Raw genomic sequence first — 61,290 nt, 5'->3', positions numbered from 1 at the left:
AAGTTACCTAAGAATAAAAAAATATTATTATTAGTAATAATGATAAAAATACGGTGGGTTTCAGGCAGGCCTGTATTATAAAATTAGCTCCATGTTATTTTTGGCATCTGTCATTTGTCAAACCCAAAACTTAAAGGCGGTTACCATTTTTTCTTAATAATAAATAATAATAATCCCTACATAGCATCTGCAGCGCCATGGCAACATTTACTGCAAACCTCCAATGATCCAATCATAGTGAGAGATAGAAGCCTGTGGCGGGACGAGCGGGATACTGCCACAAGCTTCTATCTTTCACTCTGACTGGATCATTGGACAGCCAATCAGGTCTCTGTGCAGCAGGGCTGCAAGGCGATGTAGCCTGTTGCCTGGGGGTCAGAAAGAAGCCTATTTGCTGCTTTGGCCATGTGGGTGGAGTCACAGCCCGGTCAGCCTCCTGCCCCGTGTGTAGACATACGGTAGTTTACCTTAAATATGCAAATAGCCAGTGAGGGCCATTTTTGTTTTTAGGGGAGTGGCCAGGGGCGGGGCCTTCCCAAGACTTTAGTGACTTTCCTGCTGTTTTATACACATTATTGTGGCGTTTACGGCTGTAGAATTAGTTTTGTTTTGTAGTCTTGGCCGAGAGCCGCAATTCCAGGGACGGCAGCCCATCCACCACATAAACGGGGCCGATTAGTGATGTCCCACCTCGGCACGCCATTGCTTCATGCACTGATTGGGGTTGATCGGAGTTCACCCCAAATACACTATGGAGCAGTGTGCGTGTGCTAAGCGTGTGCATGGGGAGGGGGTATTCTGACAAGTCCCTCCATGCATGTTTAAAGATGGTTGTTCCCCATAACCATGACATGTCCTATGTCTCTTCTCGCTTACAGCCAATAGAAAGCCGCCGTTTGTGAACTCTGATGTAGCGCGTCCCTGGATGTCAAGGAGCAGCTATAGGAGCATTGCAAAACTCTCAGGGTTTTTGCCCTAATCTCAGGGTAAAGGGGCAGATTACCAGGATCACACAGTCTGGATCTGACTCCTTCCTATCCTCCCCGCTACATAGAATCTATACGATCGGCCATGAAAGGGTTAATATTTCAAGAATCTCAGGGTCCGCTCATTGAGAGACTTCCGAGGTATGCCAAGCCGACCGCAGACCTCATGCTTTGATTACTCCACTATCTGGATCTAGAAATTTCTCAGCTCGCCGTGATTTAGCGCCACCTGCTGGTAACGTTCTCATTCACAGTCCTTTTCTAGAGCTTCCTACCATAAAGAAACCAAGCTCGCTTCTGGAAACACACTGGAATTGTACTTTAGTAGTAGTTACAGGCTGCTTCCTCTGAGCAGCCAACGCATTAAGCAACCGGATCGCGGTCCTTTTTGAGAATAGTCGTGCCCTCCCAAACATTCCAGAGTCACTACAATAAAAATCTGTTCAGGTTGGATATTAACAGGTTGATTCTTAAAGCACCTGCTTGCATGTAACAATCCGAGGTATGGCCAGCAGAATGGGCTTCTCCCAATCACCCAATTTAGCTAAGGGGTCATTTAAAAAAAAACATTGTCACAGCCTATCAGCTTACTGGGGGGGGGGGGGGGGATGCTGTTGGCACAGGGGTCCTGGTCCCTGATTACAAAGGGTTAAAAAAAAAAAAAAAGGGGGGGGGGAGACTTCTCGCTGATTCACAACATATTAATTTAGGTTAAAAAATATATATACATCCATCTACTTCAACCTTGCTGTTGATGTAGATTTATGGTGGCAACAACCTCAGAGTAAAGAATTAGATTTAACATTCCCTTGCTACATATGACAATGTAACGTAAGATGGTTTTACTTTACTGAGAGGGTGGTAGATAAGTGGAACAGCTTCCCAGCAGAAGTGGTAGAAGCTAATACAGTGAGGGTATTAAACATGCATGGGATAGACATACAGCTCCTGAATCTAAGACGAGAGCAACGACTGATTAAGGTTTGAGTCTTTACAGCAGGAGAACCAGGCGACTAGACGGGGGCCGGATGGGGCCGATCTGTCGGGCGGTTCTATGTTAATCCCGTGACGAGATGTCCGTGACACAGTTTCAGTGTAATTATTGGAACGAGTTATGAGTGATAACATTCCCTGTAAATTGATGGATAGTTACAGTAATCGTATATATATATTTTATTTTTTATTTTTATTGGCCCATTTTATGCCTCTTAATAGACATTGGATGAAAGGTATATCATTTGTAAGGGGGAAAGATGAATGTATGACAAAGGGTTAAATGGTCTCCGTGAAACGCAGTAGGGTCGTCTAAAGCATTAGACTGGGGATTTAAAATCAAAAGTGGTCCAAGGAAGGAAGAGCGATGAACACGGCGGCACAGGCATGCGCGGCCAAAGCTCATTGATGTACATGGGGGGGGGCATGGGGTGAAATCCAACAGACCAGCGACTGGAGCTCAAATTGCTGGTAGAGGTAACTCTGGTTCTGATAGAAAGCAGTCAGAACACGCAGAGCATCGCAGTTTGTTGCGTATGGGGGCCGTGGGGCCGCAGATCAGTCAGGGAGCCCACGCTGACCCCCGCCTGCTGCCGAAAGCGCCTACAACTTTCAGTTTTCTTTTACATCACGTGGATGGCCGGGTGCGTTGCTGGAGAACACGCGGGACGTGTCCATGGGGGCCGCACCTTGCAGCTTACAGGACTTAAACGTCTCGGTGCCGGATATCAGTGCGCAGCTTCAGAGGACTAGCCTCGACGGGGCAAACGGCGGACCGACGCGATATTAGGCAGGAGGTCATAATGTTACGACTGATCGGTGTAATATATATATATATATATATATAATGTCATGGCTGATCGGTGTAATATATATATATATATATAATGTCATGGCTGATCGGTGTAATATATATATATATATATATAATGTCATGGCTGATCGGTGTAATATATATATATATATATATAATGTCATGGCTGATCGGTGTAATATATATATATATATAATGTCATGGCTGATCGGTGTAATATATATATATATAATGTCATGGCTGATCGGTGTAATATATATATATATATAATGTCATGGCTGATCGGTGTAATATATATATATATATAATGTCATGGCTGATCGGTGTAATATATATATATAATGTCATGGCTGATCGGTGTAATATATATATATAATGTCATGGCTGATCGGTGTAATATATATATAATGTCATGGCTGATCGGTGTAACACACACACACACACACACACACACACACACACACACACACACACACACACACACACACACACACACACACACACACACACACACACACACACACACACACACACACACACACACACACACACACACACACACACACACACACACACACACACACACACACACACACACACACACACACACACACACACACACACACACACACACACACACACACACACACAGTAACAGATCCTCTGAGTCCGTCCCGTTACGGCTCTGAGCTTTGATTTTGCAGGACGAGGTGCGGAGAAGATCCAGAGCTATTTTGAAAAGTTTTTTTGTTTTCCTCAATGAGTCACCAAAACCGCACCTCGTCCCGCAACGCTTTATCTCCTACAAATCAGAACGTTATATTTAGCTCGCGCTTCATTGTGAAGAGACGGGGAGGAAATGTAAAAGGGTAAATCTGGGGGTGTTTTAGAGAAGGAAAGGCCAAGCAGGTGTGGAAGGTCTCTCCAGTGTGAGCTAACTGGACCATACCAAGTGCAGCTGGGCCATACCAAGTGCAGCCGGATAGAACGTCACACATTCTGCAGCCGCCTGCTAATTATATGCATTTCTGAGATTACGGGGGGGGCCAGAGGACCAAAGTCTGCCTTCAGCCCTCATACGTCTATCGCAAAATAAAACCAACCGGCGCAGCCTCAATAGTGACCTCATTGCGAGCCAGGATATGACATCATATCTCCCAGTTACAGGGACGTCTCTCAGGATGGTAGAAGGCCCTGGAGGTAGGGGGTGGGAGGAATACTCCGGGCCAGGCCTAGGGCAGCGCTCAGCCAAGTTCCCGGGGGTCTGACGAGACCTTCATATAAGGACTTCCATACGTATTGTTCATTGGTGAGGCTGAACGGGACATCAGAGCGTCCCTTCAACAGCCAAGTCCTACATATTCACTAACCTCGGGTTAAGTAAAAGAATTAAAGATCATCCATCTCCAAAAACATGTGACTGTGTATACACACACCTGCGCACGCACACACACACGCACGTACACACACGCACACCTTGTTATGTGGAGATGGGGGTTGGTATGCAGGGGGGGTGGCCAGCCTGTTTGCACAGGAAGAAAACAAAACCCATACCTGTCAAAATATGAGATGGCCAAAAAGGGATACTGTTTCGGGGGTGTGGTCAGGATGGGGGTGTGGTCAGGATGGGGGTGTGGTCATGGTGGGGCTTTACAAGACCTTTTATGTGAATTGACATGAAACCGAGGGAAGAATAATGAATTTTATTTACACAGTTTAACGTAGAAGCTGCTGTTTCTATACACATTATCGGGGCTTTTAGGGCTGTAGAACCCTGCGATCCCCTCATACCCAGCAAACATTCCGACCTCCTAGAAAAGAGGGGCATCAGGGGAGGAAAAAGGAGCATCAGGGATTTGGGAGTCAAAAAAGGACTGGTCAAGCTAAACAGGGAAAGTTGGAAGGTATGAAAAGCAGTCCAATAACTTAACATTTGCTGTTTAATACGTACAAAAAAACATTAACATTATACACAAAATGGAGAGGTTTTTGTAAATATCTATTTCTTTATGTTGTCTGCAGGTTCCCCGGCTACCCTACACGATGCTTAACCCCTTCCCTATTCAGCTTGACGGCCGGTCAGTCTACGTAGAACCCCCTCCGGCCCCCGTCTGGTCGCCCGTTTCTCCTGCTGTAAAGACTCAAACCTTAATCAGTCGTTGGTCTCGTCTTAGATTCAGGAGCCGTATGCCTATCCCATGCGTGTTTAAATCCCCTCGCTGTATTACCATCTACCGCTTCTGCTGGGAGGCTGTTCCATTTATCTACCACCCTCTCAGTAAAGCCTCTGACCCTCTAGATTGACTAGGTGCCATTGACACATACAGGTGCCAGCAAGTAAATTTTTTCCTCCCCGTTTATATCTCCCGCTCACATTACTTTTGGCTTTAAAAACACTCTCTTCCTGTTATACATGAATCTCTCTCTCTCTCTCTCTCTAGTTTTAAGTAAATACCCATTAGCAGATCTGTCATTTTACCCTAAAAAACAAACAAACAAACACAGAGGCTTCCCAGAAGCATTTTTGGTTTCCTAGGCAACAACCTATCACTGTCTGATCTTATGACACATGATAATTAAGGCTTCCCAGCACAAACTATGAATAATGCATCATTTTCTAGAATTATTCGTGGGGCGTGTTTTGGCATCCCGGGCACGATGCGTCTAATGCTGCAAGCACTCGGGTGAAGCTGCACCCTTGAACGGGGCAACACTTCAGAGCCCACTGCGGCGGCAGCCAGTAACTACAACTCCCATCACACCGCCAGGATTTGCAGCCCGCAACAAATAAATGTGTTATCTCTAGCCAGATAACACTCAGGAAGAGTTGTTAAAGTCGTGCTTGATGGGAGTTATCTATCGCTGTCACAGCCCTTAAGGCAAAATAGTTCAGTTTTGTTTATTCCTCCCCAGCACCAAAAGGGTCTCTATAGTAACAATGTATTAAAGTGACTCTGTAGCAGATACTTAGTGAAATAAAACATTCCAAGGGAACCTACCAACTCCCACAACACATATCGGGGGTACTGAGAGGGTGGACAGTGTGGGGGTCCTGGCACTTTAAGGGGCAGATCAGAGGGGAGCAGCCTGACACCCCATGTCAGTATCTGTATTCCTGCCCCGGGGGCAGATCGCAGTGACACTGGCTGAAGTAATGGGAGTTATAGCTCACAGAGTCTGACTTCTATCGGGTATTTCCAGCCCCAGGTAAAGCCCATAAAGGAGCCAGACATTTAGCCAACTACCCCTGCTGCTGGGGACTGCAACTCACATCATGCTCAGATTGTGTGGCTTGGGCAGTATAAAAGCACAGTCCATTCACAGCGCAGAAAATCAGACATGGAAGTTTTTTAGGAGGTTTTTTTTACCACTGCATGGCTGTATATTCCAAGCCCATCACGCCCAGCCAGCACTGCAATCCCCATCAGTATGAGAAAGGAGAGGCACTTACATCCATTGTTGCTGTTCGCTGCGCCATTCGTCCCCATGTTCCCGGTGATCTGCTGATGGAGGCAGAGTCGGTGCAGGGGCTCCGAATTCACTCCGATTTACACCCTCCTCTTAAAGGGACCGCACGGTGCAAGCGCAGCCTCCTCCTCCTGCCGCCGGATCAGCTGAACCTCCGCCGCCCGACTGCATCTAATCCGTCAGGAAGCTTTCTGCACAGATCGGAACACACCCAGCCTCCCCACTGCAGAGCATCACACCCAGCCTCCCCACTGCAGAGCATCACACCCAGCCTCCCCACTGCAGAGCATCACACCCAGCCTCCCCACTGCAGAGCATCACACCCAGCCTCCCTAATACAGCCTCCCCACTGCAGAGCATCACACCCAGCCTCCCCACTGCAGAGCATCACACCCAGCCTCCCCACTGCAGAGCATCACACCCAGCCTCCCTAATACAGCCTCCCCACTGCAGAGCATCACACCCAGCCTCCCTCACTGCAGAGCATCACACCCAACCCGTCCCATCCAGCCTCCCTCACTGCAGAGCATCACACCCAGCCTCCCTCACTGCAGAGCATCACACCCAGCCTCCCTAATACAGCCTCCCCACTGCAGAGCATCACACCCAGCCTCCCCACTGCAGAGCATCACACCCAGCCTCCCTCACTGCAGAGCATCACACCCAACCCGTCCCATCCAGCCTCCCTCACTGCAGAGCATCACACCCAGCCTCCCTCACTGCAGAGCATCACACCCAGCCTCCCTCACTGCAGAGCATCACACCCAACCCGTCCCATCCAGCCTCCCTCACTGCAGAGCATCACACCCAGCCTCCCTCACTGCAGAGCATCACACCCAGCCACCCTAATACAGCTGATGCCATCCAGCCTCTCCACTGCAGAGCATCACACCCAACCCCAACTGCAGAGCATTACATCCAGCCCCCCCACTGCAGAACATTGCACCCACCCTCTCCACTGCAGATCATTCCATTCACCCCCCCCCACACACCTCACCGCAGAACTACGAGCCCCAAGGTGCTCTGATTTCTCTCCTGATTTCAGCCTCTCATAAACCCAGCCCTGTCCTCTGCTTCAGTTAATATCCGACGGACTGCGTGCCAAGCGGGTGAATGAAGCAGAAGAAGCTCACCGGTGGCACCTCTGGCAGTAAAGGGGTGACATCTTTTGATCGCCATAATTATTAAATGTTAAATGATTCATGAGTGGGACATCTAAAGACAGCCCGCTGTGTCTCCACATTTTGGGGCATATTCTGTATTTTTAGTTGCGGTGACTTTTCTGATTTGGGTACAATGTTGCATCACAATCTCTGTGTCCTCTCCGGAGTCAGTGTGCATCAGAGTCAGCGCAGTGTGCATCAGAGTCAGCGCAGTGTGCGTCGGAGTCAGTGTGCATCAGAGTCAGCGCAGTGTGCATCAGAGTCAGCGCAGTGTGCGTCGGAGTCAGTGTGCATCAGAGTCAGCGCAGTGTGCATCAGAGTCAGCGCAGTGTGTGTCGGAGTCAATGTGCATCAGAGTCAGCGCAGTGTGCATCAGAGTCAGCGCAGTGTGCATCAGAGTCAGCGCAGTGTGTGTCGGAGTCAGTGCGTCGGAGTCTGCACAGTGTGTGTCGGTGCAGTGTGCGTGCGCTGATGAGACACACTTCTTTCCTCACTAAACTTTAAATGGACACCAAGGGTTAAAAAAAGGAGTTTGAAAACCTTTAAAAAGTTTGTATTTTGGGCGTCTCACCTTTTTTGTTTTATTAAAAGTTCCACCTCCCAGAAATAAATGGTTAACTGATTTTGCCGGGGAACGCTTAATTGTTGTGTGAAGAAAAAAACAAACATTGATCGGTTGCCAAGGAAACAAACATAAAAAAAGCTTCTTAAAAGTTGCTTTTATGCGATTAAACCTGCAGCGGAACGAATAAAAACTCAGATCTACTAAGTCTGGTGTCTCATAAACCTCCAGCAGAGAACGCAGAGGGGAATACTCCGATAGGAGCTTCCAAACGCAAAATATTAACCCCGTAATAGCCAATCACAAACATTCGCCTATCCTATGCATGCTTAAACTCCCTCACTATATTAACCTCTGACGCTGGGACGCCGTTCCATTTATCTACTACCCTCTCAGTAAAGTGAAACTTCCTCACATTCCATCTCAGCCTCCGACGCTCCAGTTTTAGATTCTTTTCTAGTTTTCTATTATTATCCAAACCGAAAAGTCCCTGGAAATCCGTCCCTGCGATCCTGACCCCCTCCAGCCTGTCTCTGAACGTCGGTGGATTGGGCCCGATGTTCCTCCGATGAGCAGGGAGCCTCCCAGACCTGTTGGACGAGATTGCGGTGGCACCCGCAGCCCGTCGTATTTATTCCTCCCCGTTTATATATGTACGTTCGGGTTACATTAGCGAATGCCTTCGAGTGACGGAACGGGTGGGTTTTTGTGAGGAATGTGACATTTCAGTGGGGTTTGTCTCATCAGATTCTCCTGCGGAGGTTTCCGCGCTCGGCGCGTGCTGACGAATGACGAATGGGCGAGGAATGTGGGACGGGATTTAAGCTAGAAATCTTTTCTTTTTCTTCTAACGTGCATTTACAGGGGCAGGCGGCCGGCAGCGATGTATTCGGCAACGCCGCTACTCAATGGGCCACTACCGGTCTCCCAAACCGGTCCATTAACCTTATGGAGGGCGCTGCTGAGTTCTACCATGTGCTCCCTTTAAAAGTGCGTCGCCGGGATATGATGTCATATCCTAATGCCCAGTAGCATGTCTCACAACTTTCTGCGGAGGGGGCGGAGTCAAAGAGGTACGCGCTACTATGCAGTAGCGCTCACTTCTCAAGCCCCGCCCCCTAGCATCCCGATTCGCTCCTGGGGGGAGCTTACCGTACATGCACACGATCGTGTAGGGTCGTGCACATGCGCAGTATGGATTCTCCGGTGTCACCAGAGATTGCGATCATTGCGGTATTGAATCCTAGGCTCCCGCAGAGCTCTACAGCATAGAGCGGCGTTGCCCTGGGTAACCGGAGGTAAATACTGGGGATAGGCAGACTGTGACTCCAAGTGCTTGGAGGGGAATACAACTCCCATTACCTGGGAACTCTCCGAGGGTTTCAGAGTAAATCGTCACTTCTCCGGGCCGCCGCCCACTGATGTCAGTGAGACCGCCCACCTATGTCGGAGGGACCGCCTACCGGCATCCCGAAAAGGTAGCCGGGTGTTCCCAGGTATGCCGAGGGTTAAGGAGCAGTTCTAATGCAAGTGAAGCATTGAGCAGGAACATTCTATTTGTTGCTATGGTTACTAGAACACGAGGCAGCGCTGATTTTAATGCTAAAAACCTAAAACTTTCGATAAGGATCGATGATTAAGAGAACTGCGTGGTCGGCCGATTCTATAAAAGACTAAATTTTTTTAACTGCCAAAAGCCCCAAATCTGCCAGGACAGTCCCCACAACCAGCAAATCAAGCACAAGGAAGTATGAACTTGCAGAAGCTGTAAATGTTGTTTCGTTAAGCCTTGCCCGGGTGTAGGGTGTACTTACCAACATTAACACCTTTCCACACACTAAATCCAGCTCTCAGGACTGTCCTGGCAAAACCCAGGGCAGTTGAAAGCTATGTCTGAGGATGCAAGGGTCCCTGGCACACTGAATGAAGTAATAAATACCCAAAAGATATTTTGTTACAAAATTTGGGTGTATTCGCGGGCCAGACCATCCCACTATGTGTGGTTTCATCACAATCAACCCCAGTTATCCTTGGCCGACCTTAACACAAATCATCATTTCATTCTCCGGCGTCTGGTGCGGAATCCTGCGCATGCGCAGTAGTGCTGGGGGCGTGAGTGGGGTAACAGCAGATACCCCAAGCAGTTAAAAGACACGGAGCCGATGAACCCTGTGTCGACGGGCTGACTATCCAGCCTACGTAGACCTTTTCAAGCCTCCGTATCTGCTTTAAGATAAGACTTTTTGGGGTGTTTTTTTGGCAGATTTTCCTGTTTTTGTTAGTTGTTTCCTTTTCTTTCCAGGCACGCAGCGTTCCCACCGCGTTTCACAGATTAATGCGAATGCTAATTAGATAACGGAAAGGTCGCCCCACAAAGGCTCCTTTATCACTTTTCCATGATGGAAATAATTTGTCGACCTTCCCCATTACTGGGCATCACATGTTGTTTCGCATGACGATGCCCGTCCCGGCGGGAGATCTCCCACTATCAGTCTAAACGCGTATAGAATAAAGAGAAACCCCCCCGTAATATAATCAAATTAATTGGGGGGTGAGAGGAGCGGCAAAGCAAGCAAACAGCTTGATTATAGTGGAGAAATAACTTAATGGGGGAAGAATAATCATGCGCATTCATCCATCAGCCACACCTATGCCATAAGACATAAGTGGCAGGGTCACCAACAGCACTTCAGGTGTCCAAATGGGGGCATCAGTGGTGGGGGATGTGGGGGGCAATAGGCGTAGAGGGACAGGGCCGGTGATTTAAGTTGGAAGGTCTGAGGAGCCTCTTCGTGACGCTCAGCTTCAGGGGGTTGTGAGTTGGCCATGTAGTAAGGCGTATGATAAAGGTCCAGGAGGATGAGGACTGAGTATTAATCATCCTTCTCGAGACTGTCAGCCATGGAGAATTTTTTCTGCAAGCCGAGGATCATCCTACAAAGGTCTTGGAACAAAGACCTGTTCCCTCCTCGGGATCAGGTGGTTCATAGCAAACCACAAAGTGTCCACAATACAACAAATCAGGAGCTCAGCTTCTCCAATGGCTGCCTGTATGTGATCTCCTGAAAATAGTCCATAAAAATCAGTGGTCGGAGAGGAACATCAAGGATCTCAACAAACCTGGTGCAAAAGGATACAACAAAAGGTCTCCTTCGCCACCAGGCAGAGTGGGCACAGCTTCCTTGGATGCCTAACTGTCCTAAGTGGAGGCCTCCCCGGATCACAGTAGTCAAAACAGTCTCTGCCGTGGCATGAGGGAGCTCTAGAATGTGTTCCACCGTGTCCTTTGATCTGATGATCTTGTGGATCACGCCAGGAGACCAGAAGTCCAGTATAAGTCCCATCTATGGGATGGAGCTGTCCCACGTGTCCCATTCTAGGCTCCAGAGGGAGAGAAGTGGGGTTCAGAGTCTCCTAGTGTCCTAGACACAAAGGTGGCTCTCAACAAAGTTGGAGTGTCTTTGCCACCCTTGGAAGGCTTCTTGTGCTTTACTCTGCCCCAGATGAGGGTGAAAACTGACCTAGTGATGGCTTAACTTACTGGGGCCACCTGCGCCACACAGCACCAGACCCTGAAGTTTGCCCTCACCGGTGAGGTCTCTGAGGCTCCACAGTCCAACCTTCTATTGTTACTTTATTCGGTCTACCATCCTCGCTTTTCAGGGTTGAGCCATCTCCACTGAACCAGACTTTTAGGATCTTGTTGAAGTCTCTAGCCGCGGTGAAAGGCAGCGAGTAAGAAAGACCGATCCCGATGTCCGAAGAGCATGGTCTCTGTCTTTACGCATGGTGACCTTTGCTCCTGAAGTTTGCCATAGTCCTCTGGACTAATGATCTGCTGCCGATATCCCGATATTGTCCCTTGGACACTTGGTGTCTCAAGGTAAAATATATTGCAAAAGCAACTTTTTTCCTTAAATTCCATTAATAGTAACTTGTTTAACTCAAATGAACAGCGCTACGGAATAGGATGGCGCTACATGAAACAAGAAATAATAATAATGAATAATGCATTAAGGACATCCTGGATTTTGTCAGCCGGTCAGCTATTAGCGGAATCTCAGAGACATCATTTGCTATATATATATATATATATATATATATATATATATAAATAACTTATTTTCTTCTGTGGTTTTTTTTGTTAACAGGTCACATTGCGCTCTTGTGATGTTATTCAGGTAAAATGTAACGATTTTAAATTGTTACATTCCACAGCATAGCATTTTTTCCAGGAAAAATATATTTTTAACCCATGCGGACCTATATAACCCCTACTCTTTCAACGCACTGGGCAATGCCATAGTACATCTGACGAGGGCCGGACTGGATGGCCAAGCGCTTCGAGCCATGGGTATCCAGCTGGCAGCTTCCACGCATTTTCTTCTTATTCCTTATAAGAGTTTTCACACAGATGACTTCTGTGATGGCCGCAATGGACGGGGGACTCACCGACTCGCCAAGTCCATCTCCTGGATTAAATGGAGTTTGGGAGGAAGGCATCAATTAGTAAATAACGGTCCCTTATAACTAATTACCTCTTATGTTCTTTGCCACGGCGATAGCATCACATTATTTAACATTACTTACTAAACCCCGGATTTTAATTACCGCGTTAGGGAAAGATTACAATCCAGGAAAAGACACAAATCTCTGAAAAACTGCTTTTTTTGGAGGTTTTCATAGTTTTGATCCCGGTCACCCGGCCGCCGCCGCATTTTTCCATTGATCTCTGCAGGATGCGAGGGGCTTCTCTCCGTTTAGTCCCCAGGTCAGAATAAATTAGGCTAGAGTAAATATTAACTTGGGTCCTAAATTTACTAATTCTTGGGTTTTCTCCAAAAGAAATACAATGTATCTGGTTACTTAGCGTAATAAGTAAAGCCCGACACACAAGCAATGATCCTTACTGTCTACACGGGTTTGCAAGACCCCATAACTGGTTGCCACTGAAAGGGACACAGTAGCCACCATATACACCTTAATGCATACGATACGTGACTGGTCCATTTAAATTGTCACAGCGCCCCCCCCCACCATTTACATTTTCTCCAATCACATTTACAGCCATGCGATATACTTGGCTCTGCAAGGTTCTGGGGGTCCAACGAGACCTCCAAAGTTCTCCCAGTGCTTCCCTGCCACTGATTGGCTACTTCAAGAGGCTCAGTGGCACAAAGTAATATATCACAGAGCAGGTGTTACACTGCAACTCTGGGGCTGCAGCTTCTCCTAAAGGTAAGTATTTTTGTTTGTTTGTCCGGGTTAACGGATTAAAACAAAAGCTTTTACAAAGTACTTTAATAGGCATTCTTTGTTCTGGATGCCGTCTGGGATATTGGAGCGTCCCTTTAATCTTTCCTCAGATCTCTCTGTTATTTTACACGCCTGTAATTAGACGATCCGATAATCGCAGCTAAATGTTACGTAAACTTAGCGTGTTGAGACTATGGAAGCATTGCTTTGAAGGTACGGAATGATTCGGATAAAGAAGTGGGCTTCATAAAACTTCGCGTGGCGGCATTTGGCGGGGCTCCGACCATACGCGGAACTGACACCGCAAATAAAGTTATATTCTGTGATTTGCATTTATAGATTAATATAGCATTATTCTTCTAAATGCCTCAATTTGTTAGATAATAGCTATAAAAATTTCACCAGGTCCCATAAACAAACAGTCTTTGTACGGCCATACCCCCAACCAGCATGGCAATGCATTCTATAGGATATCCTCCATAGGATACATTACCATGCCTCCCAACTGTCTCGCTTCACGCAGGACAGTCCAGGTTTTGCCATTCTATGCCAGGACAGAGGTAGAGCTCAGCGGATCTGACATCAGGATTTGGAACCACAATCCTGCAGTCCAGGGCCCCGGAGAATGCATTCTGCGAATTGTGCGCACACACAGTAGCGCTGCCAGTTGAGTGAGACTCTACTTCCCAAGCTCTGCCCCCCCCCCCCCCCACGTCGTCCCAATTAGCCAGGGGTTTGAAGCATGCAATCAGTGGCAGGAAAGCGCTCCCACTACGGGGTCTGAATAGATCCCCATCCACAGCGTAGTGGAGCATATATATATATATATATACAATGTGCAGGGATACTGTAGAATACCCCCCCATTGCATTTAAAGGGGAACACCAAGAAATTTAAAGGGGCCACCCAGCTGTCACCTGCAAGCGGAGGGTCCCTTTAATAATTACTAAGGCTGCGCGTCCTTGGAAGATGTGATTTATCCGACAGACGGCTTCTTAACTCCAAACCGGGCCGCCGAGGAAAAAAAAAACCAAGGCCTTATAGATTCTTAGACTTCCATGTTTGCACTAAACGGAGTAGTGAAAAGCGGCTCTGTCGTGAGAGCCGGACGCAGCCCCCTGACATGGCGGGGATCGGGGCTCGGAGCGTTTCATGTAAAGAGTCATTGTTAGAGTTCGTGCGATACATAAACGCTCTACACGGTCCTGGCTGGCGGGAAATTCCAAGCGCATAACACACGTTCCGCCGAACCCCCTGCGATAAACACATACCAGCGATTCCCAAATGTTATACACACAGGTATAGTATATATGTCAGGTATGTGGGTTTTTCTCCAGGGGCAGAGTTACTTTTAGACAGTCGTGGATGGTTATGGCGGATGCGCCGCGCCTACGACAGCAAAAGGAGCCGCGGATTCTGCTCCGCTTGTTCTATAGAACCCCCGTCAGATGATCTGAGAGCGGGTACACATAGATTCCTTGTCATGTCACCTATATCATTATAACATTTTATCCTTTTTATCTCTTATATCAAAGATACGGCTCCCAACTCATTTTGGCTAAGGCCCTGGGGGGGTAGAACTTTTATTAATGCCCCCCATTCTGTACGGCAAAGTCAAATATCAGAAGGTACCTGGAAGAGCAGGTTGGGAGATTTCTATTAACAGGCTGCATTTATCATGGAAGGAAACCTACCCTAGATCAATGTATATCCAAGCTGTATGTATACATTGCATAAGAGGTCTCTGCCAAACATACATTGACCAGTGATTGCCAGCTCTGTTGTCTAAAGAGCCTCATACAGTTGTTTGTACAAATAATACTAAAGGAATAGCCTAGTGTCTCATACAGCCCCACGCATGCTGAAATAGTTTGTGACTACCTTAATATGCACCTGAAGGCAGTGGTGTACTTAGGGGGGTGTGAGGGTGCAGCCGGCCCCAGGTGCCACTCGTCAAGGGGCCACAATGGCCCCCGGCTGGTTCAGGTCAGAACAGCCTTTGTGAACAATTTGAGGCCAGCTCAGGGAGGAAGGAACACCGTGGGGACCCGTAACGTGAAGTTACATGACCCTGCGGTTTAACGCGAGGCTGCTCGCGCAGTGTGTGTGCCCCAAAGGATGCAGCCAGTGAGGTAGGGGTGGGGCGAGAGGGAGGGACGAAACTGTATAAGTGTGTGAGCATGAATGTGTATGTGTGAGCATGAATGTGTATGTGTGTTTGTGAGCATGAATGTGTATGTGTGTTTGTGAGCATGGATGTGTAGGTATAAGTGTGTATGGCTACATGTGTATAAGGGCTGGACGCTGTCCCTTTAAGCCTCACATAATAGCAGCTCCTTTGATTGCACCATCGTTATTCTATTAACGTTTGAGTAATATCTATCTTACCTCATTTGAACGATTAACCTCCAAATCCCTTATCTGACTACATTGTGGTAGATACTATAATAATTAGTACTAATCACATAATTTAACCACATCTAATGGGAGAGGATTTAACCAGGATTTACTAAACTCCGCAGTCAGAAAACATTTTCCTACGCCGTTAAAGCTGTCTAAACTCTAACGTCTTGAGTTTAACAAACTGGATGTCTAGATTTATCTCTTCCCCGCATAAAACTCATTAAAACTTATGTTCAATAACCCCCACCCTAGACATGTGTCTACGGGTATACCTGGGGAAGTATGCCCACAAGGTATCCATAAAAATTATTGGTAACACTCTATGCTCTTAACATTAAACTGCCCCTCTATGGCTATTATACACATTGGGGGTCATAATACACTGTGGCCGAGAGAAGTTTGGAATTCAGACAGCAGATACACTTTTCGGGGATAAGGACAAATCACTTGTCTTAAGATAAGTGATGCCCTGATCACTCACCGATTTCTCTTTCTGAAACAGCAAACTCCTTCTACCTCGGGGTAGAAGTCTGGGGAACGGACCGTCTCACTCCACAATGGATACTCCAGAAAATATACTTTGTATATTTAACCCCTTAAGGACAATGGGTTGTCCTTAAATCCATTAAAAACAATGCATTGTGAGCCTGTACACGTATAGGCTTTGTCATGAAGGGGTTAAGGACATCGAACAGAACCAACCAAGTCAAAGAGAAGCCAACATTTTTTAAGAAGAATCTGACAACATTTACTCTGCTGAGGCACCTTGAAAAACTATTTGGCTGCTACATGATGTCACATTATGGTCTGGCTTCAGTAGAGTAAAATGAGATCTGTTGCTATCACAGACTGTTTAAGTAAATGTACTTAGCAAAACTATGTATAGCTTGTGCGTTTGTTTGTCAACAAGTGTGGCTGGCTTGGGAGATTTCATTCAAAACTCATGTAACTCCAGGAAGGATCAACAATCAGCAACTTAATAGGGGAGAGATAAGATAATTTAATGGGGAGGACAAACCATGCATAACCTGATATAATGACGCTAAGACACCTTTTGCCATAGTTTACATATATGGTGGGTTTTTTATAGGTGGAGATCTTAATACATAGACGCCATTGCACTGGTTTACTTGGTGTATGGAACTTTAAAATATAAAATTCGGATTGACAGATTCACTTAAAAAGTGGGAGTTTTTGATTGGTGTGGCAAACCCTGTTCGTTGATCTCTGTGATTTCACTAAGGAGTGCTGAGTACATATTATGTTAAGGTATAGTAGCGCCCTCTAGTGGATTATAACCAATTAACAGAATCCTGGACAGGCTAGTGGGGAAAAGTGAGGATGGTGGAGAGTGAAGCAAGTCACAGGCAGAGCAAAGAGGGTGTTTAGGGGAGTAGTTGGAAAAAAGAGAAGAGATACAGGGAGACACTCAGTGGGTCCATCAGAACATTTTGAAAATGGTTCCCAATGATAGTCCTAATAATACACGCTGGAGCCATGTCCCTGCCTGGACTAACACATACTAACACACACATGCATGCTAACACACAATTATTATTGTTTATTGTTTTATATATCACCATCAGATTCCGCAGGGCTGTACAAAGGGTAGACAGGACATAACAAGTCATATATAACATATATATAACATAAAATGCAGGTGGATTTTAGTCCTGGGTGTTTAAAAGGGATCACAGCCCACCCCATATATCTCAACAAAACCCTATTTACATTCTGTAACCCTAAAATATCCTCTTCACCCCATAAAGTAGCCCCCCCCCACCTTGTCTAATTATAACAAACTCACTTTTTGGGTGATATTCACTAAAGGGGGAGTTTACATGAGTTGTAGTTCAGGCCCTTGACATCACTATACATTGAGAAGGGCCAACCCTTTATAATGTATAATTAAATCACCGAGAGACCTCCAAAGTCAACTCTCCCATTTAACTATACATTATGGAGGGCCAACTCAGCCCTGCTTGTTGGCCGTATCTGCCCGTGCTGGCCCTTCATGATGAATAGTGAATTGAGGGCACTAAAACCACAGCTCTCTCTGTTTAATGAATTAACCCCTTTGTGTCGCCGGTGGTCTGATGGAAAGAGCCGTGACGTATCCCTGTGTTTTAGCAATAAAAACCAACGGGGAAACGGCAGAGGGCAAATTATTATTACTTTTTATTTATATAGCGCCATCATATTCTGCAGCTCCGTACAATGGGCATGCATCAGATAATCTGAATTTACAGAAATAACAAATTAAATAGTAAGGACCTCTTACTCCTTTTGCAATAAAAATGCTCACGTTTTCACCTTGCATTGAAGCATACTAAGTGAAAACGTAGTCCCTCTGGACAGTGACAGCCATAACTCTGATGGTTAATATTCCCACAATCCATACATTCCTCCTAACGTCACCTATTGCCGCCTCCTCAGCCCCACTTCCGTTTTAAAACGGGCATGGCGCATGAATCCAAAGTGCTTGCAATATACGCGGTGCGTCCCCTCTTAGAGTCCCGGCATCCGTTCTCTTCTTAGAGCTGTTGCACCGCCCCCGCATCGTTTCTATAGCAACCTAGGACGCGCCTGTATTCTTCCACAGCAAGAAGTGCGCCAAATGATGTAAGTCACTGGGGGGGAGACTGGGGGAGACCCTGTAAAAACGGGGCTCACTAATAATAATGGCGGCTGGGAATGTTTTCACTGAACCCGGATTTAGTCATGTTAACTATGAATGCAACATTTCCTTTATACACTCTGTTTATATAAAGTAATGCACTTATGTGTACATTGTCAGGTTGCAATTTTGTGGGGTATTTGTTTTGTGGGGTACTATTTATGTGTGCAGGCCTGTATGTAAGGTATAAAGAGTTAAATGCTTGCATGCTTATGCGATTAGTGTTATTTATATACAATATTTACAATACAATAATAATTATGATTATTACAAATGCTTGTACGGATGAAAGTATTTATGTGTGCATATATATATATATAACAACCAAAAATTGCTGTTGCAGCTACTTGGCACCGGGCTAAAAAAGTGGTGATTGGTGTGCAATTGTTGATTTTGGACTTTGTATATATATATATATATATAATTTATACGTTTTTATTATTTATCTGTTATTATTTGTTTTATATAATGCCATCAAATTCCGCAGTTAATTATTATTTTTATTTCTATAGACATTTGTGATACGTAGACAATTATTTATCTGCAGTTTCCTATACGTGCATTCATCTATATTTATACGTGTGTTACATTTACACATATTCGTATGTTTGATTTAACAAGCATTTTGAGACAATGGAATAGGCATTATTTGTCTCCCCTAAAATGATAAGAGCTGCCTGTGAACGGCCGATACAATTCATTTAATAAGACGTATTTGCTGCCTTTGCACTTAGCGAAAACGTCACAATTTATAGAATGTTAAGAAAATAAACCCACGCAGAGGTTTTTATCACATTGAAACTACACAGGACCTTTTAAGAAAGATTTTTTTAGTTTCTATGGCGACAACCAAGCAATACCGATTTTTGTGTCACATGACAATAAGCGGTTCCCGGTAAAAGGTGTGAATAAGGCAGATGTTTGTATGATTTGCATGTTACTTCTGGACTTTCAGCGGTACTAGAAATACTGTTTTTAATGGTGCTTTTACTTAGAAAAAGTCTGTCATTTGCCCGGTTTGCCACGGCCTGGTTCCATGTGTTCTAGAAATGCCTGGTGGGCCAGTGCAGGCCACTTACTGTTTCTGCTATCCATTTGTCTGATCCGGTATCTTAACATCATTTAGTGGCCACTGGCCTTAAAGAGCCAGGCCCGCATTTCTTTCCCAGTCCAACCAGAACCTCTAAAGGATGAGGGCTGCCTTACAGTTTTTTTCCATGGAGATCCCACCAAGATATTTTATTACTAGTAACCCTTTCTAAATATATGATGTCAAACATTAACTGTGCCCTCTGGCATGTGAAGCAAACACACTGTAGCGTATATGACTTTTATTGTTAATATACAGTATTTGATTCATTATAGGACTAGGTTTTTTTTAACCCCTTAATGACAAAGCCTGTACATGGCCGATGTGGTCACCCTACCGAGCCTCCCATATAGCGCCTCCGCCGATCTGCCGAATCAGCACAGTATACGCGTCTCATAGTCGATCGAATACGGGTAACATCACTTTTAATGTATTTTATGCAGCTGAAGTCACAAGGTACAGAAACAGAAAAAGTAAAATGTCAGCAGACCAGCTTCTCCGAACCACCGTGACCCTTTCCCCGGACCCTGCCACCTACAGACCAAGACCATCCTCTGAAAGGACTCAGGTAATACTCCATGATTGAGTGACTACCATTCTACTCTTTACTCACTTTAATGTTGCATATTTGTCATACTGAGATATGTTTTGGGGTAAAACTGTAGAGGTCTACATCTCTTTCGGAATTTATCGTATCCCTGCTTTAATATATGGGTGCGATCCTGATATGAGGTGTTATAGCCCCAAAAATATTGTGCATTGGAATCCCAAATTATAGAAGAATTAAGCATCGAGTTTCCCCCCTTCTACGGATCCTTCCTGCTTTTGAACCAAAAGAAGGGAAATAACCCCAATTCAGCATTTTTTTTTTATTTTGCAAATTAGGGGGAAAGATCCTTCTTGACTCCAAAAAGCAATGAGATTTCCTCTTGGATCGAGAAGCGCTAAAATATTTTGTTGTTTTTTCTATCATTTATAGCCCTGTATGTTCTGTTTTTTTTTTTAAATCACCCTCTTAAAGAATTTAATTTTGTTATTTCAGGAAATTTCTTATTTGTTGACAAGTGTCTTCAAAGACCTATACTCCGGTGAAGTCATCGGGAAAGACACAGGGGCCAACCTGATAAAGTCGAGAGGTGGAGACAATCCTTTCCACCAGATGTTTGTGGATGAACTGGAAAAGGTAACAATCACATTTGTATTACAGTAAAAAGGGAAAGTGTCACCGATATGGGAAAAGCATTCGTTATACGGAGATTGCACCGATAAATATCATACCATAGCATATATAAGACTTATATCTGTGTTTTGAGTGTTATGGACTCTATTGACTTTCTTTAAACGGACAAAGGTTTATTGAGACCCCCATGTGTCGGCATAAATAGTGTACACTATATGACTATAAGTATGTGGGCGCCACTCCAAAATATTGAGTTTAGGTGTGTCAGCCGCACCCATTGCTAACTTAGGCACATAGGCAGCCATCTCCATAGATAAACATGGGCAGAAGAATGGGTCGGACTACAACCTTTGCCACTAGTAAGTTCAGGAAATTTCTGCCCCGGTCCATTGTAAGTGCTTTTATTGTGAAGTGGGATTGTATAGGAGTAACAACAGCTCAACCGCGAAGCACTCACAGAACAGGACCACCAAGTGCACGAAGCATGTAAAAAAAATCTCCTGTCCTCTGTGGCATCACTACAGAGATCCAAACTGTCTTTGGAAGCAATACCAGCACAAGCTCTGCGTGTCGGGAGCTTCATGAAATGGGTTTCCATGGCCGATCAACTGCACGCAAACCCAAGATCACTGTGCACAATGCCATCTGGAAGTATAATGGACAAGCTTGGGTTTGGAGGAGGCCAGGAGAACGCTACCTAGTGGAATGCATAGTGCTGACTGTAATGTTTGGTGGAGGAGGGATAATCGACTGGGGTTGTTTTCCAGGGTTTTGGCCACTTCCAGTAAATAAGGATAAATGTAAAGGAAAATACATCATGGACAATGCTTTACTTCCAACATTGTGGGATCAGTTTGGGGAAGACCCTTTTCAATTCCAGCATGACTGTGCCTCAGCGCCAGGGCCGGCCCGACAATGGAGCCAAGTGGGGCAACCGCTCCAGGCGGCACTTTTGAAGGGGCGGCACTTTGCCGCCCCAAGCCCTTTTTTTTTTTAAAAAAGCGAAAGAGAGAGAGGGGCGCCGAGTGGTTTTCACTTACCAAGCTGTCAGTACCCGCTCGGCGCCTCTCTCTCTCCTCTGCGGCGAGTCTCCCTGTTCGGTCTCGGTGCCGGCTTGTAATGCTGAGTGCCGGAAGATTTCCGCCGCTCAGCATTACAAGCCGGCACCGAGACCGAACAGGGAGACTCGCCGCAGGACTGCTGAAAGGTAAGTACAAGGGGGGGGGGTAGATAATGGGGGGGGGCGGCAGGGACGGAGGGAGAGGAAGGGTAGATAGGGGGGGGGGCGGCATTTTAAAATTCGCCCCAGGCGGCATTTTGCCTTGGGCCGGCCCTGCTCAGCGCACACAGCAATCTCCATAAAGACATGGATGGATGAGTTTGGTGTGGAGGGACTCGAGTGACCTGCACAGAAACCTGACCTCAACCCAATCAAACACATTTGAGATTAATTGTGTCAGGCCTCCTCATCCAACATCAGTGCCTGACCTCGCAAATGCTCTTTCAGTTGAAAGAAACACTCCTTGAAGAAGAAGCCTTCCCTGAAGAGTGGAGGTTGTTGTAGCCACAAAGAAAGGGCAACTCCATTGCCCATGGTTTTGCAATGGGATGTCCAACAAGCTCATACAGGTGTGATGGTCAGGCATCCACATACTTTGGTCACATAGTGTACCACTTTTAGCCTACAGTTGAGACACACTTGACTCGAGTGAATGAAATGAGTAATCCATTTCTATTAACTTTGCCCATTGCTCTCCATTGTAGAGTAAATGTTTAGTTTTGGTGAAAGATCCACTTCCAAAGTTAAAAGATGCAAAAGGCCGTTGCATTGGCCAGGAATCGAACCCGGGCCTCCCGCGTGGCAGGCGAGAATTCTACCACTGAACCACCAATGCTTAGATATTGGAGTTCTCTGAGCAGCTGGTCGTGTGTCGGCTGGACGTATCAGTTTCCACACGTCCTATCTGTGCACACGTGTTACAACTGCTCATTTGTGAAGGGAGATAGTATTACATTCCTCATCCCTGCCCTATAGGAAAGAAGAAGGGCGAGCTTAGAGAATTTCTAGCACTTTAGCAGCTACAACCCTTATCATACTCAGCCTTATGCGGCTGTTCTTCATGTGAACTATACTCCTCGGCCCCTGAGTTATAAAATGTTTTCATATAAAAAATGTAAACCAGTGTCAAAAGTGAAAGGGAATAAGAAATAATAAAATTAAGGAAATACTCTCCTTTTTCCGACTGAGTGTACAGCTGCAACCCTATATAACCAACGTCTAGGGGCGCTTGTAACAACCGATCTCAGTAGCTCAGAAAACAAAAATGACATATACGGAACAATAGTGCAGTATGGTTAACAGCTGCATATTAGCCATTTGTATTTAGTTCTCGCTCCAGTATCTGAGCCCAATGTACAAACAACCTGACTAATGCACTCATCCTGCCTGTGATTTTTTTTTTTTTCAATGGCTCAGTCTTAATCACCAGCCTGACCCTCTGAGTAATGAAAGTCTATGGAGGAAAGGACTTCATTAGCATTGCCATAAAGCATCTGGTCAATCCGTTTTAGCAGGGAAAGGGATTTTACTGGGACAGAATTAGATAAAACCAGGTTTTTTAGCGATAATGACTGACATACCTTATACAATGCTGGGGGGGGTTATTACTGTATACAGGGCTGGGGGTTATTACTATATGCAGTGGTGGGGGATTATTTTTGTATACAGCATGAGGGGTTATTATTGTATATAGCGCTGGGGTTATATTACTGTATACAGCACTGGGTGGTTATGTTACTGTATACAGTGCTGGGGATTATTTCTGTATACAGCGCTGGAGGTTATTACTGTATATAGCACTGGGGTTATTACAGTATACAGTATTATTATTATTATTATTATTATCCTTTATTTATATAGCGCCAACAGTTTACGCAGCGCTTAATACAATACATAAATTCAAGGGATATGACAAGACAAGAATTGACAGACTAAGACAAACCGATACATTTGGTGGAGAGAGCCCTGCTCGCAAGCTTACAATCTAGAGTACCGGATTTATGACTGTATACAGCGCTGGGATGTTCGGTGGAACTTCGCTTTTCAATCAGCTGAATCAAACATTGAAAGCTCTCAGTTTAATATATAGATATAATAAATTTGACTCTTAGTTCATTTTAAGCAAGTTGGATTAAAAATGTAATTGCCACTCAGACCCTACAAAATCATTTTTTTTACTGAACAAGTTATCACAATTTTCTTTTTGTGTTTGAGAAATCCTAAAGCTCTAATAATATGGTTTCTCTTTATTACAAAATAATTAAAAAACAAAACAACAAAGTTTTTTTTTTGTAGTTAGGTGAAGGCCCCTTTGCAAAGTTAATAGCAGGAAAAGAATCTTGCATTGGCCGGGAATCGAACCCGGGCCTCCCGCGTGGCAGGCGAGAATTCTACCACTGAACCACCAATGCCCAGATGTTGAGTGTTTCTGAACAGCTGACTGCGTTTCTGTCGGAGACCTCAGTTTCCACGTCACATCCGTGCACACGTGTTACAACTGCTGTCAGTTTACATCTGTAAAGGGGGATAGTGTTACAGTCCCAAGAAGAGGCCATAATCTAAAACTAGAACATCGGTCGCTTAAAAGTAATGTGAGAAAGTTTTACTTTAATAAGAAGGTGGTAGATACATGGGATAGCCCCCAGTAGAAGTAGTGGAAGTTAATACGACGAGGGAATTTTAACATATATGGGATAGGCATATGGCTCCTGAATCTAAGACGAGACCAACGACTGATTAAGGTTTGATTCTTTACAGCAGGAAATTGGTAGAATAGATGGGCTGAATTGGCCTTATCTGCTGGCAAACTGCTTCCACTTAAAAAGAAAATTTTAGGTTAATAGAGGTAAAAGAATCTTGCATTGGCCGGGAATCGAACCCGGGCCTCCCGCGTGGCAGGCGAGAATTCTACCACTGAACCACCAATGCTTAGATGTTGAGTGTTTCTGAACAGCTGACTGCGTTTCTGCCGGAGACATCAGTTTCCACGTCACATCTGTGCACGCGTGTTACAACTGCTGTCAGTTTACATCTGTAAAGGGGGATAGTGTTACAGTCCCCATTCCGACTCTTTACAAGCTACATCATAACGAGAAGGGGTAGGTAGGAGAACATCTAGTAACCATGCTGCTGTGGACCACGACCCCTTTCATACTCATCCTTGTCAGACAAAACATTATATCAATGATTCTCCTAAGCCCCTGGCGGAGGCTTAACCTGATACAACATGGGAAGAGAACACAAAATTAGAGGGTAACAGGGTAACACAACCCTACTCTCATATGGATTAATTAAGAAAAGGTATGTCTACCAAACATTGTTGAATGACGGTAGATTTGGATTAATGCGCACAAATACCTGCATTGTTAATAATGTGGATTTAGTGGCCGTTACTGAGACCTGGTGCAATGAGCAAAATGATTAAGATGTAACACCAGGAACATGTTATACAGAAAGGATGGAGAAGGCAGAAAAGGAGGAAGGATTGCTCTTTATGTAAGAAATAGTTTAAAGGACAATTGTTAGAACAAGAGATCATAATCTAAAAGAAGAGCGTCAGTGGCTTGGATGTAAAGTGAGAAAGTTTTACTTTACTGAGATGGTGGTAGATAAGTGGAACAGCCTCCCAACAGAAGTAGTAAAGGTTAATAAAGTGAAGGAACTTAAAAGTGTATGGGATAGGTGTACGGCTTCTGAATCTAAGACAAGACCAATGACTGATTAAACTTTTAGTGTTTACAGCAGATAAAAAAGGCGGTTTAGATGCGCCCGAATGTGACTGATATGCTGGGAATTTCTATGCTTCGGTGTCCCCTTCAAAAGTAAATTTTGGGTTAATAGATGTAAAAGAATCTTGCATTGGCCGGGAATCGAACCCGGGCCTCCCGCGTGGCAGGCGAGAATTCTACCACTGAACCACCAATGCCCAGATGTTGAGTGTATTTGGACAGCTGACTGCGTTTCTGCCGGAGACATTAGTTTCCACGTCACATCCGTGCACACGTGTTACAACTGCTGTCAGACATCTGTGAAGGGGGATAGTGTTACAGTCCCAAGAAGAGGCCATAATCTAAAACTAGAACATCGGTCGCTTAAAAGTAATGTGAGAAAGTTTTACTTTAATAAGAAGGTGGTAGATAAATGGAATAGCCCCCAGTAGAAGTGATTAATACAGTGAGGGAATTTAAACATGTATGAGATAGGCATATGGCTCCTGAATCAAGACCAACGACTGATTAAGGTTTGATTCTTTACAGCAGGAAAGTGGTAGACTAGACGGCTGAATTGGCCTTATCTGCTGGGAAACAGTTTCCACTTCAAAAGTTAATTTTGGGTTAATAAATGTAAAAGAATCCTGCATTGGCCGGGAATCGAACCCGGGCCTCCCGCGTGGCAGGCGAGAATTCTACCACTGAACCACCAATGCTTAGATAGTGGATGTTTTTGAACAGCTGACTGCGTTTCTGCCGGAGACCTCCGATTCCACGTCACATCCGTGCACACGTGTTACAACTGCTGTCAGACATCTGTGAAGGGGGATAGTGTTACAGTCCCAAGAAGAGGCCATAATCTAAAACCAGAGCGTCAGTGGCTTAAAAGTAATGTGAAAAAGTTTTACTTTAATAAGAAGGTGGTAGATACATGGGATAGCCCCCAGTAGAAGTAGTGGAAGTTAACATGACGAAGGAATATATGGGATAGGCATATGGCTCCTGAATCTAAGGAGACCAACGGGCTGAATTGACCTTATCTGCTGGGAAACTGTTTCCACTTTAAAAGCTAATTTTAGGTTAATAGATGTAAAAGAATCTTGCATTGGCCGGGAATCGAACCCGGGCCTCCCGCGTGGCAGGCGAGAATTCTACCACTGAACCACCAATGCCCAGATGTTGAGTGTTTTTGAACAGCTGACTGCGTTTCTGCCGGAGACATCAGTTTCCACGTCACATCTGTGCACGCGTGTTACAACTGCTGTCAGACATCTGTGAAGGGGGATAGTGTTACAGTCCCAACAAGAGGCCATAATCTAAAACGAGAGCATCAGTGGCTTAGATGTAATGTGAAAAAGTTTTACTTTAATAAGAAGGTGGTAGATACATGGGATAGCCCCCAGTAGAAGTAGTGGAAGTTAACATGACGAGGGAATATATGGGATAGGCATATGGCTCCTGAATCTAAGACGAGACCAACGGGCTGAATTGGCCTTATCTGCTGGGAAACTGTTTCCACTTTAAAAGCTAATTTTAGGTTAATAGAGGTAAAAGAATCTTGCATTGGCCGGGAATAGAACCCAGGCCTCCCGCGTGGCAGGCGAGAATTCTACCACTGAACCACCAATGCCCAGATGTTGAGTGTTTTTGGACAGCTGACTGCGTTTCTGCCGGAGACATTAGTTTCCACGTCACATCCGTGCACACGTGTTACAACTGCTGTCAGACATCTGTGAAGGGGGATAGTGTTACAGTCCCAAGAAGAGGCCATAATCTAAAACTAGAACATCGGTCGCTTAAAAGTAATGTGAGAAAGTTTTACTTTAATAAGAAGGTGGTAGATAAATGGAATAGCCCCCAGTAGAAGTGATTAATACAGTGAGGGAATTTAAACATGTATGAGATAGGCATATGGCTCCTGAATCAAGACCAACGACTGATTAAGGTTTGATTCTTTACAGCAGGAAAGTGGTAGACTAGACGGCTGAATTGGCCTTATCTGCTGGGAAACAGTTTCCACTTCAAAAGTTAATTTTGGGTTAATAAATGTAAAAGAATCCTGCATTGGCCGGGAATCGAACCCGGGCCTCCCGCGTGGCAGGCGAGAATTCTACCACTGAACCACCAATGCTTAGATATTGGATGTTTTTGAACAGCTGACTGCGTTTCTGCCGGAGACCTCCGATTCCACGTCACATCCGTGCACACGTGTTACAACTGCTGTCAGACATCTGTGAAGGGGGATAGTGTTACAGTCCCAACAAGAGGCCATAATCTAAAACGAGAGCATCAGTGGCTTAGATGTAATGTGAAAAAGTTTTACTTTAATAAGAAGGTGGTAGATACATGGGATAGCCCCCAGTAGAAGTAGTGGAAGTTAACATGACGAGGGAATATATGGGATAGGCATATGGCTCCTGAATCTAAGACGAGACCAACGGGCTGAATTGGCCTTATCTGCTGGGAAACTGTTTCCACTTTAAAAGCTAATTTTAGGTTAATAGAGGTAAAAGAATCTTGCATTGGCCGGGAATAGAACCCGGGCCTCCCGCGTGGCAGGCGAGAATTCTACCACTGAACCACCAATGCCCAGATGTTGATTATTTTTGAACAGCTGACTGCGTTTCTGCCGGAGACATTAGTTTCCACACGTCACATCTGTGCACGCGTGTTACAACTGCTGTCAGTTTACATCTGTAAAGGGGGATAGTGTTACAGCCCCCATTCCGGCTCTTTACAAGCTACATCATAACGAGAAGGGGTAGGTAGGAGAACAGCTGACTTTCTGCCGGAAGAATTAGCGTCCACGTGTCACATCTGTTAGAAAAGCTGTCAGACATCCATAAAGAGGGCTAATATTACATGGTTCAAATATTTTGACAGTTATAGAACCTTAAGAATTCTTGGAAGGACCATTTGCCATCCCTCGCCTGTGAACCGCATCAAGCCTCCCAACCTAGATGGATGGCATCAGGCCCGGACTGGGACAAAAAATAGAGTAGTTCACAGGAGGGTTAGTGGCTGCGCTCTCACGGATGTGAATATGTGAAAGAAAGAGAAAGACAATATGTCTCAAAGCTTATTTTTTGTAAAATGAAAGCCGCAAGTGGCTACTCACATTTGGTAGGGGCTTTTTCAGTTAGCCCCAAAGTATGCGCTTGGGCGATATAATCCTCGCCTTAAGGATTTCTTTGGCAGCACTATGTAATATGGGTTTCTTCAGTTAGCCCCGGGATGTGCATTTAGGCGGTATAATCCTCGCCTTGGAATTTCTTTAGCCTCAGCCTTTGGAGCAGTCTGGAGTGTCCACAGTTCCTTTTTGGTGAGCAATGATAGAATTGCTCACTCCTCCCCACCAAGGATATAGTGGTGGCTGACAAGGCATTCTGTCTTATAAATTAAAAAGGTCCAGGAGCAAGATAAAATAGTTTTTTTAAAAAACTTATTTATTTTAAACTTTTGGTAATAAAAAAAAAAAACAGTAAAAACCAACAAAAGGTTAATATAAAATAATACACAAACGCGTTTGGAAGCCTGTGCTAGGCGAAACGCGTTTGTGTATTATTTTATATTAACCTTTTGTTGGTTTTTACTGGGTTTTTTTATTACCAAAAAAGGTGATAAAACCATTTTCCGATATATAAGTGAAAGAAGAAAACGTAAACCAGGAATGATTAGATTAATGACAAACGAAGGGAGTTACATCAATGAGGATTAAGATCTATCCGACTGCCAATTAAATACTCAGGTGAAGGTGAGGGACTGGTGTTACCAATTAGAAATAAGGAGACGTTTGAAACAGCTTCTATTTGAAGTCTCCAAAGTAAAAACAGACAAATCCATTGAGATCCACCCAGAGTTATTAAAAGAGTCTTGGAGTGCCCTGCCAGAACTACAGACCAGTAAGTCTTGTGTCAGTAGTTGGGAAATTAATGAAAACCATTCCAAAATGATGGGATTCTTAAATAACTGGCTCCAATCCCAATTGTCTTTGGGTGTGGATGTTTAAATAGTAGAATGGAGGCAGGAGGTTGTAGTTATTGGTGTATATTCAGTGGAAGTCAGGTACCTCCGTATTGGGATTCGTACATTTTAGTATTTTTATTGGCGATATTACAAAAGGTCTTAATGGTAAGGTATATCTTTTCTCAGATTATACAAAAGTCTCCAACAGGGTAGACCGTCCTGGTGGAACAAGCCAAAGGGCAAATTATTTAAGTGCATTCAGGGCCGGCCCGACAATGGAGCCAAGTGGGGCAACCGCTCCAGGCGGCACTTTTGAAGGGGCGGCACTTTGCCGCCCCAAGCCCTTTTTTTTTTTTTTTAAAAGCGAAAGAGAGAAAGGGTCGAGTGGTTTTCGCTTACCAAGCTGTCAGTACCCTCTCGGCGCCCCTCTCTCTCTCCTCTGCGGCGAGTCTCCCTGTTCGGTCTCGGTGCCGGCTTGTAATGCTGAGTGCCGGAAGATTTCCGGCGCTCAGCATTACAAGCCGGCACCGAGACCGAACAGGGAGACTCGCCGCAGGACTGCTGAAAGGTAAGTACAAGGGGGGGGCACGGAGGGAGAGGAAGGGTAGATAATGGGGGGGGGCGGCAGGGACGGAGGGAGAGGAAGGGTAGATAAGGGGGGGGGGGTGGCATTTTAAAATTCGCCCCAGGCGGCATTTTGCCTTGGGCCGGCCCTGAGTGCATTAGAAGAATGGTTGAAAGTGCGGCATCTGCAGTTTAATGTTGATAAATATAAAATAATGCACTTGGGAAGTAAAAATCCCAAGACAGAATATAGCATTGGGGACCCTGTTCTGTCCGTGGCAACAGAAGGAGTAATTATTTCTGAAGACTTGAAGGTAAGCAGTCATTCAATAAAGCAAAAAGCAAGCAAAATGTAAGGAAGACGAAGGGAGCTCAGAGAGGTGAGAGATGTGATAGCATTTAAATATTTAACCAGATTTAACAAAGTACAGAAGGGCATTTTATGTCAAAGAAGGAGAAATATAAGAACAAGAGGTCTTAATCTAACACTAGAGCATCTTACTAGATGTAAGGAAGTTTTACTTTAATGAGAAGGTTGTAGATAAATGGTTCCCAGCAGAAGTGGTAGAGGATAATACACTGAGGGGATTTAAACATGCATGGGATATGACCATACCTGGGAACTTCTCGGCTCTGGGTACCCAGAGCCTTCCCTTTGCGGGACCGCTGACGTCGGGGGAGTTCCCGCTGACGTTGGCAGCGTTCCCGCTGACTGCAGCGGGAAGCACCCCCATTTCATGGAAAAAATGGGCGGGGAGCGCGGCGTGTCAACACCGAAGAAGCAGCGCCCACCCCGCAATCTTCGGGTCAAACCCGGAGAGTTCCCAGGTATGGATATGACTGATTTAAGGTTTGAGTCTTTACAGCAGGAAAAACAGGCAGACTAGGCGGGCCGAATGGGTCTTATCTGCCATCAAACTCTTTGATTATACGTCCATTTCCAATAATGAAAAAGAATCTTGCATTGGCCGGGAATCGAACCCGGGCCTCCCGCGTGGCAGGCGAGAATTCTACCACTGAACCACCAATGCTTAGATGTTGACTGCCTTTGAGCAGCTGACTGTGTGTCTGCCAGAGGCATCAGCATTCCACACGTTATATCTGTGTACACGTGTTACAACTGCTGTCAGACATTAGTGATAGGGGATAGTGTTACAGTCTCAATTCCTGCTCTATACGAACAGGATCATAAGAAGGAGGGGAAGCTTTTTGGTTCATGTCCCATAGACCGCAGTCTGAAAGACTTAAAAAAGGTTTCCTGTTTGGCTGGAACGCTGCTCCAAAGGGTCCGAGACTGGGTTTTCTCCCTAAGGGTCTGCGCTTAAATCGCCTCCAGGGTGATGGCTGGTGGTGTGAAGCCTATAACTAAAATGATAAAAACCGGTTGGTTTACATCATTTTGCATGGCTTTGTATAACCACGCAACGTTATCAACGTGAGCACCCTGTGATTCCTCAAATATTAACCCTGTAATATTCTGAGACAGAACATTTTGGCTGCCACTATTAGCAGTGATTTTCTAACAGTGGACTTTATGGAAATTATGACTTGGCAAGATATTCTAAGGAAAGCCACCTGTAATCAAGCATGGTTTTCAGCTGTGATATAAGTGAGAAAAGCAACAAGCTTAAATATTATTAACCCCTTAATGACAATTGCCTGTTCTGGCACGTCACGGAAAAACAAGTCGTTTACGACAATTGACGTGCCAGGACCGTCATGTCTGGCATTCAGCAACGCCACGATCAGCACTAGGGGCCATGTCTGGCCCCTCCCCGGGGTGTCAACATCCGCCATACGCCCGTTTTAAAAGCGTTTAGGAGGCGATCAACGATCACCTCCTAAACTTAAATGGTGTCGCTGGAATTCCTCGATCAGGAGGCATTCAGTGACACCAAAAACTTACCCCAGGACGGGCTGCACGCCATCTTCACCATCCGCAAGATGGCGGCGGCCCGGGAAAAAAAATAATAAAGATGCAAAAGTTCGCTAGATGGTCTCCAGACCCTCTAGAGAACTCTGGCTCCACTTGCAGGTTGAATACAGGTACTGCATTCAACCATGCAAGTCAATGGAGCCCAGCTTTCTAATCACAGTGTGATTAGTAAAAATAAATAAAAAAATAAAATTAATAATAATTAGAAAAAAATTGTTAAAAAAACAGTAAAATGTAAAAATAATTTCCCACTGATGTCACTATCAGGGGAACCTTCAAGTTAAAAAAAAAGTTAAAAAAAATAAAAAAAAGGCAAAAAAAATAAAATATATATATAAAAAATATATTTTTGTGAGCAAGTCCTAAAATTAGCACATTAGCTTAAAACAATTCTCGCATGGAAAGAGTTAAAATACTGGCATATTAAATGCCCATGGGGTGTCTACTTTAAAAAAATGTATGATTTGATGGGGTAAATTGAATTGGCCGGGTTCAACAAGGTCCCAATTAACACGAGGGGAAGGATGGCCACACATCTAATTTCCAATAAGAAAAATGCACACGTACCAAATGTGGCCTTTTAGTTCCCCCAAAAAATGACAAACCCATGCATGTGGGGTATCACTGTACTCAGGAGATGTTGCTGAACACATATTGGGGTGTCGTGTGACAGCGGCATATACCAGGAGCTGTAAATTCATACATAAAGTAGGTGTGTGTGGGAAAAATACACACACAAAAATACTACTGCAAACTTTGAAAAAATGCTGGTGGTAAAATGTGTGCATGCAAAGAGTTAAAATACCAGCATTTAAAATACCCTGGGGTGTCTAGTTTTCAAAAATATATGGTTTTATTGGGCATACTGAAATGGCCCGGCTCAAAGATGTACCAAATAGGGCATGGGCAGTGGATCCCCAAATGCCAAAGTTCAACATTGAAAAATGCGCATGCCCCAAATGTGGCTCTTTTGCCCCCGAACAGCCAGGCAAAATCATTCATGTGGGGTATCACTGCGCTCAGGAGATGTTGCTGAACACATATTGGGGTGTTTTGTGATAGTGACATATACCAGAACCTGTTTATTCATACCTGAAGTAAAATGTGTGTGACAAAACAAATGCAAAAAAATGACTACCACAAAGTTTGACAAAGACTGGTGGTAGATATGGTGCATAGAAAGAGTTAAAATACTAGCATTTGAAATACCCTGGGGTGTCTAGTTTTCAAAAATATATGGTTTTGTTGGGCACACTGAAATGGCCCGGCTCAAAGATGTACCAAATAGGGCATGGGCAGTTGATCGCCAAATGCCAAAGTCCAACATTGAAAAATGCGCATGCCCCAAATGTGGCCCTTTTGCCCCCAAACAGCCAGGTAGATATGGTGCATGAAAAAAAAAAAAAAAAAATTGATTACACATATACATTGTGAGTGCATAGCATTGACACACAGTGTCACCATCTGCACACAATATTACACTATTATTGTTTCTTTCTGTTTTCATGTTTTGACCGGTATACACGAGCGCCCCCTAGCGGTTTTTTGTTCTGATTTTCACACCCGGAGAGTGTTGTTTTTACGGGTTGCAGCTGGGTATCCGGTTCAGCGACACATAGGAAAGTATATTTATTTTCTCTCTATACACCTTCTTTCACACTGGTTTTCATCATCTTCTTTTGATACAGATATGGTGCATGGAAAGAGTTAAAATACTAGCATCTGAAATACCCTGGGCTGTCTAGTTTTCAAAAATATATGACTTGATGGGGTAAATTGCATTGGCCGGCTTCAAATATACCCGAAATGGCAAATGGGAAGAATTACCAGATTTGGAAAAAATGGCTTTGAAATAGCAAAACGGTACCTGTACTTATTGCCCCATAACGTGCAAAAACAAGCAAAAAAACCATAAAAACATTGGGTATTTCTAAACTCAGGACAAATAGTAGAATCTATTTAGCAGGTTTTTTAAAAGTTAGAAACAGTCATTTTTTTCTACATTTTTCACCATATTTTATACTTTTTTTAATAGTAAATAATATGATACAATCAAAACAATGTCATCTAAAGAAAGCCCTTCTTGTCCTGAAAAAAACAATATCTGTGTGTGTGGGTTCAGTAAACGGGAAAGAAGAAAATTACAGCTAAACACGAGAAGCGCAGAAATGTTAAAACGGCCATTGTCACGAAGGGTACAAAAAGTAAAATCAGCCTTTGTCATGAAGGAGTTAAATCATATGGCGTCGGCTCCGGACTGAGTGAATCTGTCCATTCACCCTGATATTGGGGTGAAAACCCTGACGGACAAACACTCTGATGCCAAGTCACACTCACTGGCAGCCACTCAATCCCGCATATCACTCTGACATGCTGATACAAACTCAAACATACGCATTCAACATCTCAGACTTGCATACCAAACTCAGCCACACACACTCACACTCACTAAATTTCCATCTCGCAGGATGATCGCTCATCTTACTATCTTCCTGTGCAAATCATCCGGATGTATAACATCACATGTCCGATTAAATACACCACATTGTATAAAACTAGCGTATGTGAATGGCGTGGGTAATGCATTTCTATCAATGTGCCAATTGCTCTGTTAGAGAATACCTTCTTTCTTTTATTTTGGTGAGTTTTTTTTTAACTTTAGAAGTTAGTTGCAGGGAAAAAAACCCTGCATTGGCCGGGAATCGAACCCTGCTTTGTGTATAGGTCCTCCACGATCCGCGTGTGGAGTATATATAAAGAAAAATAAAAAATAAAAAACACAATGGTGTGGTATTTCAACAGAGTTCTGGCACGCCAGAACAGGTGTACACTTACAGTTGAGAACCGGTGTGTCTGGCGTGTAGAAATTTGACTTCCTCCGTCCTTCCCGATTACGTGCTTGTATATGAAGGTTTAGATGTGAATTGATCCACCAAGCATATATATATAAAATGGGAATTTATTCTGGGCACATGCCCGGTATAATAAAATACACTACGTGCATAGGATATACCTATATCACGTTTAAAATTAAATATATAAAAAAAACTAATTAAAAGTAACTTAAAATAAAATAAAATAGTACAGTCCAATGTGTATGAGGACGGGAGCTCGATCCGTCCTTCTGCCTCAACGCGTTTCGCCTGTGTAGCGGCTTCCTCAGGAGTATTCTGTGTGTTGTCTCGTTGGTCTTTTTATCTGTGGGGAGCGCCATGTTTGATCTCTCCCCTCCCGGCGATGAACAACGAAAGACGCCGGGAGGGGAGAATACACTGACGTCAGACGTACAAACGTCAGAAATCAAACATGGCGCTCCCCACAGATTGAAATACCACACCATTGTGTTTTTTATTTTTTATTTTTCTTTATATATACTCCACACGCGGATCGTGGAGGACCTATACACAAAGCTTGATCATCTTTTCTAAAGTGTGAGTGCATATACACCATTTCTTACGCTAAAAGTTTACCTGACATACCACACTCGTACTCCAGTGTGCCAGCCCGGTCCTGTTTATATCCCACTAATGCCTCCAAAAACCAACACCATAACATGAACAAAGATCTGGAAGAAACTCTTACTCCGCAGATGTTAGTATCTATAGATTATGACCTTTTTGTTTACTTTTCTAGATTCGTGGGGAGTATGAACATCGACTGGCAGAAGCTGATAGGGTAGAAAAGCACATTATTGAGGCACGAGCCCGGGCTTCTGCGGAAGAAGAACGGATCCTTAACCGATTGAAAGAGGAGGCCGGAGAGGCGTTTGAGTCTCTGGGGTTACCCCCAGGTAATCAGGCAACTCAGTTGATCGGCATATTATTGTAGCAGGGAATGCGTTTCTATTTTTCTAGTTTAATATTTATAAAATATTCACTTGAACTTAATTTTTAAAATGTTTAGGATAAAAGATTTTTTGATCTACCTGTTATCAGACTCTCTGAGCTCGCCTCCTCCTGCTTTCCTTCTTTCTGCAACAGTTTTATATATTTATATATATATATATATATATATATATATATATATATAATTATTTTATTTTTGATATTTTATTATTATTATTATTATTATTAAACAAATAATAATAATAATATAATATAAAATAATACAAATAAAATAATATAACAACAATATCCATAGCTGATATGAAATAGGAAATTGCATGAATTAAAATAAAAGTAATATCTAATGTTTATAACCAGCCAGTCTAGAAGCAAGTTGCATTTTGGGATACATTATCACCATTCATTAGATGACATGGAGTGTAATTAAATAAAATAATACAAATAAAATAAGAAATTATATTTAAAACGTCTATAAAATGTGTTGATTTCTTTTTATGACACTACCTTTACCAATACTTCCGTGTAAGTGACTTTACTGATTGCTCCGAGATCCTCTCTATGGTTTCAATAACATCCTAGCAAGTTACATAAATTTCAGGTTATCTTTAAATAACCTCTATAGAATCCTCGTTATTTTTCAAATGAATGAAAATTTCAATAGTTTGTTATTTTTTGTTTATTTTTTAAGTGGAGTCGTACTTCAGGTGGTGCGTAGACAGCAACCTTCTAAAGAAACATAAACTTATCTCGCCAGATGATTACATAACAGATGTTACTCCTGTAACCAAGGCACCCAAAGGTTGGTTTTCTCTATTATATAGCCGTAAAAAGGGATCTCCCACCATTTGTTTTTACGCGTATTACGTGTTTTCAAAAATATGAAATTGTTTCTAGTTGGTTCTAGTGGTTCTATTTTTTTTAGATGATACAATATTTTCCAACAACTTCATAATTGTCGTGCGCATGTGTTCTAGTTCGGTTACCTTATCGTAATCACAGACTTCATTAGCATTGCCGTAAAGCATCAGCTCAGTGGCTTTCATGGGTTCTGCTTCTTAACTTCAATGTCTTTGAATAAGATGTCATCCAGAATGTATCGCAGCCTGCCAAGTACTCTGCTCTGCAATCATACGTTTGTATGTTTTGGATATTTATCGTTACATATATATTTCTGTATTTTAGGCAAACCAGAGCCTTCTTTTTGCAAGGAGACCTTCAGCTTTCACCAGCACATTTCTAGAAGCCCAGTCGATGATGGCTACACAGAATTCCCGATTCCAGAACCGGAATGTGAGAGACGGACCTTAGAATCGTCTTCGTCCTCCCTAACGTTATTATCAGCCTCAGACATTGAAGATCAGAACAAGAAGAAATCTACCAAAGTGTGTTTTATTCATATTATATCGTATATCGTACTATATAAAAAGGAATTCTGGGGCAATAAGTGCTCTTATCACCATAGCAACCAGCGCAATATGCCCACTGATCGGACCATCCCATTGGCTGCTATGGTGATAAAACAAATTTTGCACCAAAATTGACCAAATTTGTACTTTTCTCCATAGTGACGTATATGTTACTTACCCAAATTCAATCCTTCTGGGATCAATGACCTAAATATGACGTTTTTGCAGAAATCCACATCAGGAAAACCACGCTCGTGGAAACAGGAGATGAGCACAGAAGACAAGGAGAGAGAGCGATCCCACCTGGCCAAGCTAGAAAAAAGGCACAATTTCCTGAAAAATCCTCGTTTTTTGCACGGGCGCTCGCTCATCGCTCCAGCCAAGAAAACCGAAAAAATAATATCTGGAAGAAAAAGAGTCGTGCAAGAAAGGTAAATATTTATTTTCAGTTATCTTGTTAACTTTTAAGATTCAACTCTTGGGGTTCCACAGAAGTTCTTACTTTGAGGAGAGGATTATGGAACAGCCTCCCAGCAGAAGTGGTAGAGGGTAATACAGTGAGGGTATTAAACATGCATGGGATAGACATACGGCTCCTGAATCTAAGACGAGACCAACGACTGATTACCATCAGACTAGACAGGGCTTTATGGGGCCGATCTGCCACCATTCTATGTTTCTTTGTTAACACGTACATGACAAACGGGTTCACCTCCTGGAACGAGAGCAAATACCGAGACCTGTTTCCAAATCACAACAATAGAGGGGCTACTCTCTGGTGGTCTAAAGGCAAGAAGCAGTAAATTGGCTTTATCCCCGCTATACACACTTGAATTGTCCTGTAGATCTGATGTTTAACCCATTAATGACAAAGCCTGTACATGTACGGGCTCAAAATACATTGTTTTCAATGGGTTTAGGGGCCGCCCATTGTCCTTAAGGGGTTAAATGTGATGGAACGTGCACCATGCGAAAGACCTATACACTACCATTCCCCAAATTTTGGGGCCACTCGGCTGTTTTCATGGAAAACGAGGACATTTCTGGCCGTAACATAATTACAAAAGGGTCTTCTAACCATCAATTAGCCTTTTAAACTTAAACTTGGATCAGCGAACACAACGTGCCATTGGAACACAGGAGTGATGGGAGTGATAAAGGGCCATTGGAACACAGGAGTGATGGGAGTGATAAAGGGCCATTGGAGCACAGGAGTGATGGGAGTGATAAAGGGCCATTGGAACACAGGAGTGATGGGAGTGATAAAGGGCCATTGGAACACAGGAGTGATGGGAGTGATAAAGGGCCATTGGGACACAGGAGTGATGGGAATGATAAAGGGCCATTGGAACACAGGAGTGATGGGAGTGATAAAGGGCCATTGGAACACAGGAGTGATGGGAGTGATAAAGGGCCATTGGAACACAGGAGTGATGGGAGTGATAAAGGGCCATTGGAACACAGGAGTGATGGGAGTGATAAAGGGCCATTGGAACACAGGAGTGATGGGAGTGATAAAGAGCCTCTGTACCCCTATGAAGAGATTCCATAAAAAATCAGGCATTTCCAGCTACAATAGTCATTTACAACATTAACCCCGTCTGCGTTGGTTTTCTGATCGCATCTGTTCCCGTTTAATCAATGCCGTAACTAAACCCAGATCCAATGCTTTCTTTCCAGTAATCCGTACGAGCCGGTGTTTATTCCCAACCCACCCGTGGTCTTCTTTCCAGACTATGAAGTTGGCCAGATCTACGAGGTGGGTTCAACCAGCATAAGACATGGAACGGGATATATATATATATTTATAATGATAACTACCACAGGTGTATGCTGGCCAATGTTTTGTTGATACATTCAGTGCATCTTTGATGTAAAGGAACTCTGAGTGTTTAAAAAAATGTAACAAATTATTAGGATATTTAATAATTCAGTGAATATTTCTACCCTCCTGTTTTCTTCTAACACAAAGACGACGGTGGAATTAAGGAATATGACTGCTTCCAGCCGCCACGTCAGAGTCATCCCTCCATCTACCCCGTATTTCTCCATCGGCCTGGGTAAGTCAATCGTGACCACCTTAAATTATTATTATTACCTTTTATTTAGCACCAACACATTACGCAGCGCTGTACAACTTAAATGGGGCAGTTAGCACACATAACAAATATACATTAATACACATAGACGCACCAGGAGATGAGGACCCGGCCCGTGAGCTGCCTTCTAGCCTTATGGTACTTTATACAAGGTTCCTGGTAGGAATGGTGGGCTTTTGATGGCCCCCTTGAGAGCTTACAATCTAAAGGAAGGGGTCTCTATTAAAAGTCCAGAGGACTAATGTACGCCTTCATCTAGATCATGGAAGGACAGTCTCTTTGGGGCATATTGGGTTTGGCTGAAATGAACGTGGATTCACTTTGGCTGAACCAGCACCAAGTTGTCCTGTGTGTCCCGAAAAGCTCAAAATCCACCTGAGGTCAACTGAGTTCGCCTCCAAATTCAGATTTTCGATTTGCTTCACCCAGCGGTTCTCAATGTGGTTTTCATTCCACGGAAATGACAAACTGCGAAAATGTAGCAAGTGATGATTTTCACATACAGCATATGCAGCATTAAAAGTAAGGAACCAAATATTTGTTTTGGTGACACGATTGAAGCCCCGGGTGACCCTCTTTTCGAGACGCTGAGAAGATTTAATGTACGCAAGTTTATTTTACTACCCCAAAGATACAAAACCGTAATCTATGTATGGAGTGCTGGAAAACGGCTTAGTTTGCTGAAATAAAACATTTTGTTTGTCAGAATGGGTTAACTGTTGATCTTCATGAAGCCACTTCGAAAATCTTGGCCAATCTATTAGAAGTGTCCTGAGGAACGCTTCTAAACCACGATTTCTCTGTTTGGCCAGCAGGATCAATAGAACTATTACTGGGAAATTCTTCCACGGAGTCACATTGTATCTAACGCATTGACCTTCCTCATCCAGTCGGAAGCCATTATCACATTTTTATAAGGTCCTTTACCTGTCATCTTTCTTCTGTGCCTTTTAGGAAAGTTTCCAGGGGAAGGAGGCATCGTAGCTCCGGGAATGAGCTGCCATTACACCGTTCGCTTCATTCCGGACAGTCTCGCCGATTTTGAGGATTTTCTACTAATTGAGTCCCAAGCTCCGTATCCGGTACTTGTTCCCATCGAAGCAAGACGTCCGCCCCCGGTTTTAACACGTAAGCTCAGATCTAAGCCTTAAAAAAATGATGGGGTGTTTCTCGGTGGTCCAAATGCAAGAAAAAACTGAAAAAAAGTGTGCGTCCGAAAAATACTTCTCTTTTATGCCAGTCTTTCATTGGCGCGTTAAAGGGGCCATGCAGCCTCATCAAGAGGAATGCATATTAAACCCTTTTATAAGTTACTTGATATGCATTCTGTATCTGTAGGAAGAAACAAGTTAAAACAGTTACCTTTATCAGAAGCTGCAGCTCCAGAGTTTCAGTGCACCACCCCTTCTGCGCTCCAGTTTTCCCGGCACTTTTAGGAGATTTTTCCGCAGATGGATGGAAGGAATCTCTAACAGGAGACCCCATGCGTGTTTTCCATTGAGTGTAATATGTGTTTGTGTAATTGTATGGTTGTGTTATGTTTTTCTTGTGTAGTGCCTAACACCTTGGACTGCGGTCCTTGCTTAGTGGGCGGAGTTAAGGTCATGGAGTACTTCTGCCGCAACGAGGGAATGAGCCGCGGACGCTTCTGCGTAATGCCCAAGAGCGCGTGGCCTCCGGCTAACTTTCGGGTAAGACTATCTCATCTGCTGCCTGCAACCAACACCAGGAGACAGTAACTACGGATGTATTGAGCCATACAAAGGGGTGTATTCACTAAACTGTGAGGGCTTGCGGGCTGGAAAAATACTCGTGTTTGAAGCAGGAAACTCGTAGGATTTGGACAAATTTACGAAAGCTAACTCACTTTAGAACTCACAAAAAGGAAAAAAAAAAACATTTGCATTCACTAGCATGCAGGAAACATATAGAGGCACGTATATCTGCCCAATGATTATGGAATTACCCCACCTTACCGAGCATGAGGGGAAGAAATCTCAGCCCACCTTTGGTGAATTTTTCAAGTCACAGACGAGGACATGTAAGTTAACATTGAATTTGCACGTCCTCACCTGCAACTCGCAAAGTGTAAAGTTGCTGACTCTCGCATGCCCTCACAGAGAGTCTGGTTAACCTTTAACTTGATTGACAGTTTGACCAATAGACCCAAAAAAACTCTTCAACTTCTTCACAATTCAGTTAAAATTACCAGAAATCCTAATTCTTTCACTATTACTCAGGAATATATATATATATGGTTTTTTTAAGAGCGTCACTACAGCTGGCTTGGTGGAGGAAGGCCCATTTGGAATTCAACCTGTTCTGTTTGAACTATACCCTGGTCAAGAGATAGCTATTGAGGTAAGTGGCAGGTAATGTAAAATCATCGATAAACAGATAAAATCGGATATTTTTCTTTTATTTTTACTTTTTATTATGAATAAAATAGAAAAAATATGTATTCCTTTATCGTCATGGATAAAACAGAATAATATATTTTTTCAGTTTTTTGTTATGAATAAAGCAGGGTAATATATCTTTCTTTTATAACATTGGCTCTGCAAAAATGTAAGTTATATATATATATATATATATATATATATATATATATATATATACATCTGACCAAAATATGTACGTTAAATTCGTATAGTACTAAAAACTTCTCAGATGAGAGATTTTGTTGCTATTAATTATTATTTTTATTTTTTTTGCTTTTTGATCACTAGGTCGTTTTCTTTCCATCTTCTCCTGAAAAATACAACCATGTTTTTACCGTTGTTTGTGATAACTGCCAGGTTAAGGATATCACACTAACAGGTTAGTATATACTGGTCTATACTGTATATCACATTTATAGAGAACCTATAGATTCCATAGCTCTGTTACAGAAAAGGAAGAATACTGCCAGTACCCGAACAGCGGCTGTAACAGGGTCACCGTACCCAAGGCTGGGTCCCCCTGTTTGAGGGCTGAGGAATCACCAGTCAGTCCCTCATACGGATCGCACTCAGCTATCCACGGATCATCCAGACCACCATTCGTAGTAAACCAAGAAGAACTCCCTTTATTACAAACACACAGAATTTATATACAATCTCAATGCAATGTGTACCGAACCCAACCCCCAATCCCATCACTCACATCCCATCACAAATCCCATCAGTATACAGGGGATGTATCAGGTGAGGGGATTACAGAATACAATGGGTTCCCCCACCTGTGTTATCCCCCCTGTAGTGCGGGTGCCGTCTGGGCAGACAGGGCTGTGCTGGCTGATTAAGAGCCCCAGCCAGATTATAGGATCGTCTCTTTGAAGGCTGGGGCTGAATCCACATCAGTCTCTGGGCCGGTTACACAATAAACACAATATAATATATTACCGGGTCACAGTATACAGAACCGGACACAAAAGCGCTCCGTGACCCGGCTAAACTTCATATGACACATGAGCCAGCTAGCCTGGCCCTGTCACAGCGGCCCACGGGCGTATTATCTCTCACCCTCTCCGCAGAACACATACTTTGTATCGGGATACTGCTGCTCGTAGTTAGTCGCTTACGTATTTATTCTATTATGCAATTCTTGTTCACAGGTGTATATGTTTTGTGTATAGTATTTAATGAGAAGTATTTCTGCTTGCACCCAGGTTACGGAGAGATGGTGGGCCTGGAGTTGGTGTCCGTGAGTGGTGGAGACAATGAGACAGCAGCCGAGGATCTATCGGACCTCTCAGGCAAACACCTGCTACGATTCCCACCAACCAACCCGAGCTCCAGCGTGCAGAAGAGTCTGGCTATAAGGAACACCACGTAAGCAGATCTACGGTAGCTCTCCAGCTCTACCCCCCTGTGGACTGGAGCTAAAATTTGGGGTCTATTCACCAAATTGCAAGTTCATGTGAGTTGGTAAATGACGTGAGCTTTCAGCATTACAGGGAAGTCCCACTTGTATACGTAATATTACCAACAAAGTCTCCCAAGTAACGGGGCATTATTATTGTTATTACTTATTGTTTTATATAGCGCCATAAATTCTGTAGCGCTGTACAATGGGCAGGGGTTTTTTTTTTGGGTGCCAGGATTGTGGATCTCTGTAGCGGGCAATCTGTAAAAAGCACGCTTCCCCTAATGACATGCAGCCATGATCATAAAAGCCATCGCTCCTTATCGTCAACCCAAGGAACTGGTCCAGTCCAAATAAAAAAAAAACCAACAGTCTATAAATTAATCCAATCTGTGTTTAATGGCCCTTTTCTTTTGGCCAAATATTTTTTTATTAGGTTGCACTTTTTTGAGGTATGAAGGGGGGGGGGAATAATTCCTGACTCAGCTATCTTGTATGAGTAGGAGAGTCCAAGGCTGAACCCAACCAGCTTAAACTCCACTCCTTTAATATTTTGGTCCTCGCGAGTCTCTGTAGTGTCGTAAGGCGGCTGCATCTCGACCCCATCTCTACTTCTCATACAACCAGCCAGCTCGCCTGTGGCTGCTCACTCCGGCTTTCAATGCGAAATAAGAGCGTTAAATATTATTGTTTCCTTCGTTTTTTAGACACGTGGCTCTTCCTTACTACTGGCAGATCATCGACCCAAATTTACAAACCAGAAAACCTGAAGAAGGCACCAAACTCAACTTCAACGAAGATACCAAACCAGCTTTTAGCTTGAGTCCAACGCAAGGCGTCCTTCAACCTCATGAAGTCCACACGTTCACAGTAACCTACTGCCCCACAGAGGTAAAGAGCCCACACCCTGACATCAATGCCTTTAGTTCTTCTTCAGAGTGCAGAGGTATGACATCATATCCCGGCTCTCCGCCTTTTAAGGACGCACAGCGCCACTTCGAAGTCATTAAACTATGGAGGGTGCGCTGGCTCGGCTTGGTCCTTCATGGTGTTAAAGGGTCGGTTGGGTAGATCAGTGATCTCCTTTTAATCGGCCCGTTGAGTCGTGGCACTACAGGGAGCAGGGTCCATGCTACCACCCCCATGGACCTGCTGGCCTAGGTCTGGTAGCCCCATGCCACTCATTCCGGTTTAGATTAGATATGTAATTTGTATTCTGGGTTTCTGTAGACGTCATGCATATATATATGGATATATCGTACATATTAGAAGCCAGTTCCTTTGTGTTTACGTCACAGGTGGCGGATTATCACAGTGTCGCTCAGTTGCTGCTCCAGGACATCCCATGGCCCCCTAGGTGAGATGCAGAGTTGTTATAATTATGGGAGAAGGCTGAAAATATTCTTGTATGTAAAGCTAGGCAAAAACTGGTACTTAATGATCAATGGATTCAAATAAATGAAATCATGCTTAAAATATGAGCCACTAGTATGTTAACAAACACTGTATGCCCAGTAATAAAAACATAGCAGGGGATTAGGGCCAGATTCAAAGGGCCCACTTCTGCACCAAGAAGCCTCAACACCAGGGGCCCGTGTTACACCCCTGCAAAAAAAGTATGAACCTTTTATACTTGGCAAGTCCTCGTCTCTTCTTTCGATGGTGATGTACGGGTGGCACATGAGTCAGACGGGGGATCTGCGGCGGAATGGATGAGGTCTGGGGTGGACCATCAGTGAGTGTGGAGGAACAAAAATCACTATCCTCCAAGACCCGCCATTTAGCATGGGTGCATGTCATGTGTTACTGTCATGTGTATGGTGTTATGGTGTGCAATTGTCTGTAGGGAGGAGGCTGGCTCTCAGTGATGGAGGGTTCTGTCACAAAGTGTACGTTGTTATCATGAATGTGTGTCAGCATATGATGTCAGAGTGTATAAATATTAGTGTATTGTGTTAGCATGAGTGTGGGTTGTTAGCATATTGTGTTAGCGTGAGTGTGTTAGTGCATAAGTTAGTATTTGGTGTTAGCATGTGTATGTGTGTTAGTGTATGGTCTTAGCATGTGTGTGTTAGTATTTGGTGTTAGCATGTGTGTGTGTGTTAGTGTATGGTCTTAGCATGTGTGTGTTAGTGTATGGTGCTATCATTTGTGTTATAATTTGGTGTTATCATGTGTGTGTGTTATAATTTGGTGTTAGCATGTGTGTGTTAGTGTATGGTGTTATCATGTGTGTGTGTTATAATTTGGTGTTAGCATGTGTGTGTTAGTGTATGGTGTTATCATGTGTGTGTTAGTGTATGGTGTTATAATTTGGTGTTAGCATGTGTGTGTTAGTGTATGGTGTTATCATGTGTGTGTGTTATAATTTGGTGTTAGCATGTGTGTGTGTTAGTGTATGGTGTTATCATGTGTGTGTGTTATAATTTGGGGTTAGCGTGTGTGGGTGTCAGGGGTGAGCCTAGGCTTAGTAGTGTGACAGAGATAGTGTGTGTATGTGTATGGTGTTAGAGGGGGTTTGTGTTCCCGTTGTGTTCAGATAACCAGATTTTAATAATTTTATACTTGCTGTATTTAATTTTTGCACCGCTTTCTTCTCAGTGCAGAAAAGAAGGGTCTGACGGCTCTGTCCGCGCTGGAACCCACAGCGAATGATGTCATTGCCCTGGACGTGGACTTCAAAGGAGTCACTGAGCCGTTTAACGTATTGTTGGATCCATACACCATCATCTTCCCCGGAGAAACCTTTATAGGCACGACAGTGAGAAAGCCATTTGTGGTCAGTTTCATTTTCTTTATTTCGTAAATAGCTCATGAGCCTGGAGTTTAAGATGAGAGAGAGGGAAAGCCTATAATATATCTGCCGGGACCCGCGCTTGGGCCTATACTCGGATTGTGTTATCCATTCATTAATTTGTGTCATTTCAGATGTGGAATAATAGCTGCTCTGCTATTAACTTCAAATGGGAAACCGCTACATCCCGCAACATCGTTCAGATTGTACCAAAGACTGGAAGTATTGGTAATTCACATCCTTTTCTACTCATAATAAATCACTAGTATTTAGGTTTCTAGTCATTTCTATTTTTTGAAAAGACAGCTTTTTACTGAGAGGGTGGTATATAAGTGGAACAGCCTCCCAGCAGAAGTGGTAGAGGGTAATACAGTGAGGGTATTAAACATGCATGGGTTGTGCATATGGCTTCTGAATCTAAGACGAGACCAACGACTGATTAAGGTTTGAGTCTTTACAGCAGGAGAAACGGGCGACTTGATGGGCCGAATGGGGCCGATCTGCCGGAACAGTCTATGTTTCAATGTAACTGGAAAGAAAATAAAATCTATCTGTATATTAGACTCATGCATAGACAAGAAAATCCTTGTTAATGACATAGATTGAAAGCTCCCTTGAGCAGGGCCCTCTACCTCTTGTTTGCTCGTTGTACAGCGCCACGGAATATGATGGCGCTATATAAATGGCAACAACTGATTACCCCCCAAGTCACCTGGTCTGCTTTATTAAATATTCTCCGTGTAAAGAGTATAATCCTTATTTTTGTTCCCAGAGTCGAAGAAATACGGTGACTTTGAGCTGATTTTGACCGGAGGGCAGATCGGATCCGTCAGTCACGAGATTGAGTGTTTCATCGAGCATTCTCCGGAGCCGGTGGTCCTGGGGGTCCAGGCCGCTTTCAAGGTTCGTATTCCGGAACCCAGAAGTCTGCAAAATACCGTTTAATTGGATTGCGATAATTCAAGTGATCGGGAGGTCTTGTAACTGACGTGTAACACGAGGCGTTGTATTCGTCTAGGGGCCGGTTGTGGTTTTGGATCTCCCGTCGCTCAGCTTGGGTCTGATGAAGCTGGGCAGTAGAACACGAAGCGTCCTCACTCTTGCGAATACCGGTCCATTGGCGGCCAAATGGAGTCTGCAGGAGAGCGGGGCTTGTCTGACAGCACGGGGAGAGGAGGTAGGAATGTAATTGCCGATAACCATGTCCAGGAGAAGGGGCCGCTGGGGCAACGAATGTAAAAGATAAGGCGTAAAACCAGAAGCAGTAGGTGGCTTAGTCCGAGAAGAGTCCCACCTCCTCGTACCGTAGAAATAGGTGGCCTTGTTGCTCTTTAACCCCTTGATGACAATTGCCGGTCCGGGCACGTCACCGAAAATCGTGACGATTATGACAATTGACGTGCCAGGACCGGCACGTCTTTAAACGGGTGAAAAAATCGATCCGTGATCGATTTTTTCACTCAAACGGTGTTGCTCTAATGCCTCGACATCGAGGCATTGAGCAACACCAAAAAAAACATTCCCGGCCCCCCCCGATCGCTCCTAGGAGCAAATAAAAAAACATGTTTGAAAGACTGCACGTCTTTCAAACATGGCGGCGCCCGCCGCCGAAAAACGGGTTTAGGAAGCGATCGCGAGTCGCTTCCTTTGCTTAGCTGGTGTTGCTAAGATGCCTCAGTATCGAGGCATCTTTGCAACACCTGTTTAGCAAAGGAAGCGACTCGCGATCGCTTCCTAAATGCTCAACTTACCTTCCCGGTGCCGGCGTCTTCGAAACACATGCGGTGTTTCAAGATGGCGGCGCCCATCAAGCCGGGGGCGGAGCCTGCTGTCATCATCGGGGGGGGGGTGTTGCTGGATGTCATGGACATCCAGTGAATAACACCCCTAGTGGTCAGATCACTCATAAGAGTGATCATGATTTGATAAATCAAAGGCAATGTTTTCTAAACATTGCCTTTGATCAGTATTGGATCTGCCTCCCTCCTTCACTTGCTTCTAGTGAGGGAGAGAGACAGATCAGTGTGTTTTTAGGTATTCTCAATAATATATATTATTATTGATCCAAAGGCTCTTATAAGAGCCACCCATTTAATATTAACCCCTTCATTGCCATTGATCACTGCATAAACAGTGATCTTGCATAGTGGCAATTGTTTTTGGGGTTCTTTTTTTTACATTTTTTTTTACTTTTTATTTTTTTTTGTACTTTTTTTTAGGGTTTTTTTAATTTTTTTTATTAGAGCCATTAACCCTTTCCTTCCCTACTATTTTTGCTGCAATTGTTGCCATGCAGCGGTATACGGCTGAGGAGGCATGTTCCAAATTTGGCCCTTTTGCCCCCAAACAATCTGACAAACCCATGCATGTGGGGTATCAATGTACTCAGGAGATGTTGCTGGACACATATCTGGGTGTTGTGTGACAGTGACATATACCAGGAGCTGTAATTTTACACCTGAAGTACAAAGTATGTTTAAAAAACAGCAAAAACAATTACTATCACAAACTTTGACAAGGGTTGGTGGTAGGATTAGTGCATGGAAAGGGTTAAACTATCAGCATCTAAAATACCCTGGGGTGTCTAGTTTTCAAAAATATATGGTTTGGTGGGGTAAATTTAATTTGCTGGCTTCAAAGATGCCCCAAATACCACATGGAGACAGAATTACCAGATTCAGAGAAAAATGGTTTTGAATTAGCAAAACGCTACTTGTACTTATTGCCCCATAACGTGTAGAAGAAAGCAAAAAAACATAAAAACATTGGGTATTTCTAAACTCGGGACAAATAGTAGAATCTATTTAGCAGGTTTTTTCAGTAGTTTTTTATGATGAATAAAAGATTTTTCAAATAAAAGTGAGAAATTTTTTTTTTTTTTCAATTTTTCGTCATATTTTATTATTTTTATTATAGAAAATTACATCATATATAAAAAATTATGGTGTCTGAAGAAAGCCCTTCTTGTCCTGAAAAAAACTATATATAACTTGTGTGGGTTTAGTAAATGGGTTAAGAGAAAATTACAGCTAAACACAAACACCGCAGAAACGATAAAACAGCCATTGTCACGAAGGGTACAAAAAATAGAATCAGCCTTTGTCACGAAGGGGTTAAACGACGACCGTTTTCATTTTCAGGAATCCCAGTTCTGTATTACCCCGAATGGTGGGGAATTGCCCCCGCTTAGTACAACCCAAGTGACGGTTGTGTTCCAGCCGCGGGTTTGTCAGAAGCTGGAGACAGTTCTGGAGCTGGAGGTGGAACACGGGGAACCAAGGTAAGTGCGCTGCGCCATTACGGGCAAAAAGTGTCATCCGGGCAAATGGAGTGCAATCGATACCACGATTAGTAGATATTCTGATTAGTATGAATTTTAATTCATAATTTGGAATTGAGGAGGGGCCGCTACAAAACCCTCTTTTCACTCTCTATCTCACATCGTCTCTAGATGTCTTCCTACCTTCTCTGACTGCTTCTGTGTGCCCGTCTCCTTTCCCGCAGCTCAGTTTCTTCTCTTGCCTATTTTTCTTCTTCAGTCTTCTTTCTTCTGTTTTCTTTCTTTGTCTGCTTCTCCCCACTGTTGAGAGAGAGGACATGAATAAGAGTGTGAGTGAGATTGAATGAGAGTGTGAGAAAGTGTGAAAGAGAGTGAGTGAGAGTGTGAGAGAGCCTGACGTGAGTGACAACGAATTTCGTTTCCAAATGCAGAATGTCCTCCGAATTTCGTCCGAACAGAAAGGGCAGGAGACGAAATTCGTTGTCTACAAACTAATAGATCAAAAACGCAACAAAGAATTTATCGGAATGGTTTTTAGTCCATGTGCCTTTCCAAATGTGATCAAAATTCCTAAAAATACCAGCTCTGTTACCTTTTAGAATATAGAAAAAAGGAATGTTGTTAAGAAATCTTTAAAGAACGCTTTCAAAATCAGATTTGTGGCTTACATTTAATATTAAAAACTGATTATTACATGTTTTGAAATGTGATGTTTTTTGCAGTTATCTGCCCGTCTCGGCCGTTATCCAGACCCCGCGGGTCTGCCTCCTGACGAGTACCCTGGAGGTCAGGGAGATTTATGCAGGGGTCCCAGCGCAGGCCACTGTGAAGATCTTTAACCAGGGGCTTTTACCAGCAAGGTTTTCCTGGGGAGAGGTGAGAACGTTATTCAAATATTTCAAGCAGATCGCCTATAGAAATCACATACATCAAACGCACAGCCTGCTCCCTTTGTGGCAACGAGAGCTATTCCTAAAGTTCTGGAGCCCTGGCCAAATGACATCATCGGCGTTCCCCTCCTGCATACATATAAGGGGAAAAAAAGAAGAAAAAACAAAAAATAAATAAATAAATAAATTAAAATCATATAGGAATATAAGGAGTGTTTTCCAAATAAAGGCAAAGTTATAGACAAATATATTTTTGGTATTTTTTTCCCGTTTGCACTAGTTGTGTATATTTATAAACCTGTGAAAATGTGAATAAATAAAAATTTTTTTTTAAATCCCACTTATAGTCATCAAAAGTTAAAAAGAAAAAAAAAAAAAAAGGAAAAAGGAAAAAAAAAAAATTATGTGGGTTCATTAAATGGGAAACACAAAGGCCGAACATAAACATCGCCCTGTAGTGTAAAATAGCCCCGGCCCTTAAGGGGTAAATAATGGTTGATCCGGGGGTTGATCCGACTGCTACTGGATGAAATATTTTTTTCACTATTATCGGGGAGTAGTCGCTCCTGGAGCCCCAATGACAGAGGTCATTTATTTCAGTTAACTGGTGGCCATTCCACGCACTGCGTGGCCACAATCTCACCGACAAGTGGGACCTTGGGACCGAACGAGGAGGCTGATCTGCAGGTGGAAGTGACGGCTCTTACACTGGTGAGTTACTGCGCACACACTTGGGGCTTTTCGGGCTGTGAGACCCTCATACCCAGCAAACAGAAAGAGGGGGAATCAGAGGAGGAAAGAGGGACATCAAGGAAGGAAAGAGAGGAATCAAGGGAGGAAAAAGGGGAATCAAGGGAGGAAAGAGGGGCATCAATGGAAGAAAGTGGGACATCAAGGGAGGAAAGTGGGACATCAAGCGAGGAAAAGAGGGGCATCGGGGAGGGCAGAGGGGCATTGAGGAAGGAAAAAGGAATCAGGGGAGGAAAGAGGGACATGAAGGGAGGAAAGAGGGCATCAGGGGAGGAAAGAGAGGGATCAGGGAAGGAAAGAAGGACATCAAGGGAGGAGAGAGGGGCATGCACTAGGGAGAAGAAAGTATCATCGCTCCAGCCCCACTGACTACTGGATATCAAATCCCAAATTTGAGGCAAATAGTGGAATATTAATAATACGAGAAATACGGCCCCCGCGTCTCCCCCTTAGGATGAATTCAGCGACGTTGCTTTCCGCTGCACCGTTGAAGACATGGCAGAACCTCTCGTCTTACAAATAAAAGCAAAAGCTCACGGCCTGCACGTCACGTACTCTCTAACTGCGGAAGGAGACAGGTAATGCTTTACACCGATCCTTTAATTACAAACACCGCTGGGGAGAAGGGTTTAAATGGTTAACTCCTCTCCGTAACAATATAACGTATATATATATATTGTTTGTACCGTTATTTAAAAATGAAGAATTAATTGATTGGTGCGGAATGCTTCTTATCTGCTGTTACATTCTAGGTTTCTAAGAGCCTTAAAGTGGATCTGTCTCCACAAACTTAATATCGTTTGATAAAGCAGAAAACGTGTATAAATACTGTATTTTTTATTGATATTTTTATATTATATTAATAATAATAGCAGAGATTATGATTATTATACATTATTATTATTATAATTATTATAATTATTATTATACATTATTGTTATTATTATTATACATTATTTGAATTTTTTTGTCTCATTTGCTTAGCTGATACTATATCTCTGCATGGCACTGGACCCCTGCGATTGGCTGCACAGCCTTTTAAATCTTGGTATTATGTTTTATTCTGGGTGCCGGAGTCAGGAAAGGAAGTTTATCATCTGATTTTCCTTAGTTTACAGGGAACTCCTTCTACCCCCGAGGAGCTGCTGTTAGATTTCGGGTCAGAGGTGGCCCTACATAGCGCTGCACAACGGCAACTGATCCTGACCAATCACACTGCGATTCCGGCCCCTTTCACCTTCCGCGCTAAGTATTTCAGCGGCTCCCGTCCCCCAAAAGCTCAAGAAAATGACTTGTAAGCTTACTTTTGGTTGAAACGTAGCTTATTCAGAAATGATTAAAGCCTGAGAGAATAATAGGACATTGTTACAAATCCCCAGAAAATTCTCTGTACCATACTGTATGTATATCGTATTAAACATATTACTAGCAAATGTACAGATCAAAGTAAACTGAGAGGGGGGAGACATAACCCAAGCGCTGTATACAGTAATATAACCCCCCAGCACTGGATACAGTAATATAACCCCCAGCGCTGTATACAGTAATAACCCCCCAGCGCTGTATACAGTAATATAACCCCCCCGCGCTGTATACAGTAATATAACCCCCCAGCACCGGATACAGTAATATAACCCCCAGCGCTGTATACAGTAATATAACCCCCCAGCACTGAATACAGTAATATAACCCCCAGCGCTGTATACAGTAATAACCCCCCAGCGCTGTAAACAGAAATAAAACCCCCCGCGCTGTATACAGTAATATAACCCCCAGCGCTGTATACAGTAATATAACCCCAGCGCTGTATACAGTAATATAACCCCCCAGCACTGTATACAGTAATATAACCCCCAGCGCTGTATACAGTAATATAACCCCCAGCGCTGTATACAGTAATATAACCCCAGCGCTGTATACAGTAATATAACCCCCAGCACTGTATACAGTAATATAACCCCCAGCGCTGTATACAGTAATATAACCCCCAGCGCTGTATACAGTAATATAACCCCCAGCGCTGTATACAGTAATATAACCCCCAGCGCTGTATACAGTAATATAACCCCCAGCGCTGTATACAGTAATATAATCCCCCAGCGCAGCGCTGTATACAGGAAAAACTAAACTGGTTTAAAAAAGAAAAGTTACGATATTACTGTGATATTAGTAATATTATCAGATTTTGGGGATCTCACTTCCCCCGGAGATGTCTCTCATTGACCATTTGAAAGTTAAAAGGTAAAATCATTCTGCTCTGGCTTGCTGAGAGTTGTGGGAATTTCTGGTTTGTGGCAGATTCAGTGTTTGTAACGATCTCTAAATAATACAGCGACGTTTATTCTCCTTTCCAGTTCCACAGATTCTCTCATACAGAGGACAGCTCGGTTTGCAGAAAAGTCAGCGAGCAAAGCCCAGGCCGGTATGGAAACACATTCCCTCACTATATTAGCCTCTACCACTTCTGCTGGGAGTCAGTTCCACGTATCTACCATCCTCCCAGTGAATAAAAACCTCCTTACGGAATGTCCAAACCTCTGACCCTCTAGTTTTAGTCTATGTGAAGTCTCGATAACTTGATAATTCAGTTTTTTGGTCTTTTATGCCTATTTTAGTTACCTTAAAAACGGGGGTATAATGTGACGTCCATTAAGGATTAGACTGCATTTAGAAATAGAGCGTTGATACCATTTTTGGTGTCTGTAATAAAACATTCCATGTTTGCGTTTATTCATAACTTTATATATAGTATCCAAAGCTACATCATATAAAGCATCTTATAAGACGACCCCCAAAACTTTGGATCTTAATGAAAGAAAAAAGGCCTGGATATAAGATGACCCAATTGGAAGAAAAGTCAGAACCACTGGTTTTGCTTTCGTTGCTTTTTTACACTCTCACACACACTCGTTCACACTCTCGCTCACATTCTCTCTCTCACACACTCTCTCTCAATGTCTCACTACCTTCTCCGTCCACCGCTTCCGTGTCCCTGTCTCCTTTTCCGCTGCTCTGCTTCTTCTATTCCCTCTTCTTGTTCATCTTTCTTCGTCCACTTCTCCCCGGTATCAGCTCTGTTATCCATGTAATTCCTCAAAGGGGCGGAGCCTCCGCACACACACCCTCTCCCCCGATTGGGGGAATGAGGAGAGGCTGTCCCCGTGGTGCTCTCCGTGGCTCTGCCCTCTCGCGGAAGTCCTCAAAGAATCAGGGATATTACAGATGGATTCGCGGAGAGAGAAGCGTTTCTGGAGAGAGATTGAAAGAGAGCGAGAGAGTGTGAGGGAGCACGAGAGTGAGTGTGAGAGCGCGAGTGAGTGTGAGAGCATGAGTGAGGGTGAGAGCGTGAGTGAGGGTGAGAGCGTGAGTGAGGGTGAGTGACAAGCCCCTAGGCCTAGCCAGCAGCCGTGCCGTGGATCTGAGGTCTGAATAATAAACAACCTTGATTATAAGACGAGGTCATTTTTTTAAGATGATTTTTTTTCTTATAATTGAGCAAATACAATAAATCAGAATACAGTAAATGGCAGAAAATCACCGTCTTTTCACTTGAATTATTTTTCTTGTTCAAACCCAAAGCGATTAACATTCTGTCCATACACAGAATTTAGAGCGGCGGTGCTGTCCGACGGAAGGGAGCGGCATTTATCCCGCAGCCGGAGTCCGGCACGTTGGGACCTTTTCAGAAGATGTGCATCCAAGTGACGGCTCTCAGCAGCGTGTGGGGGGAGTACTCGGACGAGCTCGTCTGCACGGTACGCGCGCCGCCATACAAAGCCCTCTGTGACGCGGAAAGGGCTCCTTACCCAGCGACATTCTGCCTCCGCAGGTCGGCGACCTCGCGCCCAAGGAAATCCCCATGAGGATGACGGTGAAAGGATGCCCGATTTATTTCCAGATGACCGGTCCGAGGCCAGACAGACAGACAGAAGGACCGGTGATAAGGTATTTTATCTGCTCTTCAAAGGGAATGTCCAAGTGGAGCTAATATGTTGGTGCGTCATGAAAGTGACATCATCAGTCACTGACATCATCGTCTACATGGCCCAGGCCAGGATGCCCTTAAGGCAAGCTAGGACTTTGTTTACAGACGCACTTGTTAGGGTTGATGTGGGAGATAAAAAGGGGGGGTCTTAATTGTAGCTCCATCTTTTCATTCATACCCACCTGTCCCAGTGAGCTCTACGACCCGCGGGACACCAGAGAGTGCATACTGTGCATGCGTAACCTCCATCTCCTAAGCTCCACATTGAGTGTGACCCAAATACCTTCTTTCTCCAAGGTTTGGGAGCCACATATCCGGTGGAGACACCATTTCCCGCTGTCTGCGCATTAATAATCCGAGCCCTTGCGGTAAGTTTGCTTCCATCTTCCGTTATACATTTTTTACGTGTGTCACGCATCGTAATTTGGGATTTGTGCTCCAGATATTCGCATAGATTGGGAAACATACAACAGAGAAGAGGATGATTCCAAGCTGGTGGACCTGGTGCTGCTTTATGGAGACCCCTTTCCGCTGAAGGACATGGATGGGAATGAAATTGTCTGCCGTGGAGTGGATTCCCCACTCCAGAGTTCCCCAGTGAACTGGGATAGGATCCCGAGTACATGCGGAAGCGTCTCCCGATCTTCTAGCAGAGACTCCAATGTAGGTCAACTGGGACAGACACAGCATCATATCGATTAAAGATCGAATAGTTCATTGATAATTTATTACAGTTTTGCCCATTTAACAATTTTTTTACTCATAAAAAGTTAAATCGGTCTACTTTTTTTCATTTTAGAACCAAGAAGGTGTGGAGGAGACTGAAAATGTAGAAGACAAACAAGATGCTCATTACGACAGGGAACCACCTCCCGAGGATAAATTAATATCCGTTATCCTGCGTCCACATGAGGGCGTGGCCTCGGATTACCCATACTGCATCACACCAAAACAGATAGTAAATATTTGACTGATTTTATATATATATATATATATATATATATATATATATATATACAATGGGAGATAGATGGGCATTAGGCAAAAATGCTTTCTTAAGACCCGTAGGCTGGTTGGCTAATTGCCTACAGCGCCATTGGTGGTATAAGGTTATAAGAGGTACTGCACCCAAATAATTCATTTTAGAAGCAAAAAACATTTCATCTTATCTACTCTGACCATTCTTCCTGCTGTAAAGACTCAAACCTTAACCAGTGCTTGTTCTCGTCTTAGATTCAGGAGCCGTATGTCTATCCAATGCAGGTTTAGCCATCTGCTATCTTCAGTATCATTAGGAAGAGACATTATGTCATTAATTGAAATCCTGGAATGTTTTTCAACGTGATATTATCCTAATATTTGTGCTTTTTTTTATCCCAAAACTTTTGGATTATTTATATCCCCGATAAAAAAAAACCATATATATATATACCCCTTATTAATACTGATATGCCCCAAAGATTTCTGACATTTGCAAAGTGAATTTTTTTCTAAAGATCCACGTCAGACTTTATTTTGTCAAACAAAAAAATCAATTTTCTAAGGGAATATGCCTATATTTAAAAAAATTTTTTTACAAAAATATATATAAATATTATCACTCATTTGACAAGCACCAATAAGTAGATGAGGTTTGGGTTTAAGACAGTAAGGTTTTAAAGAACTGGTTCGAAATCTTACAGCGTAAAAACAGTGGAACCTTTCAATTTTTACTATTTACTAATACAGTTTGGGGTTTTCTATACAATAGCCTTTGTTTCTTATTGCTCGTTGGTGGGACAGAAGTCTTAAAGTCAAGCGGATAGGATTAGGTAGTCTTTATACTGATGTGTTTTCTGTGTAATTCCAGATTGTCCCAGCAGGAGGCAGCAGCCTCATTCACGTGTCCTTCACCCCACTAATGTTGTCTGGGGTCACCAATAAGATTGAATGCAGCGGCTTTGCCCTGGGGTACATGAGCTTGGACGACAAGGTGACTATTAGAAACTACAATGCTAGTACGGTCACAAAATATTTTACTGATCCAAATGCATGCGCCACACTGGCTTTTGTTTTAAAGAATAGGAATTACTCAAATACTTTATTTTTATGAGAATATATGGAATAAAAGGACAATTGCATTAGTGATGTGCTGGGGAAGATAATCAGTGATACTCACAATAATGAGTATAAGAACAGCAAGAAATGGGTTTGTAAATTATATTTAAATAAAAAACATTATTTAATTTTAAAATTGTCAATAATATAAAAAAAAAAACATTATTCTTATCATTCCAATACGTATTTGCATACACAGCTGTGAATAGAGTATCTGGGTAAAGCTCCGCCCCCTAGGAGCCCCTCTTACTACACCCTCAAAACAAAAGTGCCCCTCTTTGGGCATTTTAAATGTTGGGAGGCACGCAGGCTCTGTAGTAGAAGGGAGAGTTGACGGGGAGTGGGGCGACCCACGGTGACCTGGAGACCAAAAGAAGCGAGGCTTCAACCCTTAGACTCCGAGAACCAGAGAGTTCCCAGGTGTGTCGTGGGCTGGAGTATCTGATCCTGCGGGGCCACGTCCTCATCGGCATCTTGTGGCTTTCTCGATACTTCTGTTACATTAGAAGACCACCTGTCCACGTTTCCATGGTTACCTCTGTTGTATATCCCGTCTTCTGCTTTACCTTTCTAGTCTGTGCTGGAGGTACCTGGGAAGGTGAGGCGGCCACATGGCTACGGACTGGAACCGATAAGAATGGAGCTCCGAGCCTTTGTGATGCCGGCTTTGTAAGTATATGTAGCGTCGAAACGCCGACCATATGTCCAAACCCACAAATATCCCACACGGGGGGAATGCACTACTTCTATCAGAGCCTCCTTTACTCAGCCTCCTGTCTTCACTACTTCTACTAGAGCCTCCTTTACTCACTCCCACGGTTATAGCCTCCTGTCTCCACTACTTCTGTGAGAGCCTCCTTTATTTAGTCCGTCGGTGATTTCTGTGTCTTTTTATTACCATTTAAGTGATTTATCAGGGTCTGGTGTTAATTATTTAACGTACCTCACAGGCTGACTGTAGAAATTGAAGATGATGATGATGAGCATGGTCTGGTGTTTTATTCGGTAGCCAGCGACCTCATACCAGAAAGCCGCACATCTCAGGTCATTATTATTATTTTTTTCTATGTTTTCTTCTGGTGCTTCCGAGCGACATCTTCTAAGATGTAGACCAAACTTCGGCGGGAGGACCTTCATCATCTGCGGGGAAAGCAACAGAGCTGCTCGTTTATACACATTTTTAATGAAATGGTTTCTTTTTCAGATTTTGACGGAATCTGTAACTATCAGAAACCTGAAGCTGGTGAACGTCACCCAAACACCCATATTCTTCCGCCTGCTCCTGAACAAACCATTCGCCGTCACCGCTATCGACCCAAATAATAGCATTAAGACGTCCCAGAGCGAGCGCGAGGAGCAGCTCGGACAGATGGTCCTCCATCCGCAGCAGAACGTCCGGGTACCACATACTTTCCCTTCAGTTACAGACCTAATCGCATAAAAATCCTGAATCCAACCTAAAGAACGGGGCGTCTTTGGGTTATTCAGTAGCTCTTAGAATGCTGCCGAGACGTCCATGCATCTTACGCGATCTCGTTACACAGGTTAAGGTCTCCTTCTGCAGCACCCTGGAGCTATTGATGTATCAGAAGCTGCCGGCCGACCAGTTGCCTCTCGGGGTCCACTTACTGGAGTCAGAGAACGGAGAGAAGAAACTGAGTCTTAGTGAGCAGCTGGTGATTGAGTACAACAACAAGAGCGTTCAGGTCCGTGAGATGTGGGGGCGCTCCTCACCGCCGCGCCTCCCAGCCGTCGCGCTTGTCTTGTTTGCTATATATTCTGCATGTAATCAGTGATATAATTTGCATTGGCACAGCTCGTCCCTCTGCGCGCGCTCCTCGCCTTGCCGGTGCTGGAGTCGTCCTGCCGGTCGGTTGATTTCGGGACATGCTTCGTGGGACAGACAAGGACACGTGACGTTTATCTACTGAATAAGAGCGCATCCAAAAGCTTCTGGACGGCCCTAATAGGTACAAATTAAAAATAATAAAAACACCATTTATGCCACAATTCTATACCCTGAATGAACCTATGGAAAGGTGCTCACAGGACCTGTGTGATTATTCCACCCCATTAAGTTACTGAGAACTAAGTTAAGAACTGCTGCTTTAATATCAAACAGAAATCACACCTTTATATATCAATAAGGCCGTTATTAAAGGTCCCGGCTGTTAAATCACTTTTTTTTCTGTCTTGCAGATAAACAGAACAATCCGTCGGCACAGGAAATTTTCTCCGTGTCTCCCGGCAGCGGGACGCTCGGCCCCCGTGTCAGCCATGCGTCGGCGAGCACACAGATGATACAGATCACCTTCACTGCGAGGTACGGCGGACAGGACCGGGCTAACGGGTCATTGAAACCCAGGCATGCTGTGCTGAAGGGGCTGTAGCGTATGGGTAATATGTGGAGTAGTCTAATTGAACTATACATTATGCAGGGCCAGCTCAGCGATATCAGGTAGTTCAAAGCACCCGCTCTCCTGATAGTGCCCAGTTATAGAGGGAATTGCCCCCCCCAATTCCACTGGGTCCCGGAAAACCCACCCATAGGTGCAACTGTGTCCCAGAATGTCAATGGCGGCCAATGGGACAACTGCATAGATAAGAACAAATTCATAGCAGCCAACAATCCAGAACCTGCCTGGACAGTCCCAACAACTGGGCTTCCTGCCGGCTGTGTTTAATTTGTATATATTTGTTATTTTAGTAGATTTATTTGGGGGGGGGGGGGTATTTTTAAACACACATTTCCTAGCGCAGCCCCGGCATTTGTTTTGTGGCAATCGAAACAGTAGGTTCTTCTGGGGGAGGAAGAAGCGAAATGTATTATTGTTGGGGTAACGTGAGAGTTAAACCATAAAGAGCATTTAATCACCATTTCCTGTAATTAGTTTAACGCCCCTTTCAGCATACTTCCCAACAATTCCAGTTTTTGTGGGACAGTCCTGATTTGGAGGTGCGGTTCCGGGTAGCTGCCCCAACCGTCCTCTGTGGCCAGTTGGGGGGGGGGGGATTCTTTGTAAAATTAATGGGGTCTGGTCTGTTGCTACACAATCCTCAAATAAAGCTCCTACGTCAAGAGGCAGCTCAGCAAATTCAGGCACTAGGCCACATTATACGATTTGGGGTAAATATTCAGCGTAAATTCACACTTTATAACAGCGTTTTACCCTAAATCCGCTCTCTAACACAGAAATTATTTTGTAATTATCCCCCAGGACGAACGCTGAATACGAGACCACAGTCGTGATCCACGGGAAGTTAGGAGAGAATCCGATGAAACTTCACGTTAAAGGACGAGGATCGTACGATGAGAAATACGAAGCTCAGGGGGGGGGGGGGGATAAATCAAATGTATAGAGAGGAAACGCTCCACCCTCCTATACATTAACATGTACATTTAAGCTTATATTAATATTTGTATATATGTCAAGGAGGAACGGTTTGAATATTAAATAATGGCGATGCTTGGACCCCAAATCTCTATTTTTTTTTTTTTTTTATAGTACATTGAAATGGAGTACAATATATGAAAAAAATGAAATGTAAGATCTTTCATTGGTAGAGGAGGACAGGCGCTCCCAAAATATACAATAAATACAAGATAATCCCCATCAGAATCTGTATAAAAATAAATAAAATAAAAAAAGATGAGTGCAGAATAAATACGGCTCCAGGTCAGGCTGGATGGTTTTTAAATTTGTAAGCCTGTCCCTTTAAATTGTATCCCTGTATGCAAATGAGTCAATGCATGCAAATAAGTAACCCCCCCATAGGAAATCTAATGAAATCCCTCTGTGTCATTAAAAGGGAATAAGGGGGTTCAGGATGGAGAGAAAGGCAAAAAGATGGATAAAGCGTGACAAGTGCTGTTTATTATCAAAATTCATATATATCGCACACGTAATTTGCAAAAACTGTATTAAAAAATACAAACTACAGCAGGACGCAGAAAATCCGTCTCTCCCAAATACCCCCCCAAATAGCCGAGATATTTCAGTACGAATGGGAATCTCCTGTTGGTTATTAGGATAAAATTAAAAATCTGAATGCGCTTTAAATTAAAGAAAAACAATTATCGTTCCAGTGGGGGTAGTAAGAGCGCGGCCCCCCGTTCATCTGCGGGGTCTCGTGGCCATTTTGGGGTTAATTTCCTGGGTATTCAAACACGGCAGCTGCCCCCATTCCTGTTCCGATGCACATCGACACAACGCCGAACCCCCTGAAAACGACACGGAATAGGAATATAAAAAATTCGACCATTAATTCAACCAACATAAACGTACAATAAATCGTCTAAATGCAGGATTTACTGCATGATTAGCGCACCGGTCCAATCAGGAGAGAGATAACGAGGAAGGGGCCCCAGGGCATTGTGGGACACTAACACCTGCACACACTTTCTATATTAGATTGGTGACTGGAAAAGACCGATACAGACCCCCCCCCCCCCCCCCATCAAAAGCGATT

The 61,290-nt window shown here is 43.7% G+C and overlaps 10 non-coding genes and 1 pseudogene across 10 annotated transcripts; 1 reads left to right on the top strand and 10 right to left on the bottom strand.

Moving 5' to 3' along the window:
* Window positions 1-19,890: 19,890 nt before the first annotated feature.
* Window positions 19,891-60,174, top strand: LOC149278838 (deleted in lung and esophageal cancer protein 1-like; annotated as a pseudogene).
* Window positions 22,417-22,487, bottom strand: TRNAG-GCC (transfer RNA glycine (anticodon GCC)). The gene has a single exon. It is a non-coding gene; the product is annotated as a tRNA-Gly (tRNA).
* On the bottom strand, window positions 23,993-24,063 carry TRNAG-GCC (transfer RNA glycine (anticodon GCC)). The gene has a single exon. It is a non-coding gene; the product is annotated as a tRNA-Gly (tRNA).
* TRNAG-GCC (transfer RNA glycine (anticodon GCC)) lies at window positions 24,510-24,580 on the bottom strand. The gene has a single exon. It is a non-coding gene; the product is annotated as a tRNA-Gly (tRNA).
* On the bottom strand, window positions 25,507-25,577 carry TRNAG-GCC (transfer RNA glycine (anticodon GCC)). The gene has a single exon. It is a non-coding gene; the product is annotated as a tRNA-Gly (tRNA).
* TRNAG-GCC (transfer RNA glycine (anticodon GCC)) lies at window positions 26,008-26,078 on the bottom strand. Its single transcript has one exon. It is a non-coding gene; the product is annotated as a tRNA-Gly (tRNA).
* TRNAG-GCC (transfer RNA glycine (anticodon GCC)) lies at window positions 26,464-26,534 on the bottom strand. Its single transcript has one exon. It is a non-coding gene; the product is annotated as a tRNA-Gly (tRNA).
* TRNAG-GCC (transfer RNA glycine (anticodon GCC)) lies at window positions 26,922-26,992 on the bottom strand. Its single transcript has one exon. It is a non-coding gene; the product is annotated as a tRNA-Gly (tRNA).
* TRNAG-GCC (transfer RNA glycine (anticodon GCC)) lies at window positions 27,423-27,493 on the bottom strand. The gene has a single exon. It is a non-coding gene; the product is annotated as a tRNA-Gly (tRNA).
* TRNAG-GCC (transfer RNA glycine (anticodon GCC)) lies at window positions 27,881-27,951 on the bottom strand. The gene has a single exon. It is a non-coding gene; the product is annotated as a tRNA-Gly (tRNA).
* On the bottom strand, window positions 30,853-30,923 carry TRNAG-GCC (transfer RNA glycine (anticodon GCC)). Its single transcript has one exon. It is a non-coding gene; the product is annotated as a tRNA-Gly (tRNA).
* Window positions 60,175-61,290: the final 1,116 nt, after the last annotated feature.

The sequence above is a fragment of the Sceloporus occidentalis genome, unplaced genomic scaffold, assembly GCF_023333645.1.
Source record: "Sceloporus occidentalis isolate IW3139 unplaced genomic scaffold, rSceOcc1.0.p SCAF_178, whole genome shotgun sequence".
NCBI classification, from domain to species: Eukaryota; Metazoa; Chordata; class Lepidosauria; order Squamata; family Phrynosomatidae; genus Sceloporus; species Sceloporus occidentalis.
The sequence above is the reverse complement of the archived record's forward strand: the minus strand, read 5'-3'. Positions and strand labels throughout refer to the sequence as shown.